Source organism: Tenrec ecaudatus, chromosome 4, assembly GCF_050624435.1.
Source record: "Tenrec ecaudatus isolate mTenEca1 chromosome 4, mTenEca1.hap1, whole genome shotgun sequence".
NCBI lineage: Eukaryota > Metazoa > Chordata > Mammalia > Afrosoricida > Tenrecidae > Tenrec > Tenrec ecaudatus.
The window spans coordinates 20965025-21037113 of record NC_134533.1 but is presented as its reverse complement, the minus strand read 5'-3'; the positions used below and the strand labels follow the sequence as shown (position 1 = coordinate 21037113).

General features: G+C 38.3%; 4 protein-coding genes across 4 annotated transcripts; 2 read left to right on the top strand and 2 right to left on the bottom strand.

The window, feature by feature from the left end:
• Window positions 1–410: 410 nt before the first annotated feature.
• LOC142446511 (olfactory receptor 4P4-like) lies at window positions 411–1349 on the bottom strand. The gene has a single exon (XM_075548260.1). It carries the CDS (start codon window positions 1347–1349, stop codon window positions 411–413), a length of 939 nt encoding a protein of 312 aa, XP_075404375.1.
• Window positions 1350–26168: 24819 nt separating this feature from the next.
• LOC142445743 (olfactory receptor 4C11-like) lies at window positions 26169–27101 on the top strand. Its single transcript, XM_075547667.1, has one exon. It carries the CDS (start codon window positions 26169–26171, stop codon window positions 27099–27101), a length of 933 nt encoding a protein of 310 aa, XP_075403782.1.
• A 16896-nt stretch (window positions 27102–43997) lies between these two features.
• On the top strand, window positions 43998–44927 carry LOC142446510 (olfactory receptor 4C11-like). Its single transcript, XM_075548259.1, has one exon. The coding sequence runs from the start codon at window positions 43998–44000 to the stop codon at window positions 44925–44927; it is 930 nt and encodes a 309-aa protein (XP_075404374.1).
• A 15271-nt stretch (window positions 44928–60198) lies between these two features.
• LOC142446509 (olfactory receptor 4C11-like) lies at window positions 60199–61211 on the bottom strand. The gene has a single exon (XM_075548258.1). The coding sequence runs from the start codon at window positions 61123–61125 to the stop codon at window positions 60199–60201; it is 927 nt and encodes a 308-aa protein (XP_075404373.1). The 5' UTR covers window positions 61126–61211.
• Between the last annotated feature and the right edge of the window lie 10878 nt (window positions 61212–72089).

Sequence of the window (72089 nt, the reverse complement as noted above, 5' to 3'; positions counted from 1 at the left end):
ATATATTAAGAAAAATTAAAATTTATTCCATAAATTATAAATTTTTAACATCTCTAAACACACAAATATATGTAACCCAGCAGTCTTGGCCCTACATTTTTAAATTAAAGTATCATTAAAAATGCTAGCACCATAGTTCTTTGGTTGAATGGTGTCATCTTGATTGATGTAACCCAGATTTCTTTTTATTCAATAAAGGATGCCTTCACTCTATTAGCAAACAACCAAATTAACTAGATTTCTTTTAATTTTCTTGCTTATTAATAGCAATGACAATAACTTGTATTGTTCACCTCCTACATTTAGTCCATTCATGATAAAATAGAATTAATAAAGTAAGAGAAGTCTATAACATTTAATTTCACACCCAGCCACTATGTTTTACAAAACTGTCCAGTTGGAAGGCTTCTTCAATTAATTGTGTGCTTCCTTTGAAAACTACCTTGACACCAAACTTTTCTCATGGCATTTTTCATCTCTGTATTTCTCAGGGTATAGATTAAAGGATTGAACGTAGGAGCAATGATGGTATAAAATAGTGCAAATATTTTATCTTTGGAGTAAGTCGTAGGAGGTCTAAGGTAAATAAATATTGCAGGAGTGAAAAATAAGAGCACCACAGTGACATGAGAGCCACAGGTAGACAGGGCTTTGCGCCTGCCCTCTGCTGAGTGATTCCTTAAGGTGAATAATATAATCACATAAGATCCAAACAAGAGAACAAACGTTGCTAAGGCCACCATCCCTGAATTGACAAGCACAAGAACACCAGTAAAGTAGGTATCAGTGCAGGCAACCTTTAGTAAAGGGAAGACATCACAAAGATAATGATCGATTTCATTAGGCCCACAAAAGGGTAATGAAATTGCCATAAATAATTGTGGAAAAGAATGGACAGCCCCACCAGCCCAGGCAGCTAAGGCAAGAAGATGGCACCTTGTTCTGTTCATGATGATCATGTAGTGGAGAGGTTTGCAGATGGCAACATAGCGATCCAAGGCCATGGCAGTAAGAATGAAGATTTCAGTACCTCCAAAGAAGTGCAGGGTAAACACCTGTAGCATGCAATTATAATAGGAGATGGATTTTGTTCCAAATAACAGATCATTAATCAATTTGGGTGTGGCACTAGAAGTATAGCAGATGTCCAGAGAGGCTAAGTGGCTGAGAAAATAGTACATTGGTTGGTAAAAAAGGGAGCTGCTGATAATGGAAATAAAGATGAGAAGATTTCCAACCAAGAGAGAAAGGTAACAAAATAGGAATAGAACAAAGCAGAATATCTGTACGTTCTTGTCATAAGAAAGTCCCAGAAGAATGAACTCTGAGATATTTCTCTGGATTTCCATGTTTGTCAGTTTGATGTATGATATGAACAAATGATTGAGTATCTGAAAATAAAACAGACATGAATTTGGATGAAAATTAACATTGTAGAGACAGTAATAGCCAATGAACAAATTTACTAGCATGCAATAACATTAGTATAGATTATTCCTTATGAAATTAAACTGTTTTTGTTGCTTTTTAACATGTTTCTGATTTTTTAATACTGTTGTGAAGTAAGTTTATAATAACACTGAGTATGCATTTTTCTCTGCAATCTACTCCCACTGAAATAGCAGTAAAATGAAAGAAAAAAAGGGAAACAACATATAGCACTGGGAAAATATGGAGAAGTATTTAGTTCAATTTTATTCACTTTTAAGAGTAAGCCTTAAAGTAAAAGTTAAATTTCATCTTAATCATGAAGAAAACATTGCTGTCCTCTAAGTGTATTATTTTGATGTTCGGTGCATTCTAGTTGGTTTCTACCTTTATACAATAGTGAGCTACTGCACCAGTCTCACAGCTCTGCTGGACTTAAATCCATTATTGCAGCTCACGTATCAGTCCATCTCTTGGAGGGTCTTCATGTTCCATCGTTTCACTCACTCTCTTTGCCAAGCATGATGTCTTATTGCAGTTAACTGGTCCCTTCTGAAGACATGTCCCATGTGTGCCAAAGAGTACTTTTCTTATTTCTGAGGAGCATTCCAGTTGTACTTTCTAAGATAGAGCCGCCTGTTTTTGTTTGTTTGTTTTTTTCAGTTCACAAAGTATTAAGTGTTCTTCACCCAAATACTCGTTACAAGGAGTGAGTTACTCATTGTGTTTTCCTGACTCATTGTCCAGCTTTCATATGCATATAAGACAATTGAAAATGCACTGGCTTGAAGAAAACCCACCTAGTCTTCTAAGTAACATCTTTGCTTTTTACTTTACCTAGCTCTTCTTTAGCAGTGGATTTGCCCATTTCCATATGTCATTTGATTTATTGACTGCTATTTCATAGAAGATAATTGTGGAAAAAAAGTAAAATTAAATCCTTAGCAACTACTCCCCTACCCCCACTATGTTGCTTATTGGTCCAGTTGTGAGAATTGTAGTTTACATCATGTGATATATAATTAATCAATGATTGTAGCCTTTGATCGTGATCAGTCAGTTCTCACAACTATTCTTCATTGGTAGTAAGAAAATTGTTCCATCTGAATGCCATAATCTTCCTCTGTTAATGCATCTGCCCCTCTTCTGTTACTGTGCCTGGTTTAAGTAGTTCACATACTCACATGATTTCCTCTGTTTACATACTGAATAAGTAAAGTGAAAGGTTACCACCCTGGTTCACAGTTTTCCTGATTTCAAATTGTGCAGTAATTCCTTGTTTGGTGTGAATGATTATCTCTTGATCTATGTATAGGTGTATAATGAGCAGATATAAGAGGTCTACAGCCCACATTCTTCTCAATGTTATCCATAACTGGTTATGATCTGCAAAATGAAATGCCACCGCATAATCAATGACACACCGAACTTCTTTGGTTTCAGTAAGGTTCCCCTGACATCAGCAATGGCATCCTTCATTCTACCTCCTTCTTAACCCTACTTGATTTCCTGGCAGTGACCCATATACAGACTACTGAAACCATTTTTTATTTATCGTCAGCAGAATTATTATACTATGTGATACTGAGGATATTTCCTGATGCTTTCTGTATTCCATTGAATCCCTTTTCTTTGGATTACACACAAGTGTGATGCTCTTTCAATTGATTGGCTAGATAACTGTTTTCCAAATTTGTTGGCATGGGCAAGTGTAGCCTGCACATTTGCGTATTTACTTTAGATAACACACAACACTTTTTTGCAGAATTTTAAATAGGTGTTTATGGTATGTATACATTCCAAAATCTTTTATTCCAGGATGATTTGGATCACCTTTACTGAAGTATATGCAAATGAATGTTCAAGAAATTTGGATATACTTAAAACACCTGTTTAAATGGCTGAACTTTAGTATATCCAGAATGGAATCTTCTTTGTCATGAGTGTAAAGAGTGCAGGTTGCCTTTGCTGTTGTTGGGTGTCTAGATTTGTAGCGATCCTAAACCTAAGAGAACAAAGCTTGTCCTGTTTGCAGTGTGCGCATCACATTAAGTTTCTGTAGTCACTGTGTCATTTCCTCTCCTTGAAAGTCTTCTGATTTTCCTCTGCTGCTCTGCTTCACCAAACCTGATGTTCTTTTCCAGGAAGCGTACTCTCCGGATAACAAGGCTAACGAATGTGACATGGACTCTCACCATCCTTGGTTTGAAGCACACTCTGGCTGTTCTTCTTTAAGCAGATTTGTTACTCTTCTGAAAGCAGCATGTTCAATACTGTTTGCTGACATCAGAATTCAAAGGCTTTGAGTCTGTCTCAGTGCTCCCTATCCCTTCTCCAGCTCGCACACTCACAGAAGGAGATTGAAAGCACCAGGGCTTGGGTCAGCCACACACTAGCTCTCTAAGTGACCAATGTAGGTTTGTTTACGTGAAAAAAGTCGACAGCCAAAGAAGAGATTTCTTCTAAAGATTGGAGTGGTGAGAAGCAATAGCAAAAGGATTCTCTTCTCTTATTTCTACCTCACGGGTTAGGGGAAAGGCTATAAAACATGCAAACATTCAAGTCTGTAAAGGTAAAGGAAAGTACTTTTTAAAAAGAATTATGATAGCCTCTTAAAGAAATTGGTGTTTTCATATTTTTCTAGATATGCGTAGAAAAGTAAAGAAAATATGGTTACAGAAGGGTCACAGAGAGGAGATGAGCCAGTCAGGGAGCAGTATAGCACCGATGAAACATCCAACTTTCCTCTTGTGATTTAATGCTTCCTCTCGGCTACTATCATGACCAGAATTCTAGTTTACAGTTTTGCCTAGACCAGAGTATGTAGCAACGTATACATAAGAGCTGGAAACATAGGGAATATGGGACAGATAAACCCCACCGGACCAATATTGGAATAGCTGTATCAGGAGGGTAACGGGAAGGTGGGGGGAATTAGGGGGAACTAATCACAAGGATCTATCTATAATCCCCCTCCCAGGGATATGGACAACAGAGAAGTGGGTGAAGGGAGACATATTTCAGTGTAAGACATAGAAAAATGTTTTTATAAATTATCAAGGGTTCATGAAGGAGAGAGGGGAAAAATGAGAATCTGATACCAAGGGTTCAAGTAGAAAGAAAATGTTTTGAAAATGGTGGTGGCAACAAATATACAATGTGCCTGACAAAATGGATGGATGTGTGGATTGTGATTAGAGTTGTACGTGTCCCCAATAAAATGATTTAAGAAGAAAAAGAAAATTGTAACAAATGTAAGCAAAGCAGTTATTTGTCACAAAGACTATTTGTTGCATGACTAAATGAATTAAAGACTTGTATATGCCATAAATCTTTTGATTAACCAGGAACAATGACCTAAGAGAGGAGTGGAATAGGAAGAATGGACTTCCCAGGGCTGCTTAATTCTGTTATAAAGCACACCCAGTGGAGTCACACAATCTGCAGCACATATTCTTTCTAAAAAGACATAATGACTTCTAGTAAGGTCACCTGGAAACCATATCCTTCAGTGATATATAAATTAAAATCTATGCAGTTGATAATTTTTGAATATGTTTATAGCAAAGAGATTGCATGCATGACATTTAAAAATGAGCCCTATATGAGAAACCAATTCCATGTTTGACTATGATTCAAAACTTAGTTACATCAAAGTCTCAATTTGTTCCTATAATAACTCCACTTTCAAGAAAAATAATTATCAGGCTGAAAATGTTCAATGCTTGACTGTAGCTAAATAGATGAAAAGCTTTGACTGAGTGTTACTGGGAGGTCTGGTTACACAGTCCCTACACACTTGGTGACTAACAGAAGGTCTCCAGCTCAAACCTAACAGGCGTCTGAGGGACAGAGACGTGGCCATCTGCTTTCACAGATACTGGTAGTCTTGGAAACACAGTGAGGCAGGGTTGACAATAAGATGCTGTAGCTTCATTGTATGACATAACTAACTCAGTTACAAAGGGGTTTAGTATTGTCTATGAAATTCTTAGTTCTCGAGAATGTATAATTTTGAGTTTCTAAATGTGTATACCATATTTAGCCAAACAAATTTTATTTTAAATGCATTATTGTAGTAATAGGCTGGTGAACACTTTAAAAGTAGAAAAGCTTGATTAAGCTAAACTGTTCCTCCAGGAAGTAATAATAGGTAAATGATAAAGATTTTTTGGTGGGGTGACTAAAATGTTCTAGAATTGACTGTGACGATGGTTGCACATTTTGCAAATACACTAAAAATAATTGGACTGTATACTTTCAGTGGAGTAATTATATTGCGTATGTATTAAATATTTTAAATAGCCATTATAATTAAAAAGCAAGAGAGATTGGAACCAACAGGGGTTGAGTAATATCTCTGAATCAGAAAGCCAAAGTCTGTGGATATAAAAATGAAACACAACTCACTGCTGTTGAGTCCATGTTGACCCCTGGGGCCATACAGGCAGAGTAGAACAGGTCCTGTGCTGTGCTGAGACTGTCACTCTTTCTGGAGTCACAATCCCTGTCTTCCTTCCATTGCATGGGCATCAGACACTAGATATGCTGATCTGCCTTCATCTGGTGCTCCACCCCAGGCTTAAGAGTTTAGTGGGTTATGGGTAAGGGGCATGGGTGTGAAGGAGTACTGGATTATGGAAACTGTTTTGAATCTTCATCAGAACCAAAGACTGTGTAAAATAAGAGTTTTTCACATCACCCATGCATACGTGGACAATTCTCAAGCTATTTAAATAAAATTTTTGTTACCTGCTTATTTTCTAGAGAATCATAGGTGTTTAAATCAAAATAGTTTTTCAGACCCACGTTGAATGGGGACATGTTGTTATGATCATCACCCTTAACAAAAATGTTGGAGACAATAACAACATTAAGGGCAACCAGAAACGGTGTCAAAATAACAAGTAAGAGTTATTGTCCTTAGACATAGTAAGGAAATGGTCTTTGAAAGGCATGAGCTCATCATTCCTGAAATAGTTGCTATTCTACTTTTGCCTAAGTGGCCAGAACAGGAAACATTAAAGGATGTAAAAGGAACTGACCAATTTAGGAATGCACGAGGTAAGATTTAATACCCCATTTTCTTTCACAGTTTAGATCACATTCATTATTTCACATTTTCATCTTATCTTCTTCGAGTGAGAGATCAGTATACAAACTACTGAGATTGTCACACAACCAAATAAACTCAAGTAAAATAAGCAAGTGGAACAAAACAAAAGGCACTCTCTAAATTTATCTGGTTAATGATCAGATAAAACTTCAATTTGGACAATTCGTGAGGTAAAACTAAATTATTCTGATGCTTGATTGGCTAATTTAAGGCATTTATTAACATGAACTAACAACATTTTTTGCACTGATTATATGTAGTTATATATATTTAAATGATTACGTGATTTTCCTGATAGAAAAAATAAAACATTGCAGGTTGTCTTTGAGGTTCTCTCAGTAGAATAAGAATAGATCCTCTTATGAATAAAGTATAATGTCCACCACAGGTGAAATTCTCCGACTGCTGTGACAAAATAAAGGGCTATCAACTTACCTTAGTTAAAAGAGAGAGATTCAGTCGATTGTAAGCGGGCATGTTTACTGACAGATGGAAAGTTCTTCATTATTGTAGAATTAGAGCATAAGCTGTTATTGCTGAAAGACAACATTTTAGCACCAGATTCACTGCCAGCTTCAACACTCCTCCACCCTTATGTCACTGTCCTCCAATGAAAGGCTGCCTGCTAGTAATGTACATGTTCACTCAATGGCATTTTCATCCTCATCGAATTTACTTTATGCTGCAAGAGAATTGTATGACGCTATGAGAGAAAACAGAATAACCACAAAAAAGCCTGTGATCAGTTGAAAATGACTGGTGTGCGCTCCTCAAACCTGATCAGCTGGCTCATTCACCGCCCATGGAGTTTCAATGTCTTCTCGAATAATGTTTGGGGGAATCAGGAAACATTTCCCCATGAGATAATCTCTCAATTCTCCGGTAGTGCATTAATTTGCCCGGGGGCAGGGGGGGATATAAAAAGTCACCAACCAGTCATTACAATACACTCAAGGCTAATTTGGCTATGAATATATGCAAAATCTGAAAATCCCTAAGATATGCTATCCCTTTGCAAAGGACATGGGCTTTACATACCCACTGAAATCCTCCGGGATTCAAGGGGAGGAAGATCTTTACTCTACAGGGAAAAAGTCCTGGGGATAGAGAGGGTGGGTAGGGGAATGTAGATTTAGCCAAAAGTAAAATCAGCTAAGACCCAAAAGCACTTTGAAATTTTTGCAAAACATAGCACCCTATGTAAGACATGGTAATCGTCTACATAATGCCTATGCTCAAAGGAAATCTATTGGGAAGAGCAGCACATAATCCTGTCTGACCCTGCAGGTATGAATGGGGCTCTAATCTCAGATGCATTTCTCTGCCAAATGGCACTAACTGCTGTTCATATTAATGCCCCTGGCACCACTGGACATGATCTGGTCTTAATTTTACTTTCCACGTTCAAATTAGCTTCATTTAGGCACAGGTTTTGGAGGTCCTCGCATGCTGGCTTCAAATAAAAGCAATTAATCTCAGGGAGCAGACCGTCAGACCTTTCTCCTTTAAGGCCGCTGGGTGGGATCAGAGCCCCAGTTAGCAGCCAAGTACACGATGATGGGGTCACCAGGGTTCCTTGTATATAATTAGGTAGACCAATCAAATCAGCCACCTGCAAGATCATGACTGGGAACGGATGTCCTGGGAACAGAACAAGGGATGAATCTGGCTGGAATAAAGGTTGTGGAAGAGGAGAATAGAGAAGGGAGGGAAGACATTGGGGACAGAAGAATAGATTACATTTTTGGCAAGTACACTTGGCATGAGAAGTTCATGAGATTAAGCAAAAAAGAAAGAAAGAAATGAAAAGACAACATATCTTTATCTTTCAGGTCGCTCTCCTGTGTCAACAAACACAGTTGGAACAGGTGGTCTGACTCATCCTAATCTCTGAACATTGCATTTCAATCAGCCTCTCTCTCAATGGAACTCAATGGGAACATTCAAATAATTTAATACTGTTAACACTTCGGAATTAAATTGTTAGAGTACCGTTTCTGCTTTAGAACACTCTCATTAGCAAAATAATAATAGCAAAACTAGCATGAATGTATTGAGAGATAATTGGTATGCTTAAGATTATAACAATTTTATGATGTCCCAAGAATTTCTTTATTGGCACAAGTATAATTAAGTGCACAGACGTTGCTAGAGAATAAACAAATTGTTCAAACAGCTAGTAAATCCAAGTATCACAAAGTGGGTATTTCCAAATTTTCAAGTTGTGTATTTTAATGAATGTCAAGCCACCTGGGCAGGGAGGGAATCTAGCATTTCAAAATTAAAGACCTTATTATATAATTAGTCCTAAATAATTGATGTCTACTTATTTTTGAGCAGCGAAGTTCATGAAATCAACTTGATCATTTTTTTTTAAATTAGGAGCAATTGAAAGTGTATGTGACCAACTAAGGACACAGTTATTTATCTTAAATATATACATAATAATTTAAGGTGCAACTCTTTCTCTCTCCCTGTCTGAAAAAAGGAGGAGAGGAATATTAAACACATATTTCTCACCAACACATTAGTTAAGATACCAACACCATAGTCATAACTAAGAAAGTATGTAGTAAATTACTCTAATTTTCTCTGTGTTTTTGGAATATGTAGTAGATGCTTGCTGAAAACTCTAGACACACATTCAGCTGGAGAAATATCCACTCATGTTCCATGCCTAACATTGATGCATAGTCAGTCATATGATTCTCTGATTCTGTCTCACCAGCACCAGTCCATTTCAGTGCACTAACACCATTTCATCTTTCGCAAGTTCCAATTTTCAGAGATTCATACTTCACATGTCACAATTTAAAATATTTATAGATGTTTGTAATCATTTCTTCCCATCAGCAAATGAAGGTCTCAATGTGTTTACACAGGCTTTACTCCAACTCCATCTTTATGGTCGAGTCCCATTGAGAAGGCAGCTCTTCCTCAGTCATATTTTGAGTGCCTTTTGCTATAAGGGCCTTATCCAGGACGATGTCTGATGATGGTATGTTGTTATTCTTCAGATTGTCAGTGGCTTATTTTTAGTAGTGGATAACTGATTTCTTTTTCTTACTCTATGCTGTCTGGCAGCGTCGCTGAAACTCGTTCACTTTGGTGACCCTGCTGGCCTTTCAAATATCAGTGACATAGTTCACTACTATTGTGACACAGCAGTCACCACAGTAAAACAAACTAAGAGACACATGGTGTTTCTTATGTAACAAATGCATTTTATGACACAAGTCTGAACATAAAACACACTTTTCACATGAAAATATATTAAGCTACTTTTTCAGTTAAAATTTTGAAAAATGGCTTAAATAAAAGAAGAAAACTATAATCATTAACATAAACAGATATTTGTAGTGCACATTCTCATGTATTTCTTCTTTGTCTTTGTGTCTTAACATGTCTGGTATTACAATAGTTTTGTTTGATTAATAGAAATATATATCAAGTCATTGCACAGTTCAATCACATCAAGCAGAATCATACAATTGCTACCAAAAGCAATTTCCAAACATTTTTTTCTACATGGACTCCTTGACATTGTCACCTCTTCCCCCGCATCCACCAGTGAACTCCCTCCCCCCACCCCAAACCCTTAGCCTATTTCCTGTCTCTATAGGTTCATCAATCTTGGATTCATATATTGAAAAACAGAAACACATGATAACAACTTCAAGAGGGTGACCTCCAGTGGCATGACATTTTTGAGAGACACATCCTGATATGGTCACTCAAAAGCCCAACAAAGCAATACAAACCAAAGACACAGACCATTTAGGAAACCAGGTCAGGCCCAGCATGCATTGTAGGGGGACCTATTGACAAAGGTTTAACTGTACCAGCCAGATCTGTGCCTTTGACCATGTATCTTCATCTCTCCAAAGCTCTCTGTTTAGTAACCATAACCCTTTCGTGAGTAAAGATAGTGTCCTTCTTCCATGGGGACTTATTTGACATCTCACGTAGATGGCTGCTTGTTAGAATCAAACTTTTAAGACCCAGACGCTATTTTATCTGCTAGTCAGACACAATTTACACTCTTCACCATGTTTTGCTACCACACCCATATCTTCTGAGTTTTCTTCCTGTGGGTGACTCTCGAGTGTGGCCATGATATGAGAACTAATTATTTTTAAGTTAGAGCAGAAGTTCTCAACCTGTGTGTCGCAACCCGAACCCTTTCACAGGGGTGCCCAATTCATAACGGTAGCAAAATTATAGTTATGAAGTAGCAATGATAATTTTGTGGTTGGGGTGGTGTCACCATAACGGACTGTATTAAAGGACCACAGCATTAGGAAGGTTGAGAACCACTGACTTAGAGCTAGGATTTAGTGCAAGCCCCAAATCCGTTCCTATTATATGGTTTTTGTTTTCCTTTTAATTTCTTATTCCTTGGGGTTAATGTGTATAGCATATCATCCCATAGTTCAATCTTGTCAAACAGAACTGTATAATTGCTTCCATAATCAGTTTCCCTACGTATTTTTCCTTCCAGGTCTCCCTGATATCATCCTCTTTTTTCCTCTCCCACCCCAGGTACTAACTCCTCCCTCCCCTCCCCATACCCACCCACCTTGGCCTTGTTATGTTTGCTGTCCTGATAGACTCATAAATTCTGGATTTCATTTCTGAAAAACAACTAATACAACTTCTATAGGGTGAACCCCCATGACATAACACCTCTGAAATACACACTACTATCAACAGAAAAAAAATGAAGGAGAATATCCATCACCCATTTTCCAGAATGATACATATCTTAACATAGCATGTAGGGGGTTGATAAAGCAGGACCCTGATTGTCCGGTTATCAACAGTCCTCAGTTGTTGGGACAGCTGTCTTCCGCTTCCTCAAATACCACATATGTTCCGACTTAACTCCTCAAGGAATAAATGTGTCTGAGTCCATTTCATTCCATGGAGTTCATGCTTGAGATCCCACTGGAATAAGCTCTGAAGCATGCCATGTGCCCCACAGATCCAGGCACCCGGCTTACTGTCCCAGGACTCCTGAGATCAATGTGGCCCATTGGTTGCATACCACCGGTCACCCTCCCCCCTGGTGTCCCCAAAAGCATTTAAAATCGTTCTTTCTCCCCACATTATTCCTACCAGTAGACATGCCTTGTTGTCCCCTAGACCAGTGGTTCTCAACCTGCAGGTCGTGACTCCTTTGGTGGTCGAATGAGCCTTTCACAGGGGATGCCTGATTCATAACCGTAGCAAAATTTTGGTGATGAAGTAGCAACGAAAATACTTTTATGGTTGGGTGGTCACCACAACATGAGGAAGTGTATGAAAGGGTTGCGGCACTGGGAAGGTTGAGAACCACTGAGCTAGATATTTTTTCTCCCTTTCTCTGAAGAGTCGTCTTCTCCATTTGTGTTTCTTATCCCCCTGACAGGGCTTTCTACATGGGGTTGTGCTGGTTTAGTGGCTTATCATAGATTTACATGACAGCCCCTCAGTAGACAACTTTCCCCTCCCCTTCCTAGGCCATCCATTGCTGGCTGACCCTAGGTGCCCTGCGGTCAAGTAACTGGAGTGAACGGTGTATGGTTTATTGGGAATGATCTGCCAGGCTGTCTGGCCCTTCAGCCAGAAAACTGGGTGTCCTACGTGCTTGAGCTCATGCTCTTTCTGATGCAGCAGTGGACTTTTGTCCTTTTGTGTTTGACTAACTTTGCTCAACATAATCTCTTCGAGAACTCTCCGTGTCTCAAGGTGTCTCATGATTCTGCCACTGTTTTGAAAGGTTGCATAGTATTGCACTGCGTGTACATATCAGGTTATTTTTGTTTGTTCATTTTTTTATTCAACCTTCTACTGATGAGAATTTAAGCCGTCTCCAGCTTCTTGCTGCTGTGAACTGTGCTCCATTGAACACGGAGAAACAAACGTCTGTTCATGATCTGTTTTTTATTCCTTTGGGAATGTGCCCCATAATGGTATTGCTGGATCATATGATGTCTCTCAATTGCCGTCTGTTTCCAGTATCACCATATCATCTGTCCCAGTGGCTGTACATATTTACAACTCAGTCAGCAGGGGATGAATCCCTCTCTCACCACATCCTCTCCAATATTTGTTGTTCTCATTTGTTTTGTTTTGTTTTTAATTAGGCTATAATTATGGGCCTTCGGTGGTACCTCATGGTTGTTTTGACCTGAATTTCTTATATAGCTAGTAACCAGAAGCATTTACTCATGTGTTCATTAGCCATTCAAGTGTTACCCTTTGTGAGTCTTCTGTTCAGGTCCTTTGCCCACTGTCTCAGAGGGTTACTGGTTTTCTTCTTCTAGTTTTGTAAAATACTGTAGATTTCATCAATTAGTCCTGTCATGTGATTACTAAATATTTTCACACAGTCTATGGGCTCTCTTTTTATTCTTTCAATGAAATCTTTCTATGTACACAAGTGTTTAATTTTATTTTATTTATAAATCATTTTATTGCAGGCTTTACAGCCCATAATAATCCACATATGAATTATATCAAACTAATTTGTACAAATGTTGCTTTCATCCTTTTCAGAATATTTTCTTTCTGCTTGAGCCCTTGGTATTAGCTCATGTTTTTTCCCTTCCTCCCCAACCCTCCCATTCTCATGGACCCCTTAAAAACTATAAATTATTTTTAATAGGTCTCTCATCTAGTTTGTCTTCCATGGAGTACTTTTTCGTTGATATTTCTGAAAGCCTGTGTATTCTCTGCACTAGATCGCCTAGATTTGTCCCAGTTTTCTCAATGATGATCCTGAGACATTGGGGTTTTACATCTAGGTCTTTGATCCACCTTGAGTCTGTTTTTGTGCATAGAGTGACATATGGGACTTGTTTCATTTGTCTGAAGGTAGATATCCTAGTTTTCCAACACCATTCATTGAAGATGGTATCTGCTTCCTATTTAATGTTTTGGGGGCTTTTGTAAAAAACCAATTGTCTGTATGCAGATGTTTTTATTTCTGGGTTTTTCTGCCGTGATCCATTGGTTCTGTGTCTATCATTATATCAGTACAGTTTGAGGCTGCTTTGAGATCTGTGGCTGTAGCATAAGTTTTGAGGTCAGGTAGTGCAACACCACGTACTTTCTTCTCCTTCTTCTCCAGGTGCTCTTTGTCCATCCTGGGTTTCTTTTCTCTCCACATGAAGTACATAATCATTTTTTCCAATTCATTGAAGAACATTGATGGGATTTGGATTGCATTGTTCCGTGAACATGAAATATTCTTCCACGTGTGTATTTCCCAAGTGATTTCTTGTAGGAAAGTTCTGTAGTTTTCTTCACACAGGTCTTTTGTTTTGTTTTTTTGGTTAGGTTTTTTCTTTGGGATTTCAGTTTTTGCATGAATTTTCTGAATGGGAATGTTTACTTGATGTAATTTTGGGATATTCCCGTCCCTGGTATATAGGAATTCCATTGAATTTCTGCTTATTAGTTTTGTATCCTACTTCTCCATTAAACTCCAGCTATCCAAGTGTGGACACCTAAGGATTATCCACATATAAACTCATATTACCTGAAAATAGCACGTGTCCCTTCTTCTTTATACCACTTGTTTTCCCTTGATTTCTCTCTGTTGTTGTAGGGTCCTGCCTAGGACTTCCAACACAACATTGAATAAGAGTGGGAATAGGGGACATCCTTGTAGGGATCCCCTGTTAAATGGAAATGTTTTCAGTTTTTCTCCATTGAGTATGATTTTGGCTATTGATTTTTTACAGATGGACTTTAATGTACTAGGGAGTTCCCCTTCCAGGGCAGTCTTCTTGAGAGTTTTTATTATGGATGTTGGATGTTATCAAACACTTTTTCTTCACAAATTTTTTATGTTCATATAGATCTTATTCTTTTTAATGTGGTGGATTATCTTAATTGTTTTTAAAAGGCGAACCATCTCTGCACGTATACATGAATCCCAAATGGTCACGATGTTTTTAGTTTGTTTTTTTTTTTCTGATATGTTGTTGGATTCCATAGGCCAAGATTTTGTTGAAGGATTTAGAATCTATGCTAATGTGAGATATCAATGTGCAGTTCACTATCCTTGTGGGGCCTTTTCTCAGGGCCTTTTCTCAGCATGGGGATCAGGGATATGCTGGCTTCATAGAAGTGGTGTGGGCATTTGCTATGCCTATGTCAGAGGTCCTCAACTCGTTGGCCATAACCCCTTTGGGGATCACAGGGGTCTCCTAACAACATTGGAAAACACATATTTCCGATGGTCTTAGGAACCAAGACATTGCTTCTCTATCCATCTCCAAGTATTTCTGCCCACATGCAGACATGCCCACACGTGAGTACCTGGTATGAGGACTGTTACCCATGCTACACCCTGCTTCAAGACAAAATTTAATTTATTTGTAATTAGGAATAATATTTCACAATCTATAATTACATGCTGTTTTGGGGATTAATCACTATGCTTTAAGTATGTTCAATTTGTAGCAATGAAAACACAGCCCACATATCAGGTATTTATTTGACTATTCATAACAGTAGCAAATTTACAATTATGAAGTAGCAAGGAAAATAATGTTATGGTTGGGTGTCACCACTACACGAGGAACTGTATTAAAAAGTCATGGCATGAAGAAGGTTGAGAGCCACTGCTCCATGTTCTAGAAGAGTTTGCATAGGATTGGTGTCAGCCCTCATCTGAATGCTTGGTAGAATTCTCTTGTGACACCATCTGGGCTGGCGCTTTTTGGGTTGGAATTCCTTGATGACCTTACCTATTTCTTCTACTGTTAGGGCTCTGTTCAAGTTCTTAATGTCCATATGGGATATATTGGGAAATTCCTTTCCTAGGTATTTTTCCATGACCTCCAAATTATTAATTTGTTGGAATATGGTCTTTTATTGTAATACATCATTACTCTTTTTATTTCATTAGAGTCTCTTTTAACTTCCCCTGTTTCATCCCTAATTTTATATAGTGGCATCTGCTTCTTCCTTTCCTTTGCTAGGTTTGCTAGCCGTATGTTGGTTTTGTTGATTGTTTTAAGGAACCAACATTGTGGTTTGTTAATTTTTTCCCGTTGTACTTCTCTATTTAGTTCAATTATTTCCATCCTAATTTTTATCATTTCTTTTCTTTTCCTGTTGGAAGTATTGTGCTGTTGACTCTGTTCTTGCTCTTGGAGATGCCGAGTTAATGTGCTGAACACAGTTATCTCCTCTTTGCTCAAGCGTACAGTTATCTGGTGATGCGCAGCAGTAGGAGGATGAGTCAGTACATTACTACGATGGCTTAGGAACTTTTGCTGTACCTGAGAAGCTTCAACCTGGAAGTGGAGACCCGGTGCAATAGACTCAGGAGTCTTGCCGGGATGAAACAACGGTGGTAGGCTGGGAGCAAGCTCATGCATCAGGACAGGGAGAAGATTTAGAAATTCCAGCATGTACCCGGTTAGTGCACAAAACACTCAAGGACAGGGGTGAATGTTCACCCCCATTCCATTCCAAACTATAAAGGATTTAAAATCTGCTTGTTCTCAAAATGGTCCCGTGGCTCCTTTTACTATGGAGTTTTTAGAAGCCGCGATAGGAGAGAATGTGTTTTGGGCAGGAGACTGGAAACAGGTGGCTCAAACGTGTTTGTCAGGAGGCAACGACTTGTCGTGGAAATCAGAGTTTCATTAGAATTGTCAAAATACAGCAGATGTAAGCTGTTTGTGTGAACAACGTGTGCGTGTGTGTGTGTGTGTGTGTGTGTGTACGCGTGAGTGTGAAAGTATTACATACTCTTTCACTTGTATGTACAGAGAGGTTTTACTGAATATTTATTTAAAGAATGAAATCAATTTTGCTTGTGTTCATTACTGCTTGAAGTTGAACCATTTTGAGTATTTAAAAAATTAATTATTCCAATGAAAATATTCTCCCAAGAAAAACATTGCCATCATTTTTAGACTATGTAACCTTCAAGTATGTGGTATTTTTGTCCCTTTGTCTAATTCAAATCAGGGATTGTATTAAAAAATTGGCTTTTGAAAATGCAAATACTGCCTGCCAAGCACTGCTGAGACGTTTTAGAAAAAAATGCAACCTGTCTGATTATATCAGACTATGCTTGGACATTGGACCTTCCTTTACTCAGGGGCTTGCTATAGCAGCTGCTTTGCAAGGAAAAACAGCAAAGGAGGATTAATGATTCTACGGAACTTATGGAAGCCCTGCAGCCTGGGCTCCCTTCCCCCTCTGCTATTCCAGCCAATACATGGAATACCATTTTAGACTTAAAAGATTATTTTTATACTACCCTGTTGAATCTAAATGATTGTAAAAGATTCCACAAACATTGAAGAACCTATGAAGAGATATCATTGGCTTGTTTTGCCTCATGGCATGGTCCTGACCCGGCATTAATATGGGGGAGAGGGCATGTTTGTGTTTTTCTGTAGGATGCTGATGGAGTGTAGTGGCTGCCAACAAGGTTGGTGAAGTTTGCAAACCATGCAGATGGTAATTTGCCTCAGAGTGATTCTGGGGACATCGCGCAGTACTAGGCTTAAGTTCCTGATCCACCCCTCTTACATCCTGCTCTCTGGGAAGGTCTGGAAATCAGGGTGTGGGTTAATGATTCACGCCCTCCCTGTACTAGGTGAAGAAAATGTAATCTCATCTACTCTGTAGCCTTTTTCTTCTTGTGGACTAGAGACTTGAAAGAATAAGAAAACCATATTGTAGAGATCGTGTCTCACGGACAAGCCCATCCGGTATAATATCACATAAGGTATATATATCATCGATTGGTCCTGCAACCAGGACAATACTAAAAAAAAAATACTGCCAACGTGGAAAATAGAGACTACTTTGGGGGATGTGGAGCTTATGGGCCCATCCTCCAAACCACAGGGAAACATTACTGACTGCATAACATCATGTTATGTACTTTTGGCAGGGAATATTATAGATCATGATAATTCTAAGTTTAACATGTCTTTTAATAATTATAATTTGCCTAATTGTATTACCTTGACCCCTGAAGGTATTGTCATTGCTATTTTGTATCAACCTTCTTTGGTTATGCTGCCAGTGAATATTACTGGGCCTTGGTATTCAGAATGAAGGTTACAGGTATTACAAGAGATTGAGAAAACATTAACCAGATCTTAGTGTTTTGTAGGTTTGCTTATAGCAAGTATTTTAGCTATATTTAGTTGCTACTGCTATTACTTTAGCTGCAATTATACTTTCACAAAACATACAAACTACCCACTTTGTAAATGAATTATCCAAAAATGTGACTAATGTGTTGGGTACACAAGAAGATATGGACAGGAAGTTAGAACAAAAAGTAAATGCTCATCTGTTTAGGAGTCGAGGTACAGGGGCTTAAGGCCAGGTCTAGTCTACAGTGCCATACTGTATTGGGTCCAGCATTTGCAAGATGCTTTCCCTTCATTGAGAAATCTGAGAGATCTACCTCACATGTCCATGGTCACAGCAGGAGTCCTTGGTCACAGCAGGAGTTCATGGTCACAGCAGGAGTATGTGTATTGTTGATCTTATACATACTTCGTATAATACTGCGCAAGGTTATGGTGAAATTATTGGCCTTAGGAAGAAAGCTTCATGAAGTGCATCTGTGCACTGTGTCCCCTCCCCAAACATGGGTGTAAGGTGGAGGCTGGTTAGTCAGAGACGGGTAAGATCGAGTCTGAGTCTCTCAACCTAAGACAGGTCATAGTCGCCTGGAGGACTGTGACTGATGACTGGTAAGGGCGATTTCAGGACTCCACAGCCTAAGACAGGCACAGTCATCTGCCGATGTTTTGAGTAAAAACATCTTCTGTAAATAAAAAAGGGGGAGAGATGTTGAAGGCCATTAAGACAGCCTTAAAATGGCTGAAAATTCTCATGACTTATGTGTCAGTGTTTGCTGATTTCTTTCAGTGACTTAACGTTTTGAACAGACTATCAAGAATAAGAAATTATGCAAGGTCTGGGAGAAACAGTTGGCTTAATTTTCTCAAAGATGTCTGGCTTGACAAAAGATAGAGTTGCTATGTGTATCAAATGTGCTTGCTTAACAATGAAATAATTAACACTGGGTTGTTTCTGCATGACTATAAGAAATACGTTATTATTTTTATTTTATTATTTTTGAAATGTTTTGCATTTTATTACCTTGTTATCTGCCATGTCTTCAAATCATCCTGGCATGAATTATGGCATAAGTTCAACTGAACAGCCGTGAGTTGAATTGAGTTCATGGAGTTACCCCCCTCTGCAAAGTCTGAAGGACTGGCAGTCAATGACGGGCAAGAGGATTGAGTTCAGATGCATCAACCTAAGACAGGACACTGTTTTTAAATAACAGTAGACCCAATGACGGGTAAGATCATCAGAACCTACCCCAACCTAAGACAGACGCAGTCCTGCTTTGCTCATTTTTAGTAAATAAAGAAGGGGGAGATGTAGGAGGCCTTGGCTGGTCAAGGTGTTTATTGATGGGTGACCAATTAGTCCCCTGTGCCTCTGTGTCTTTGCAGACAAAACCATTGCAAAATAATTCAGTTATTTATGACCTTGCAGCTAAAAACATTGTGAGATAACTCAGAAATTTACAGAATGCAATGCATCTTTGATCTCTTATCTGCTGCTTCCAGTAACATTGAATGTACATGCAGGTAAGGCAAAAATCCTGACGATTTAAATATTTTCCCTCTTTATAACTTAAGGCTGTTAAGCTGTCTTGCTTTCAAGCACTATAATTTTAATAATTTGTTACAACAATACAAAATATTATAATGCCATAAATCATGTACTTTAAAGATCCTTCTCCAGATGTCCTTGCTACTAAACCAAATCTCTGATCACTGATGACTGTCCTCTTGCAAAAAAAATTTTTTTTAAATCCCCATACTAATTTTCTCTACTCCTAACTTTTCTCTACTGCCAAAAATTCAAGATCAACTTCTTTTTTTTATTGGGGGCTCTTACAACTCCTATCACAATCCATACATACACTCCATTGTGTCAAGCACTTTTGTACATTTGTTGCCATCGTCATTTTCAAAACATTTGCCTTCTACTTGAGCATTGGGTATCAGCTCCTCATTTTTACCCTTCTTTTCCCAGCCCCGCCCCCTCCATCATGAACCTTTGATAATTTATACATCATTATTATTTTGGCATATCTTACCCAGTCCGACATCTCCCTTCACCCACTTTTTTGTTGTCCTTCCCCTTTGGAGGAGGTTATATGTAGATCCTTGTAATCATTTCCCCCTTTCTACCCACCATACCTCCACCCTCTTGATATTGCCAATCTCAGCACTAGTCCTGAAGGGATTGTCTGTCCTGTATTCCCTGTATTTTCCAGTTCCTATCTGTACCAGTGTACATCCTCTGGTCTAGTTGTATTTGTAAGTTAGAATTGGGATCATGAGAGTGGGTGGGGAGAAAGCATTTAGGCACTAGGGGAAAGTTTTATGTTTCATCGTTGCCACACTGCACCATGGCTGGTTTGTCTCCTCCCTGTGACCTTTCTATTAGGGAGTGTCCATTTGCCTACAGATGGTTCTTGGGTCCCTGATCTGAACTCCCCATCATTCACAATTATATGATTTTTTTTGGTTCCTTGATGCCTGATACCTGATCCTGTCGACACATCTGATCACACTGGCTGTTGTGCTTCTTCCATGTGAGCTTTGTTGTTTCTGACTAGATAGCCATCATATGATAAAATGTCTGAACTAGATAGCCTTTGTTGGTTTATCAAATGATAAAGCATATGGGGTCCTAAAGGCTTATTTATGCTCAAGTCTTTAGGACCATGGGGCGCTTTATCATTTGATAGCCAGGTGGCACCAGCTTTCTTTACCATATTTGCTTACGCACTCATTTTTCTTTAGGGATTGTATTGGGAAGGTTAACAAATAATGATAGATTTTTTTTGTTCTTTGATGAAGGATACTTGATCCTTTCAGCCTCTCATGATCACACCGGCTGGTGTTGTTCTTCCATGTGAATTATGTTGCATGTCTCTCTCTGTGTGTATGTATCATTCTTGACTTCTTTCCACCCTTAAGCCAATGGTACCTTGGGGGTCTCTTTTCTCTTTGCTGCCCTCTGGGTGAGGTTGTTCTATGTGGCGGTCTCCTATTTATGCTTGGTGAGTGCTTTTCCTCTGCCTATACTGGACAGCAAGGATCTTTGTAGAGCTGCATCTCTTCTAATGTATTCTTTGGGTTTATCCTTATGTGGGAAGACTCTTACTTCTCCATCTATCTTGATAGATTACTTGGCTGGCTGGGTAAAAAATTCTCAGTCTGCAGGATTTTCCTTCAATTTTTTGAATATTTTAATCGATTCTCTCCTCTTTTCATAGTGTCTGCTGATGGGTCTGAGCATATTCTTATGGGGAATCTTTATATGTGATTGCTTGTTTTTCCCTAGCTGCTCTCTTCATTTTCTCCTTTTCCTCAAAGTTGGATAGTTTCACTGTTATGTGCGGTGGTGAGTGTTGATTCCCCAGTTTTCTGGAACTGTGGCCAGAGAAGATGGCTTGAATCAGCTCTCTGTGTTTGAATTTTCTCAAGCTTGCTGTATGGGCCAGCATGTGGTCTATTTTTGAATGTGAGCTGTGTGCATACAGAAGAATGTGTACTTTGTTGTTGTTTTTGCTGTTGTTTGGAGAGCCCTGTAAATATCTGGTATGTCAAAAATTTTGATTGTGGTTTTTTGCTTTTCCTTTTTTAAGTTGAATTTCTTACATTTTAATCTGTTATTCTTTGAGAACAGTGCATTGAAGTCACCCACTATTGTTGTTGATCTGGTAATTTCTCTTTTTATCTCTTTCAGTATTTGGTTGATGAATTTTAAGGGTTTTTAATTGGGTGCACGTATCTTTATTACATTTATGAGTTCTTGGTCTATTGATCCTTTGAGCATTATGTGATATACATTTTTATCTCTGGTCAATAGAACAGGCAGAACTTCTGTGAGCCTCCTAGACTGTATCTGTTATGAGAGTTTCATGTATAGTTAGTTGGAGAGTTCAGCTCCTCCCCAAGCAGCTGGTGGTTTAGAACATTAGAGCATGCAAATCACAGTGCCATGTGTAATCGCTGCGCCACCAGGACTACCAAGGCCATTAAAATAATACTCAGGCACAAAGCCTCCCTTGCTCTGAAGCTAAAGGAAATGGTGGTCTGGTAAGGCCAGGCATGAACATGTCCTTCAATTTTAGATAAACAGGATGTATGGGGCTTTAGGAGAGGTGATTGAATGGGCCCTCAAGAAATGCATGTGTAAATAAATCCCTAATAAGCATTGAAAAAGCTGCATTTCAGAGTATGCATAGTATCCTGTGGTCTTTGTGAAACTCTGCTAATCCCTTCCTGTGGCATTGTAAAAACCTTGGAATCTCTTCCTGTGATTATTACAACAACCTGCATCCATCACGTAGTTTAATGTATGTCTCTCTATATAATACTTTCCTGACTTTTACTGGATAATTTAGCACTTTGGCAGTAGAAACCCCTATGGTTTCATTTTGCCTCAAACATCAGAAGAATCAACATGATCTAGCTCTTTGACTGAAACAGTGACAGGAGTTTCTGGACCTCGTTTCCTGGCATCATGAAACCCTGGCATCAGAGAGCAGACATCTATGGACCACAGTGAAAGGCCCAGATCCATGTGCACTGCCCCTATGTGTATTAATCCAAGACTAAATTCCTTATGACTGTTAACTAGGGATCACAACAGTCTTGTTTCATGCATAGTCCATTGGAAAATGAATGTCCTCCTCTCCCTCTACAAACACTCCAGAGAGGGGCAATCTCACTTAGAACATGCCTGGGTGTGTCCTTGATTATCCCATGATTACCATCCTGGGGTGAAGTGTGGGTCATAGAGTTATGTGTCATACCTTAGTAGTCCTACCCTCAGTGCTTTGATTAGAAAGCCCTGGACCAATCTTGTAAGCTCTTCTAACATTATGCATGTGTCCCTACCAAGGTCCATTCTTTTTGCTCTAGTCTCACCTATAAAATTGATGTATTGATATGCCACTCTGTTAGGATGGATTAACTAGAGAAACCGATCCAGGGACACTCATATATGTGCAAGAAAGAGTTTTATATCAGGAACAAATTATAAATCAAGATAACATTCCAGAAAAGTCCAACTTGAATCCATAAAGTCAGCAATGGTTGCCCTTCAGACTCATGCAGCCACATGTAGTGATGCAAAAGGCAGGAAGATCATAGCCTGGTGGGTGCAAAGTCACCTGGATCCAAGGTCAGTGCAAACAAGGCAGGGCTCCAGCAGCTCTCAGGATCAGCAAGCAGGAAGCTGAAGGCAGAGAGGGAGCTTGAAGTTTTCTCAGTCCTGCCTATGTGAAGGTCACACCCTCAAGAAGGCATCAGTTATCTGATTGACAATTTGGATATGACTCTACACATTAATCTATCTCTATGTTGATATTAAATGATCTAATTATTACAGGCATCAGTCTTGGTAGCTATTATTTTAGACAATTTCCTTTGTCTTCCATGCTTTACTTAAGTAATTTCTTGATCACAAATCCTTGGACCCTCTTATGACCACATATAATGGTTATCTGAATTATATGTCTCTTCTTTGCCTTGTCTTTGTCCCCATTCGGACTTAGTAAATGTTCTCCTTAAATTCTATTTATGATTTGGCTCTCTTTTTGAATCCTAAGTTATGTTTTGGTTTATGTCTAATATGTCATTGAGTATTGATAGGTGTTTGGGACATGCATTGTCAAGTTTCAGATACTGACCATTAATCACCCCCTCTCTTAAATACAAAACCCTGAGCATTTTTGCTTTCATGAAGTCAAATTTGTTTTTTAAAAATCAGAGTCATCTTATAATTTATGTGTTCTTGATAAAGGACTATATTATTGATCGTTTACAAAATACACATGGTTATCTAAAGTGCAACTGTTTCTCAATATTTGCAGGAATGATGCAATTGGAAGCATGTGAAAACAATTAATTCAAAGTGCTACTAGATTTTGAGGCTTAATCATTTTGCTTAAAAGACTGATGTAAAGATCAGCTATTCGAACTAGCTGATTCCAGTACAATATGTCTTTTTTAAGGATATTTTGTTTGTTTATTAATCCTCAGGACCCCTCATGAGATAAGATATCACTTTCCCAGAGAGAGAAAGATGGGGCTGCCTAGTCCTGTAAAGAGTGATATTCTCAAGAACTCACAGGGGAAGTTCTACCCCGCCCTAAAGGGTCTTTTTGAGTCAGCATCACCTCTGCCAATGAATGTAGTTATTATTATTTATTATTAATGATTACTATTATTATTGAAATAAGCCTATGTGCTTGTATGAACTTTAACACTACACATGATGTTTTTAAACATTAGCTTATATATTTATGCCTTTGAGTGCTTCTATACATTTTAGCTCTAATATATTATTAATTTGCCTTCCTACTCCAACCTTATAAGCAACAACCATTTCTCCAAGAATTTCTGGGTTATTTTAGTGGAAAATAGTATTGCGAATCAGGATTTGGCTCTAATCATCATTTTGATTCTAATAAAACTGTCATTTATGACCCAAATTTGTCTAAATTCAACAATGGACCCCAGCCCCGCCACACCCCTTATGTCCAATAAAAGAAGATAAAGTGGAGATAAACACTATCGTACATCTGACTCAGGCTTCTTAATTGGGAGGAAAGGGACACTTAGGGAATGATCTTCCCCAGACTCCTATATTTTGCATCATTCAGGTTAAATACTCCTCCAGGGAAGGCAAAAGAGATGCATTTCACAGTCAAAATCGTGTGAGTGTTTGGGATTCAGAGCGTGAGCAATGATATTGTGACCAATTTAGTTTGCCTTCTAGTGAACAGAGGAGAATCTAAGCTTCTTTGTGAATGAAATGTGAAATGGAAAAGGCCCTGGTTCTGAACAATCAGAGGTTTAGAAGCGCATCTTTTTTGTGGTTGTTTTTTTTCTTTTGAGTGTGTGGCATCCAAGAGACTGTGGCAAGAAAGGAGAACAACTGAATATTCCAGGCTCTGCATACAAGTTGGTAAGGTTTTATTGGAAAACAATTCAGTTGTCTTTAGTACTTGGAAAAATTATTTTGCTGACTGTTAGTACAATAACTGATCTAACCTCATAAATCGTATACTCTAATAAACCTTAAGGTAGTGGATTGCAATGAATTGGAATCAACTTGCGGATACAGAATAGCAATATCTATAATATGTGTCCATATATGGTGATATAAATATTGTGCAACATAAAATGGGTGATATATATTTTTTAAGACCAAAATCCTCACTGAGTCAGTGATAACTCATAGCAATCATATAGGACAGTGTAGAACTCCCCTGAGAGTTTCTGAGACTGACTGGCGATTTTGAACCGTAGACCCTGCAGTTATACCAGTGCATAGCCACTGTGCTGCCAGGACCCCAGTAGTCATATGTGGTAAGACACACTCATACTCATCACTCTCTGGATAGAAACTGAAAATACATTTTGTCTACACACATCACCAACTTAAGCTCATAAAAACAATGTGAAATGGGTAGTAGTCTTTGCCTTTGCAAATACTGTATGCTAATTTTAATTGATTTTCTAAAAATAACCTTACTTGCATTTGAAAACAAAATCTAGCTGGTATTTACATTTTGATGTCTTAAATTACAATGAAATCAAATATCTTTTCAAATATTTAATTCTCTAGGTAGGAAAATAGCACCTCAAAAACTTTTATTAAGTAAATAAATGAATAAATAAATAAATAAATATGTGCTTTGTTCTTTTACATTGATTTAAAGATAAAAGATATTGCACTGCCATGATCTAGATCAGACATATAGTTAGATGTACATAAAGAGCAGAAAATACATTTTTATTTTGACTTCTCTTTCTTCAAATTAAGATTTAACAGAACCATGGACATACACAACAAAACTGCCTTGAAATATTTCTAGTATGACTTGGAACCTTTTGAGTTCTTTTCTGTATCCTTATTGTAGAAGTTGTGAACATGGAATTTTGAAAAGATGTTCAGATATATGGTTGATGTTCTCCTTTTTCATAACTAGAGCCTAAGTCCTATCCTGTTTCTTAAGAAACTATGTTCAAAGAAGCCCAAAAGTCATGAACTGGGAGAAGAATGGAACTTTTGTTAATATGGTATGATAAAACTTTATAACCGGATTATCAGGTTTAACCATTATGTATGTACTTTAAAGTACGTCACACATTCTCTCTCTCTCTCTCTGTCTATGCGCAACAGGGTACTTCTGACAAATCCTTGATGAAAACTGAAGGTAAATATTTAGCTCACTTAATTATCTACTGATAGTAAACGATTACATTTATGTTAAATTGCTTTCAAAGCACCACTAAATTTTTCATGATTTTCCTATCAAAACATCAAGCAACAATTTAAATATCTAAGTATTTTTTATTTCAATTTGTTCCTAAAACTCAATAAAAATAGATGGAATAACCAACAGGTAAGACGAACTTCCATGATGTGGCGCAGGTATTTGAACTACAAATGCAGTATTCGTTTTTTAAACTATTTAATTTCTCCTTCCAGATTAATTATTTCTAATGTCTACTTCCCCACGTCTATTGAAGCAATGAATCAAAATAAGAGTGTTACTGAGTTCATACTCTTAGGATTGACACAGGACCTGGTGAAGCAGAAAGTGGTGTTCATAATCTTCTTAGTTTTCTACTCTGGAACTGTGGTGGGAAATTTGCTCATTATTGTGACCATCAAGTTCAGTCGATCTCTAGGGAGTCCCATGTATTTCTTTCTATTTTATTTATCCTTGGCTGATATCTGCTTTTCAAGTAGCATCACCCCGAGACTACTTGCAGATTCTCTCTCTGCAAAGACGGTCATATCCTACAATGAGTGCCTGACACAAGTGTTTGCGCTGCATTTATTTGGTGCCATGGAGGTCTTTGTCCTCGTCCTCATGGCTGCTGACCGCTATGTGGCCATCTGTAAACCTCTGCGTTACCCGGTCATCATGAGAAGACAGGTCTGCATCATCTTGATTCTTCTTGCCTGGATAGTCTCTTTTATACATTCTATTACTCAGATTTTCCTGGCCTTGAAACTGCCCTTCTGTGGACCAAATTTGATTGATCATTATTGCTGTGACCTCCAGCCCTTGTTGAAACTTGCCTGTATGGACACTTATGTGATCAACCTCCAATTTGTGGCGAACAGTGGGGCCATTTGCACAAATAGTTTATTACTTCTGATGATGTCATACTTTGTCATCCTGTACTCTCTGCGAAATCACAGTGCGGAAGGGAGGAAAAAAGCCCTCTCCACTTGCACCTCTCACATCATTGTGGTCATCTTATCCTTAGGTCCATGTATATTCGTGTACACACGTCCTCCAACCACTTTTCCCATGGACAAGTTGGTGGAACTGTTTTATACCATTGTCACACCGTTTCTCAACCCCCTCATCTACACCTTACGGAATGCGGAAGTAAAGAATGCCATGAGGAAGCTATGGCGCATCAAAATTGCCTCAGAAAGCAAATTATGAAATGAGGATATGATGACATATTCAATAATATAATAAATCTGGACAGACATCAGATATAATTGTGTGTATCATATTATACAATAGGTAACCAATATAAAATCGCAATTGTTTTTATTGTTGACAATATAGATGCTTAGAATTTTATGTCAGAGTAAGTTACAGTGACAGAATAAGTAAGATCATTATGGACCAATGTGAAATCACCTTGACTCAATCTTTTCCTGAAACCTCATTTTTGCCATTGATTTCCATGAACAATACATCATAATTCAGAATCTACACTCTTTGATACATAGTACTTTATACAGTCACAGCCAGGGAAACTTGGGAAAATCCATTAATGAGAGCATTCAATTCTCTCTAATCATTCATTTTTTACTAAATGCTTTTGAAAACAATGTATTTTGACATCTGTAGGTCAGTTCAACACAGTGTATTAGATCTTTCCTTCTATTTTATCAATGATTTATGATTTTATATTTTTCCATGTTTATGATTCAAAGACATTTTTGCATCATATTGTAAACTAATTATTTCTCAGTGTTATCTTTGGATATTTAAATAAATAAGGGATGTTGAATGTAAATGCATTTTAGAAATAGTTCTGACTTAAGATAATTTTTAAAGTTTCTTAAAATAGAACACATATATTTCATCTTAGGTATCACCTGTCAGCTCCCTATTTGTGAAGGATAAGTTATTGTGAAGAGCACAATATTAACTTTATGACAAATATTAATAGGTCATTGAACTATCTATGTTGGACAAAATTAAGAAAAACCACTAGAAAGAGTGTATCCAAAACTTAGGGTGCACTGGAATTAGGAGTATCGTGGAAGAACACTTAGGAAAAGGAGACTGAGAATGGTAGCATGATTTAAATAATAGAACAGTGTATGCATGCAAAATTCTGGAATCAATGTGTGGTTCACTGAGTACACTCCTATTCTCGACAACAACATAGTAAAATATAACGAATCAATGTCTTTGATGCTCAAATGAATCATTCCCACCACGTAATTCTAGCATATCTCTAGCACATGTCACTGGTCTCCTGTCCATAATAATGGTCTAGTGCATTTAAGAACTTTTACAGGAGCAGACTACCTCAGCTTTCTCCCTAGAAATGATGGGGACAGACTACTGACTTTCTGTGTAGTTTCCAGCAACATCTCAAGCTTACTCCACTGTGCCCCCAGGGCTCCTGATCCAAGCCTATGTGCTTCTTTTACTGGGTTTCCTTGTGCTTGACTCCAATGAGGAAGCCTAAAGTCCAAGGCATTTGCTGTCATCTGGTGTAGCCCCAAGCCTTGAAAGCAGGTGTGTCCAATGGTCCTTATGGTACATAAATGGTAGTTTGTGGCATATTTATAATGAAATTATCAGAACACAAATAAAAATAAGACAATGTGCATAATTTTTTATAACATTTTGTCTAAATGATTTTTAGTGCAATCAAATGTATCTGGATAAATGTTATATTTGTGTAGGGTAGAATGCAACATGTATTAGAATTAGATATTCCTTGGAAATATCTTGGGTATGTTATGACCTTCTCATAGGTAACTCTCAGATCTTAAAGTAGATACAAAGAAAGACTAAGCACAGTGAAACAAAAATCCAATGTCATCGAGCTGACTCTGACGCACACTGACTGTAGGACAGAAGAGAGCTGCCCCAGTGTCTCTGAGAGCGTGAATCCTTACAGAAGGGAATGCCACTCATCTTGTGTCCTTTTATGCCACAAGGGCTCCTCAGAGCCTCTAAATTGTTCCCTATGGAGAATTCCACAGACCTAGATGCAGAGCTGAAGAAATGGGTCAAGGAAAGCAGCATCACTGATCTATGAAGTCATGTGGAAGAATTGTCTCACTCGCAATCTAACATGGCCTTCAACACCTCTCCAGCTGTCTTCACTCATGACTTCTCCACTTCCTCTAGCCGGTGATTACCTACCATCCTGCAATTCCAGTGATGAACCTATTCATATATGCATTCTCATCACAGTATTCTCTTAATAAAAATGGCATTCCTTTAGTAAGTTTCAGTTTCTAATAACATCATGTACTTAGGAACAGAATTTCTTACATTTCACATTAAACTCATTAGCTGAGCAAAACAACAGATCAGTTCTTTGATATATTTATTCAAAAGATATGTCTACAGATGAGGCATTGTGCTAAAAGAATACTAGAAAGAAAGCCTAGCAAGTAATTTTTATTCAAAGCTTTTCTTCATTGACTTAATATATAATTTCATCATATTTTCTCCAAATAAAGTTTATGTCCTCCTTAAATAAAGTTCAATAGAAACGAAAACATGTTGATTCTGCTGGGTGGCATTCTCTGATGTAATTGATTCCTTTCTTAACTTCTCCTCTAGATCCCCAAGTCCCCCAATGCCCATATTCACCAACCACCCTCTCCCCACATACACACAAAGCATGCTTCTTTTATTTACATAGAAACAGTACACAGTGCTTATTACCGCAGTGAATTATGGCAAATATATCTGTTTTTTAATTAATCATTTTATTGGGAGGTTCTTACAATTCTTATAGCAATCCATCATTCAACTGTGCATAAGTTGCCATCAGTATTTCAAAAAATTTTTCGACTTGAGTACTTGGTATCAACTTCTCTTTCTCTCCCTCCTTCCACAACTCTCCTGCTGTCTTGATATATATATTATTACTTTAATTTTTATATCATATAGTGTCCGTTGTTTCCCTTCAACCACATCTCTACTATTCATCCCCCTGAGGGAGTCTATATATCCAACCCTGTAATGTGTTCCCCATTTCTCCTTGCCTGTCCCCTACCCGCCTTCTCTCTATTGCTACTCTAACTACTATTCTTCAGGACTTTTATCTGTCTTGAATTCCATTTGTCAAGAGCTCTTATCATCAACAATGAGTGTAATCTGGCGCAGCTGCAGTTGCAAAGTAGAACTGGGTCATGATAGTGCGGGAATAGAGGGAGCGTTCAGCAACTTAGGGAATGATGTGTGTTTTGTTGTGTCATACTGCACCCTGGTTGAATCATCCCTTACTTGTAACCATTCTGAGGGGAGATGTCCAATTGTCTATGGATGGGCTTTGGGTCTCCACTGCAACCCCCCTCATGTACATCAATGTAATTGTTTGCATGGGATCATTTGATACCTGATTCTGTCAACACCTCATGTTCACACAGGCTGATGAACATTCTCTATATGGGCTTATTAGTTCCCTGCTAGATGGCCACTTGTTTTCATGACTTTTAGACAACAGACACTTTATCTTTTGATGGCGCGGAACCATCCACTTTCTTCACCACATTTGCTTATGAATCCATTTTGTCTTGAGTGATCCTGTTGGGAAGGTCCTCATGGCAAATTTCATCTCCATTTTCTCAGGGAATAGGTTATGGGTATGGTCCCAATGTAAAGCAGTAACATTTTCTTAATCTTGTTCTCACTTCCAGCATGGAGAAGTGAAGTATAGATGAGTCACAAAAATAAAACCACAATTCTATATGAGAACTGCAGGTCAAGATAGCTCTACCATTTGGCTAAGCAGTGGGTCCAAATGGTACACTGAAAGTATGTAAGAATCCATAGAGCAACAACAAATACAACTTCCACCCTCCTGAAACTGGCAATAAACTAATAGCAGCAGCTATAACCCATTGTTGCTAAACAATGAGCTCAAATATAACAATTGTGAAGATGATTAGCTCTTTCCTTTGTACATGGGGTCAGTGTGAGTCAGAATTAGCTTGGCATCACTTAATAGCAAGACAGTGTGACTACCATTGCACACCTCATAAGGAAGGGGGCACACCTTGTATAGGCAGCAGTTTACTTTACTGGGGCTACAGAAAGGTAATTGGAGAACCACCAGCAAGAGATTGCCCAAACCTTTCTCCCGGACCTCTGTGACCTGCATGGTCTACTTGTGATGGTTCATGAGAACCATGTAAATAATGCTTGCTGACACGCAGCACAGCTTTCAAATGCCAGGAATGCCAACATACCTCTATCACCCTTGCTAGTGAATGGGAGTGAGGACCTGCATACAGTTGTTACAGGGCATATTTTCCTCTCTCAGAGAAGTCTCTGATCAGTCAGAGGACCACAGAGGTGGATTGGCACAAGTCTTTCAGGGAGAAGTGGCAGAAAATGTAGCACGTTTATTGGTCAATTAGGTGGTTGCAAATAATTATGAGTAAAATAATGAAGTTCCCCATTAAGAATGAAGCAACAGAGCTGGAAGAAGGCCAAGAGTAATAGCTCTGTTCTCTATTTTCCCTATCATCCCCAAAATGCAAATTAATTTACTTTGTTGTGATGTTCCATGGGGCGAGTCCAGATTACACAGGAGAACTCTAATCCATCTGAATAGGTACAGGATACAATGCCATTAAAAAAATTCTGGGGATAGTTAAGAATTGCAGAACAAGAGAGATCCTGGTGGATTTATAAGCTTAAACTTTTTTCCCTTTAAATTGAAAGCTGGTTTATTATTTCATGCAGTTAATATTTTAATAAGTGCTATAAGAGAGGTACACAAACTAGTTTATAAGAAATATATTTAATATAGTCATGACCAAAGATTGAGTAATACCTAACGAAAAGAAACCCATCAAACAAAACCAAAATATTAACCCAAACCTATTATTTAAGGTATATCCATATTACTTCTTTTTAAAAATCATTTCATTGAGGGCTCTTACAGACCTAATCACAATCCATACATTCATCTATATGTAAAGCACATTTGTGCATATTTTGCCATCATTTTCAACGTGTTTTCTTTTGACCTGAGCCCTTTATATCAGCTCTTCATTTTCCACCTCCCCTCCCTCCATCATGAACCCTTGATAATTTAACAATCCTGCCTCCCATGTCTTACATGAACTGCTGTCTCTATTCACCCACTTTTATGTTGTTCATCCCCCTGGGAATGGTTATATGTAGATCATTGTCATCAGCTCCCCCTTTCTCTGTCCACTTTCCCCTTCCCTACCTGCTATCTTTATATGCATTATTGGCCCTGAGGGAGTATCTTATATGTGAGCTCTTATATGTATCAGTGAACATGCTCTGTACTAGTCAGATTTGTTAGGTAGAATTGAGGTCATGATAGTGGGGCTGAGAACTAGAGGAGAATTGTGTATTTCATGAGTGCTCTACTGAACCTGGGCTGGCTTGTCTTCTCCTTACAACCCTTCTTTAAGAGGATGTCCACTTGCCTACACATGGGCGTTTGGTCTCCACTTTGCACTCCCCATCATTCACAATGATATGATTTTTTGTTCTTTGATGCGTGGTCCTGATCCTGTCAACACCTCATGATCACACAATTTACTTTGTTTCTTCCATGTGGGCCGTGTTTCTTCTCAGTTAGATGGCTGTTTGTTTATCTTTAAGAGTCCAGACGCTAAATCTTTTGATAGCCGGGCACCATCAGCTTTTGTCAGGAGAAATCAGCTCCTAACACATCATTACGGGTCTGGTAGGTGCACTTGTACAGCGATAATAAGTAAAGATCATAGTAAAGTTATAGAGAGCATGAGAGACAGAAAAGAAAAATTGAGAGAAATGAAGTCAGACACAATTCATGGCAGCATACTCACCTCATCCCCGCTTGATCTTGATCGTCCATGTGGAAGGAGAAAGAGAGATCTTTACTGCTAGCCCAGGCTTTTATCTTCTCTGGGAACATGCAGGCCCCCTAATTACAGATGAGGATATACGTCACAGGAAGGGGTTGTGGTATAGGCAATACAGTAATGCGAGGGGGTGGTCTAGGGAAATACACGCAATAGGGAGAGGAGGGATCTTGGGTATACATGTTACAAGATGGGCGGGTCCTAGATTTAGGATGGCAGCCTAGTCTTAGTCATCTTTGGGCAGGTTTGATCTCTCTGGGGTCTCCTGCAAGGAAACAGACAACTACTATCCTTATCAGAAGGGAGTGGACCCTACTTGTTGTGGGATAACAGTGGTGTCTGCTTGCTCTAGATGGCTGATAGCGCTTATGAAGAATGACCCCTGATCTACTCCTGATGACCTCAAAGCGTATAGTTATTTGCAAGCAGCCAAGTTTGGCATATATTTGTGGGAGACAGCTTGGGAGAAATCCTTCTGTTTCCCACAAGTCTTCATCTCCCCATTTACTTGTGCACCCATTTTGTCATCAGAGATTGTGTGGGGAAGGTGAGTATCACAGAATACTGGATTATTACAACAAAATGTTCTTACATTGAGGGAGTACTTGAATTGAGGCCCAATGTCCATCTGTTATCTTAATACTTAACATATAAATATAAGTACATAGATTTATTTCCCTATTGTTATATAAAATATATTTACATAGGTACATGCCAATATTTAGATCTCTATAAATGTCTTTTGCCTCCTAATTCTTTCCTTTATTTCCTATAAGCTTATTCTTTAGAAAGCTTTTACAAGCTTGATTTTTAATACCATCGTTCCATTTCCACCACTCTCAAGTCAAATCCTTCCCATGACAACTTGGTAAGAGAGAATGGAACAGTCCTATAGAATTTTCCATCCTGTTAATCTTTATAGTTGTAGATTGCCAGATCTTTCTCCCAACTAACAGTGGGTGCATTCAAACTGCTGGCCTTCTTGTTTAGCAATCAAGCAATCTTATCACTGGGTTACCAACATACCCGCATTTATTTAGATTAAGGGTCTTATCTTCACGTCATAATATTTTTGGAATAGAGTGAAATTTTCCATTCATATATGGTTCATCTATCCAAGTCTTTGTGACTCCCACCCAGTGATTGGGTGGGACCATGCCAATAAGGCAAGTAAAACACTCATAGAGGTGATTAGTTTATTTTGTCATTACTTTAGGTATAAGACAGTAATTTCAGAAGTTGGAACAAAAAGACCCAGGTTCATCAAGAAAGCATTGCCAAGAACCTGCAAAATTTCTACCTGAAGTGGAGGAGACAGCAAAGACACCAGAGATCTTGCCACATGGAAACCATACCAAGCAGTAGACCCTGAATTAAGCCTTGGGGCAGAGCTGAGGAGCAGTGTCAAGATCATAATCAGGATGACAGTTTTCCTGATCCATGGAACAAGATAGAAGTCAACAGCCCACCTGGCTGGGATGCTGGGACCAGAGAAAGTTGGTACATGAATTTGTAAACGAACAAACAAATCATGCTGATGACACAGGACCATGTAGTGTGTTGCTCTGTTGTTTTGTTCTGTCGATATGGTGGTAATCGACTTCATAGCACCTAAGAACACAACAGGGTGTGTGTGTATGTGTGTGTGTGTGTGTGTGTGTGTGTATGCTCATGCCTTAAAAATTAAAGCTGCCCTTGTGTCAAATCTGATTCATTGCAGCCCGCCATGTTTTTCAGAGAACTCTGCTCTGTTGGAAATACAATAACTGTTATTTTAGGATGTAGATTTCCTGATTTTTCTTCTCAAAGACCTTTCTTTTCATTAAGAATTGAACACTTATACATTTGGACCACCCAGAAATACTATCTGTACCTAGAAATATGATTTTCTTAAAGGAAGAAATCATAAGGACTATAGTGATTGTCCTTTTACAAAATGATGGGAAGAGACCATTAGATTTATTTTATATTATATACATTGAAATATGTCTTTATGTTCTAAGGGTATGCATGAATTACTGAATAATTGAAGCTGATGCATTACTCTATATCTTCATGTAAGGGGCATCATCTAGATGATGAAATCATACTCTGCTTTTTCTACTTTTTATGTCTTCACATTAAAGAAAATTATAAATCCATATTTTAAAAAAGGGATAATTTTTTGTTCAATGTGGTGAGCAATCCACCAACATTGGGATTTTCTATTACTTTGGTATTGTCATCAAACTAATGGCAAAGAAAAGTATGCATTAATTTGCAATGACAAGTATATATATGTACATATTGGTTACTGAAATATCTCACATTTTTAATATATAAGATGCTCAAAGAGTTTCATGCATTTTCAAAACATAATGGTAGATAACTTACTTCCCAGAATGGAGAAAGCTAAAAACATCAGGGGGGGAAGTACATAGAAAATGGCAAATCAAGTAATCTGGAAATTCTGAGATGCTGCAACATTAGAGCATCACTTTGCACCAAAAGGAAGGGTTAAATAGATACGGAATGACTGGAGGATTATTTTTTCTAAGCTATATTCCATATATCCTAGAGTTACTCCTTTAACCCAAGGTAGACAAACTTCTGCTGAGCAGCTAGACTACACTAGAAAGAAGAAACTGTTTTTGAAAGTCAGCAATGAAACTTTGTGAATCACAACAGGGAACTATTTGCTTTGCACACTTTGGCTCTGCCATCGTTTTCTTGTTACTAATAAAAACACACACCACCATGGAGTCAATTCTGACTCTAACATCCCTGTAAGAAAGAGCAGAACTCCTCCTGTGGATTTCTGGGGCTGTGCATCTTCACAAGTCCAGAGCGCTTCATCTTTCTTCTGTGGAGTGGCTGATGGATTCAAACAACTGACTGTGGGAGTAGTAGCCCAATTTGTAGTCGAAAGCTCTTGGACATATCAGAGAGCAAAGACGAAAAAACCAAACTAAACTCACAGTAACCAATAGAACAGCATAGAACTTCCCTCTGAGATTTTGAGACCTTAATTCTTCACTGGAATAGAAAGTCCTGTCTTTCACCTACAGAGCAGCTGGTGGTGTTAAGTTGCTGACTTTGCAGTGAGCACTCCAAGGACTGCAATCATTGTGTCAGGAGGGCTGAATTGCTGGAATCGAACACCATTCCTGATGTATAAAAAATGGACAAGGGTGATAGAGATGTTGATATGGATTGCCACAATAGCACAACAAAGAACTCACACTTTTGTACACAAGGTATCCATGAGTGGAGGCTATTCAACAGTAGCTAATGATATTTTCCTAATCTTTCTATAAGATTGGCTGCCATGAAGTATGAGATACATGGAAATATCAATTAAGTCTGAGATCATGAGAACAATATCAATTTTCTGTTCTTCACAAACAGGTCTTGTGTCCCAGGCAATGTTTGTAGGATACGGACTCAATAAACCACTTACTATGTAAGCCTTGCAATATCAGTGTACTTGGAAGAATGGTGGAGATAGACACACAATCTATATCTGAATAGTTTCCAGTAAGTATTTATAATTAAGATTACACACCAAAAATATATTTCTTAATTGAATAGTTTTAAAGTTATTAGATTACCCTGTATTAACCCAGTTTTTCAATTCTGATCATCCTTTCAAAGAACAAACTTTTGCGTTGTTTACTTTTTTCCATCATTCTGTTTTTCAGCTCACTTCCGCCCTTATTTCTAGGATTTCTTTCTTTTGCTGCTTGATGGATTGTGCTGTTGACTCTGGTCTAATTGTTAGAGGTACTGTGTTAAGGTTCTGACCAGGATTATCTTCTCCTGTTTCATGTGTGTATTTATTGCAAAGTAGGGACCTCTGATAACTGCCTTTACTGTGTGCCATAGGTTTCGGTATATTGTGTTTTCATTCCCATTGCTGTCAATGAACTTCCTGATTTTCTCTCTAATTTGGATTACAAGCCACTCCTGTTTGAGTAGTGTGCTTTTGAGTCTCCTAGGGTTTGTCATTTTGTGTTGTTGTCCTTTCTCTGCTTGATTTATAGCTTTATGGCGCTTTGGTCAGAAAAAGTGGCTCAAATGATCTCTATGCATTTTAATTCTCTCAATCTTGTTTTATGGACCAGTGTATACTTTACTATAGATTATGAGCTGTGTGCATTGAAGAAGGATGTGTATTTTTTTCTCCCTGTTGGTTGGAGAGCTCTGTAAATATCTAAAAGATTATAATTGCCTTGATCAGCTCTTCTATTCTTTATTGCATTTCTTACCTACTGATCTATCTTTCCTGGAGATCTGAGTATTAAAATCTCTGCTTATGACTGTTGAACTGGTGATTTCTTGTTTCATCTTATTGGGTGTATGGTTGATGAATTTTGAATATCATTATTGGGTGCATATTTTATTATGTTTATGTGTTATTGGTCTATTGAACCCTTGCGCACTATGTAATGCCCATTCTTATTTCTCATTATATTGTGTACCTTGTGGTCTATAGGACAGGAACTGCTGCTTTGGGTTTCCAAGACTATACCTATTCTGAGAGTTTATGGGGATTAAGTACTATTTTTCTCACTCCAAAGCATCTGGTGTTTTAGAACTTCAGATACCATGAATCACAATTCAAAGTGTAACCACTATGCAATCAGAACGGCTAAGGACATTTAAAGAAGTAGTCAGGCATGAAGCATCCTCCACTCAGAGGTTTCAGGGGACAGTGGTCTGGTAAGGCCAGGCACGAACTTGTCCATTAATTTTAGATAAACAAGTGTATATGTAGCTTTAGGAGAGGTGATTTAACGGGTCCTTGAGAAACACACACACACACACACACACACACACACACACACACACACACACATATGAAATTCCCTAAGATTCCTTGCGAAACTTGCCTTCTTAAAGTATGTAACTGCGGATCTTTATGAAAATCTGCTTGTCCCTTCTTGTGACAGTATAAAAACCTGCTAATCTCTTCCTGTGATCATTGCAAACACCTGCTTCGGTCACATGGTTTAATGTATAACTGGATATACAACATTCTTGACTTTTACAAGAGTATTAAATGAGTTTGCAAGTCTCAAACCCCATAGTTGCCTCTTGCCTAGAATTTTAGAATAAAGACTCTGCATTGGTTTGAAACAGTGACAGGAGTTTCTGGACCTCGTTTCCTGGCATCATGAGTCCATGGCATCAAAGTGCAGACATCTATGGATGACCATGAAAGGCCTAAATCCATGTGCAGAGTCCCTATGCATATTGCTACTCCATTAAATTCTTTATGACAATTCATTTGGGATCAGAAGAGTCTTGCCTCACGCACAATCCTTTGGAAAGTGAATTACCTCCTCGCCCAGTCCAGTGAGGATTATTCTCACTTAGAACTTGCCTGGGGTGTCCTTGATGGAGATTACCATACTAGGTGGGAGTCGTGTAGTCATGAGTCTTACCTTGTTAGTCATACCCTGACTGCCTTGGTTGGAAAGCCATGGACCAATCTTGAAAGCTCTTCTAACATAATGTCTTTGTTCCAAACAAGGTCCCTATTCCTGCTTCTGTGGTCCCACCTGTAACTGTGGTGTATTGATATGCTCCTGTGTTAGATTGGAATAACTAGAGAAACAAATCCAGAGACACTCATTTGTGAAAGAAAGATCTTTATAAAGAACTTATTATAACTCACATCAGCATATTAGTCCTGTCCAACTCAAGTCTATAAATCCCATACTAATCCACAAGTCCTCCTTTAGACTCACTCAACCACATGCAATGATGCAAAAGGCAGGAAAATCACAGCCTGGTGGGTGCAAAGTCACATGGATCCAAGATCGGTGTAAACATGGCAGGACTCCAGCTGCTCTCAGGGTCAGCAAGCAGAAAGGTGAAGGCAGAGAGAGCGGGAAGTTTGCTCAGTCCTGCCTATGAGAAGGCCACCCCTGCCACCCCTCTGCAAGGAGGCATCATCAGTGTGTGATGGACTGTGGTTAACAGTTTGAATATGACCCTACACTTTAATATATCTTCAAGTTGACATAAAATTAACTATTGCATCCACCAGTCATAAATTTTAGACAGTTCTCTTTGTGTTCCATGCTTTGTATAATTGCTTGATGGAAAATCCTTGGACCCTTTTTTGACCCCATAATATTGGTTATCTGAATAATGTGTATCTTCCTATCTACTTAGCAATATAATAATAACAAAAACAAATATATTGTGAAAGAATTGATACTCTTGAAATTGTTACATAATCTAGTGCTCAAAAAAGAGTCCTTTTTTATATAAGGATAATTAGGAGCATCACAGCGTCTAGTGGATAATGACATGGCTCAAAAACTAGTACTTTCCAAGTAGCAAAATGTGGGAATTTCTAATGTGAGTATTTCTTCCAGACTTGAATGTCAAACATCTTGAAATAAACAAAGGATTCTAGCATTTCATAATTAAGCATGTCCAGATGAAGGTTTTACTGGTTGACTAACTCAAAAAACTCCAATGTTATTTGAAGTTCATGCAAGCTAGACTGTTTTATTCCATAGGATGAAATAGTTGCTCCCCTCTCTTACCTATACCCCAAACAAATAAACACACTGGAATCTGCCCAGAGAAACCAGAGGCCTCAATAACATAATCAGTTCTTGAATAATTGATCGCTAGTTATCTGAATTTGTTACAAAATAATTTTTTGATTTTATGAAGTCCAATTTATCATTTAAAAAAATAGGAACTACCGTATATACTCATGTATAAGCTGAGTTTTTTCAGCACAAAAAATGTGCTGAAAAATTGGGTTTGGCTTATACATGGGTCAGTGGTACCCCAACAAGGTGCAGTATCTCGCGGGTAATTGCTGTTCCTCCACTGTTCATTCAAAGCCCTGCTGACACTGCAGGCCTTTGAATGTTTGTTTACTCACATCTAACCAATCAGAGCCATCCTATGACATGAACAACTCCAATTCACAGAAGCACCCTTAGCGATTCATTTACACCAGCATCTGAACTGGTAAGGATGTGTCTGTGGCTGTGCTCTGTCTGTCCCCTCTGGTCTCTGTGTTTATTCACATCCTGCATTTCCGACCCTAGGCTTATACTCGAGTCAATCAGTTTTTCTGGTTTCCCAGGTAATAATTAAGTACATCGGCTTATACTTGGGTCACCTTATATTTGAGTATATACAGTACTTTGAAATGTAATAAAAAATGTAATTATATGAGCTAAATCATTTAAATTCTAAATTACACGTATGGCTATCTAAGATGCTACTATTTCTCTATCTCCAGAGGTAAGATGTAATTCAAGACACATGAAAACAATTAATCCAATGTGCTATTAGGCTTGTATTTCACTTTCTCTGAGGGAGAGAGATGGTGCTTTCAACTCCTGTGAAGCGTCAGCATCTCAGAAACTCACAGGAGCACCTCCACCCTGTCCTGCAGGGTCTTTATTAGTCAGTATCGACCTATTAATCTGTGAGTTAATTTTTTTTATTATTACTGGAATAAACCTATACATATATGAACTTATATAATGGTTACAATATTTTTTACACTCTAGATTATATATTTATGCATTTGAGTAATTTTATACTTCCTAGAACTAACATGATATTAATTTATATTCCTGCTTCTACCTTATACCAGCAGCCATTTACCCAAGACTTTTTTTTAGTGGAAATTGGTATTAAGAACCAAAATTTTGGTTCTAGATCAGCGGTTCTCAAGCTGTGGTTTGAAACCCCTTTGTGGGGGTTGAACTGCCCTTTCACAGGGGTTGCCTAAGACCACATTTCTGATACCCTTAGGGAGTGAGACACTGCTCCTCCATGCATCCAAGCGGGTCTACTCACATGCAGATACGCCCTCATACGGGTCTCCACAACATGAGGAACTCTATTAAAGGGTCTCAGCATTAGGAAGGTTGAGAGCCACTGCTCTAGATGACCATCATTTTAATTCTAATACAATTTTATTTATGACTCAAATATTTTTCATTTCAGTAATAGGTCATCCCCCCTACACCCATAACAAGAAGACAAACTATCGGTAAACTCTGTATCACATCTGGCTCCATGCTTTTTAATTGGAATGGAAGGGGCACTTTAGGGAATGATCTTCCCCAGGCTCCTATATTTTGCATCATTCGGGTTGAACATTCCTAAGGGAAGCATTTCACAGTCAAATTCTTGAGCATGTTTGGGTTTCAGAGCCTGTGGATTGATGTTGTGACCAATTTAGATTGCCTTCTAGAGGACAGAGGAGAGCCTAAGCTTCTTGGGAGATCAAAAAGACTCTGGTTTCAGAACAATCAGAGGTTTAGAAGCTCGTCTTTTTGCTGTTGTTGTTCCTCATTTGAGTGGGTGGCTTCCAAGTGACTGGGGCAAGAAAAGAGAACAGCTGAACAGCCCAGCCTCTGCATAGAAGAAGGTACGCTTTCGCTGGAAAACAATTCAGTTGTGTTTATAACTTGGCAAAAACTACTTTGTTGAAAGTTATTAAAATCACTCTGATCTAGCCCCATAATTATTACAGTTCAGTTAAACTGATGAATAGTTTATTCTATTATATTGGATTGCTATGAATTGGAATCAACTTGAGGATACAGAATATAACATCTGTAATATGTGTCTTCACAGAGTTATAAACACAAATGCTGTGTACTTTATAAGGAGTGATATATTTTTAAAAAGACAACCAACACATGGCAATCCTGAAGGTGCAGGTAGAACTGCCCTTGTGAGTTTCTGAGATAATTGGTGATTTTGAACACTAGACCTTGCAGTTAGCAGCCCAATGCATGGCCATTATGCTATAGGACCCCAGTGATCACACGGGGTAATTCACATTCACATATCACTTTGTAGATAGAAACTGAAAATAACTTTTAATTTTCTACCTATATCAGAAGGTTTGAGGGTTCACTGGTAAGGCAATATAAATGAATTAATTAGTTCATCTCTTATGGTAAGATTTTCAAAATCTTTCTTTTTTAATTCAAACCATGCTTAGGACATGTCTTCTAATATCACCAACAGACAGGTCTCTAAAAGTAGCTGTTTGTCATCATCACTGACACCCAAAATTCAGTTTCTCTCCATAGAAACTCCAAATATTAGGACTTTCTCCAAACCCTTTCAATCAATAAACTATTACATAAATGATTAATTGTATAACCTATGTTTACTCACTTTAATGGAAATATTATTAATATAAGTATATGCTCATGTTCTCTGATATTTTTCTTTACAATATATAATATTTCAATGGTCTATGCACATATGTCCTATGACCAGTTGCATAAAAGTAATGCTTCTAGTTTACTGAATGACTTTTTGGTGGACATTTATTTCTGATATTTTGCTATCATAGACAGGGTTTCAATGATCACCTTTCTGCTTGTAATTGAATCTACAGGAAATGCAATCAATGGCTGATAAATATTTAATATGGAGTATGGTAAACATCACAGACTAAGAGATTAAACTCAGTTAAACTCATAAAAACAATATGAGATGGCTGGGACTCCATGCCTTTACAAGCAATATATGCTAATTTAATTGATATTCTAAATATTTTATTGTATTTGAAAACAAAATCTAGCTGGTATTCTAATTTAATGTCTTAAATTATGATGAAATCAAATACCTTTTCAAATGTTTAATTCTTTAGATAGAAAAAATAGCTTCTCAAAATTGAACATTTTTGTTCATTGTTCTGCAGCATTGACTGAAAATAAAGATTGGTGGAATCTCTTTAAAAATCAAATGATGCCTGCAAATGTTACAAATTACATTCACCTGTTTGACACTAATGTTTATTTGATTATGCCACCATGGGAGTAATAAGTGAGGTATTGTGCATTAAAGGAGTTGCAGAATTTCTGGAAGTTATGATTGTTGTTAGGTACTGCTGAACTGGCTGCTCTTCATAGCACATCTATATATAACATGGCGAGTGGAACGGTGCCCATTCCTACACCATCTGAACAACCGTTGCTGTACTTCAGCCTATTACTGCAGCCACTGTGACAGTCCATCTCATTAAGGAACTTCCTATTTTTCTCTGACTCTCCAATTTAACTACCATTGTGTTCATCTACAGGGATTAGCCCTCCTACTAACATGTCCAGAGTAAGGGAGATAAAGTCTCATCTTTCTTGCTTCAAAGGAGAGTTTTTATGAACCCCCAATAAAGTGATTTTTTTTTAGAAAAGAACTTTATTTGTACTCATTCCAAAGAATCTTAATTGTTCTTTTGGCCATCATGATAGGTTCTGATTTATCACTAACATCATAATTAAATGTATCAAGTATTATTAGTTTATTCAATGTCTTGCCTCACATTTAATATGAGGCATAGTAGCATGTACCGTCCCCTGGATCAGGCATATAATTAGATGTATATGAATGGCAGAAGTTACTCTTTGACTTCTAATTCTCTTACTTAAAGTTACGGCTTAGGAAAGCATGAACATACACAACAAAAAACACACTGAAGTTTTTCACTATGATTGGGAAGTCCTTGAGCTCGTTTCTAGGCCCTTACTGAGTAAGCTGGGAGCACAAAAAGCTGTTCTGATATATGGTTGATGCTCTCCGTCTCCCCTTCCTTAACTATAGCTTAAGACCTATTCTGTATCTTAAGAAATTATGTTAGAAGAATCAGAGGAGCATCATAAATAAAGTGGAGAATGTAATTTTTGATAATGTGGTATGATAAAACTTTATAACTAGACTACCAATTAACCATTATGAAAGTGCTACTTTGAAGTAAGACACACTCACATTCTCTCTCTCTCCATATATATATATGTCTGTCCAGATTTAATTCTATGGTTAAATATGTCATCATATATTCAACAGTAGAATTTATATATATATATATACATGTATATTTATATTTGGGTTTGTTTAAAACAGGCTACTTCAGAAAATACTTGCTGAAAACTGAAGATAAAATTTAACTCAGTTAATTATACACTGATAGGAAATCCTTTATATTTATATAAATTATTTGTAATGAGCAGTTATGTTTTCATGATTTTCCTATCAGAGTCTTATAAGCAATAGCTTAAATATTTAACTATTATGTAATTTCACTTTGTTCATAAAAAACGATAACCAGAGATGTGATTACTAACAGGTAAGTACAACTTCCATGACCAGGAATAGATATTTGAACTACAAATACAGTATTCATTTAGCAAACTATTTAAATTCTCCTTTCAGATTAATACTAACATCTACTTTCCCCACATCTACTGAAGCAATGCATCAAAATAGGAGTGTTACTGAGTTCATACTCTTAGGATTGACACAGGATCCGGTGAAGCAGAAAGTGGTATTCATAATCTTCTTAGTTTTCTACTCTGGAACTGTGGTGGGAAATTTGCTCATTATTGTGACCATCAAGTTCAGTCGATCTCTAGGAAGTCCCATGTATTTCTTTCTATTTTATTTATCCTTTGCTGATATCTGCTTTACAACTAGCACCGCCCCGAGACTACTTTCAGATGCTCTCTCTGCAAAGAAAGTCATTTCCTACAATGAATGCATGACACAAGTGTTTGCCCTGCATTTATTTGGCGCCATGGAGATCTTTGTCCTCGTCCTCATGGCTGCTGATCACTATGTGGCCATCTGTAAGCCTCTGCGTTACCCGGTCATCATGAGAAGACAGGTCTGCATCATCTTGATTCTTCTTGCCTGGATAGGATCTTCTATACATTCTATTGCTCAGATTTTCCTGGCCTTGAAACTGCCTTTCTGTGGACCCAATTTGATTGATCATTATTGCTGTGACCTCCAGCCCTTGTTGAAACTTGCCTGTATGGACACTTATGTGATCAACCTCCTATTAGTTGCCAACAGTGGGGCCATTTGCTCCAGTAGTTTCTTGCTTCTGATGATCTCATACTTTGTCATCCTGTACTCCCTGCGAAATCACAGTGCGGAAGGGAGGAAAAAAGCCCTCTCCACTTGCACCTCTCACATCATTGTGGTCATCTTATCTTTATGTCCATGTATATTCATGTACACACGTCCAGCAACCACTTTTCCCATGGACAAATTAGTGGAGGTGTTTTATACCATTGGCACACCTTTTCTCAACCCCCTCATCTATACCTTAAGGAATGCAGAAGTAAAGAATGCTGTGAGGAAGCTATGGCGTGTCAAAATTGCCTCAGAAAGCAAATGAGGATATGATGACATATTCAACCAGAGAATTAAATGTGGACAGACATGAAATGTAATTGTGTGTTTTATTGTATAATAGTCAATCAGTATAAAATGGTAATTGTTTTAATTGTTGACAATATAAATGTCTAGTATTTATCTCAGAGTTAGATACAATGTCAGAATAAGTAAGATCATTATGGATCAATGTGACATCAACTTCGCTCAACCTTTTACTGAAACCTTAATTCTGCCATTGCTGACCATGAACAATATATCCTAACTCAGAATCTGTACTCTTTGATAAGTAGTACTTTATACAGTCACAATCAGGGAAACTTGGGAGAATCCATTAATGAGGGCATCCAATTCTCGATAATTTTTATTCTTTTAAAAATACATTTTAAGAAATCATCTATTTTGACACCTGTAAGTCAATTGAACTCATTGTAGTAGATCTTCCTTTCTATTTTATCACTGATTTATGCTAGAATATTTCCATGTTTTCGAATGAGAGACATTTTTACATCATATTCTAAACTAATTATTTCTGACTGTTACTTTTGAATATTAAAATAAATAAAGGATGCTGAATGTAAATGCATTTTAGAAATAGTTCTGAATCAAAGATAAACAATTATATTTAAGATTATTTTTAAAGTTTCTTAAAATAGAACACATGTATTTCAACTAAGATATCATCTGTCATCTTGCTATTTGTAAAGGAAAGAAGTCATTTTGAAGAGCACTATATTAACTTTATGACAAATGTCAATAGGTCATTGAAGTATCTATATGTGACCAAATTAAGAATAGCAACTAGAAAGAATGCATCAGAAATTTAGGGTCCACTGGGATTGGGAGTATGGTGAAGACCACTTAGGAAAAGGAGAAGGAGAATGGTTGCATAATTTAAAGAATATAACAGTTCATACATATGAAATTCTGGAATCAGTATGTGGTGAACTGTGCATACTCATATTCTCCATTACAGCAAAGTAAAATATAATGAATCAATGTCTTTGATGCTCAAATGGATCATTCCCACGATGTGCTTCTAAGCATATCTCTAGCACATGTCACTAGTCTCCTGTCCATAATAGTGGTCTAGTGCCTTTAAGAACGTTTACAGGAGCAGACAACCTCATCTTTCTCCCTGGAAATGATGGGAACAGACTACTGACTTTCTGTGCAGTTACCAGGAGCAACTCAAGTTTATTCCACTGTGCCCCCAGAGCTCCTGATCCAAGCCTATGTGCTTCTTTTATTGAGTTTCCATGTGCTTGACTCCAATGAAGAAGCCTAAAGTCCAAGGCCTTTGTTGTCATCAGGTATATCCCCAGCCTTGAAAGTGGGTGTATCCTGTCATTCTTGTGGTACATAAATGATAGTTTGTGGAACATTTATAATGAAATTATCAGAGCACAAATAAAAGAAAACAATAAGTGTAATTTTAGACAAAATGTTGTCTAAGTGATTTTTACTGCAATTAAATGAGTCTGGGAAAATGTTATATTTGTTTAGAGAAGAATGGAATATGCATTTGAATTAGATAATCCTTGGAAATATCTGGGGTGTGTTCTGACCTTCTCATAGGTAACTCTCAGATCTTACAGCAAATACAAAGAAAGTCTAAGCACAGTGAAGCAAATCCAATGTCGTCGAGCTGACTCTGACGCACACCGACTGTAGGACAGAAGAGAGCGGCCCCAGAGTGTCTCTGAGAGCGTGAATCCTAACAGAAGGGAATGCCACTCATCTTGTGTCCTTTTATGCCACAAGGGCTCCTCAGAGCCTCTAAATTGTTCCCTATGGAGAATTCCCCAGACCTAGATGCAGAGCTGAAGAAATGGGTCAAGGAAAGCAGCATCACTGATCTATGAAGTCATGTGGAAGAACTGTCCCACCTGCAATCTAATATGACCTTCCACCTCTCCTGCTGTCTTCACTCATGGCTTCTACACTTCCTCCAGCCGGAGATTACCTACCATCCTGCAATTCCAACGATGACCCTATGCATATGCATTCTCATAGGGTACATCACAGTATTCTTTTGATAAAAATGGCACTCCTTTAGTAACTTTCTCTTTCTAATAACATCATGTACTAAGGAACAGAATTTCTTAAATTACACATTAAACTCATTAGCTGAGCAAAACAGCAGATCAATTCTTTCATAACAACTCAAAAAGATATGTGCTAAAAGAATACTAGAAAGAAAGCCTAGCAAATAATTTTGTTCAAAGATTTTCTTCGTTGACGTAATATATAATTTCATCATGTTTTCTCCAAATAAAGTTCATTTCCTTTTTAAACAAAGTTCAATAGAAATGAAAAGCGTATTGATTCTGCTGGGGGGCATTCCTTGATGTAACTGATTCCTTTCTGAACTTCTCCTCTAGATCGCCAAGTCCCCCAACCCCCATAATCACCCACCACCCTCTCCCCACATACACACAAAACATGCTTCTTTTTAAAATATAAAAACAGCACATAGTGCTTATTACCTCAGTGAATCATGGCAAATCTTTCTGCTTTTTTAATTAATCATTTTATTGGGAGGCTCTTACACTTCTTTTAGCAATCCATCGTTCACTTGGACATATGCTGCCATCAGTATTTCCAAAACACTTTGTTCGACTTGTGTGCTTGGTATCAACTTCTCTTTCTCGCCCTTCCACCCTCTTGAATATATATATATATATATATATATATATATATATATATATATATATATATATATATATATATATATTATCATATTTATATGATATACTGTCCATTGTCTCCCTTCACCCACATCTCTGCTATTCATCCCCCTGAAGGAGTCTATATATCCAACCTTGTAATGTGTTCTCCATTTCTCCTAGCCCGTCCCCCATCCCTATTCTCTGTATTGCTACTCCAACTACTGTTCTTGAGGGTTTTTAACCTGTCTTGAATTCCACGTGTCAATAGCTCTTATCTGTACTAATGTGTGTACTCTGGTTTAGCTGCAGTTGTAAAGTAGAACTGGGTCATGGTAGTGTGGGTGTGGGGGGAGCGTTCAGCAACTGGAGAAATGATGTGTATTTCATTTGTGTTATATTTCACCCTGTTTGAATCATCCCTTCCTTCTAACCATTCTGTGGGAAGATGTCCAATTGTCTATGGATAGTCCCGCGGGACCTTCAACGCGGACCCTGGAGGAGGGAGTGGGAATTGGGGGGACAAGAAACACGAGAAATGGAGACAAAACAGCAGTCTGATCAAGTCTCATTTATGGAATAAAAGGCTATAGCTTATATAGGCCAGGAAAATGGAAACAAGCCGCAGGGGTTTCCCTGAGAATAAATGGGGGAAGCAAGCCACAGGTGTTTCCCTGAGAACAATGACCGCAGAACAAACAGCAACTGTGGAAAGTTAGAGCTCAGGCAATAAAGAACAAGACAATGGCCGGGCCTCATGGCTCCGGACAGATGTGTATTTCATTTGTGTTATATTTAACCCTGTTTGAATTATCCCTTCCTTGTAACCATTCTGAGGGGAGATGTCCAATTGTCTATGGATGGGATTTGGGTCTCCACTGCAACCCCCCTCATGTACATCAATGTAATTGTTTGCATGGGATCATTTGATTTCTGATTCTGTCAACACCTCATGTTCACACAGGCTGATGAACATTCTCTATATGGGCTTATTAGTTCCCTGCTAGATGGCCACTTGTTTTTCATGCCTTTTAGACAACAGACACTTTATCTTTTGATGGCACAGCACCATCCACTTTCTTCACCACATTTGCTTACGCATCCATTTTGTCTTGAGTGATCATGTTGAAGGACCTCATGGCAAATTTCATCTCCACTTTCTCAGGGAATAGATTATGGGTATGGTCCCAATGCAAATCAGTAACACTTTTTACAATCTTGTTCTCATTTCCAGGAGGGAGAAGGGAAGTATAGATGAGTCACAAAAATAAAACCATAATTCTATATGAGAACTACAGGTCAAGATAGCTCTACCATTTGGCAAAGCAGTGGGTCCAAATGGTACAATGAAAGTATGTAAGAATCCATAGAACAACACCAAACACAACTCCCACCCTCCTGGAATTGGCAATAAGCTAATAACAGCAGCTATAACCCATTGTAGCTACACAATGAGCTCAAATATAACAATTGTGAACATGATTAGGAACAAATAGTAGTTCTTTCCTTTGTACACAAGGTCAGTGTGAGTCAGAATTAACTTGGCATCATTTAATCATAAGACACTGACAATGTGACTACCTTTGCACATCACATAAAAAAGAGGGGACACCTTGTATATGCAGCAGGTTACTTTACTGAGGTTACAGAAAGGTAAATGGAGAACCACCAGCAAGAGATTGCCAAAGCCTTTCTCCCAGACCTCTGTGACCAGATGGTTCATAAGGACCATGTAAATAACGCTTGCTGATACACAGCACAGCTCTCAAATGCCATGAATGCCAAAATACCATTCCCACCCTTGCTAGTGAATAGGAGTGATGATCTGCATACAGCTGTTACAGGACATATTTCCCTCTATCAGTAAATTCTCTGATCAGTCAGAGGACCACAGAGGTGGATTGGCACAAGCCTTTCAGGGAGAAGTAGCAGAATTTATAGCACGTATATTCTTCAATTAGATGGCTGCAAATGCTTATGAGTAAAATAATGACATTCTCCATTAACAGTGAAGCAACAGAGCCGGAAGAAGGCCAAGAGTAGTAGCTCTGTTCTCTATTTTCCCTATCACCCCAAAATGCAAACTAAATTACCTTGTTCTGATTTACGATGTGGTTGAGTCCAGATTACACAGGAGAAATATAATGTACCCGAAAGAGTACAGGACACACGTCCTTTTTTTTTTTTAATTCTGAAACTATTTAAAATTTGCAAAACAACAGAGATCCTTGTGGATTTCTAAGCTTACACTTTAGTTTTCTTTAAATCAAAAGGTGGTTTACTTCATTCAATTAATAATTAAATTAGTGCACTAACATTCAATTAATAATTAAATTAGTGCACTAAAAAAGATACACAAATTGGATTATAAGAAATAGTTTTAAGATATTAATGATAAAAGATTGAATAATACCTAACACCCCCCAAAAACAACAACAACAACAAAAAATCAACTCACACCTATTATTTAAGATGTATCTCTATTACTTCTTCCTTTTAAAAATCATTTTAATGGGGGCTCATACAGATCTTATGAAATCCATACTTTCATTCATATGTCAAGCACATTTGTACATACTTTACCATGATCATTTTCAAAGCTTTTTTTTCTACTTCAGCCCTTTATATCAGCTCCTTATTTTCCACCTCCCATCCCTCCCTCATGAACCCTTGATAATTTAAAAATCCCAACACCCATGTCTTACACAAAGTGCTGTCTCCATTCAACCACTTTTCTGTTGTTCATCCCCTTAGGAAGGGGTATATATAGATCATTGTGATCACTTCCCCTTTCTCCGCCCACCTTTCCCTTCCCATCCTGGTATCTCTATTATTGGTTCTGAGGGGTTATCTGTCTGGATTCCTTGTGATGTGAATTTTTATATGTATCAGTGTACATGCTCTGGTCTAGTCAGATTTCTAAGGTAGAATTAAGGTCATGATAGTGAAGCGGAGGAACCATTAAAGAACTAGATAGTTTCACTGGTGCTATACTGCACCCTGACTGGCTCATATCCTCCAATGACCCTTCTGTAAAAGATGTCCACTTGCCTACACAGGGGCTCTGGGTCTCCACTTGGCACTCCTCCTCATTCACAATGATATGAATTTTTGTTCTTTGATCCCTGATACCTGGTCCTGTCAAAACCTCATGATCACACAGGATGCTGTGCTTCGTCTATGTGGGCTTTGTTGCTTCTCAGCTAAATTGCTGCTTGTTTACCTTCAAGCCTTTAAGACACCAGACACTATAACTTTTGATAGCCAGGCAACATCAGCTTTCTTCTCTCCAATTACTTATGCATCTATTTTGTCATCAGATGACGGGTCAGGAAGGTGAGCATCACAGAGTGCTGGATTATTATGACAAAGGGTTCTTGCATTGAAGGAGTACTTAAATTGAGGTCCAATGTCCATCTGTTGTCTTAATACTTAATAAATATATATAAGTACATAGTTTTATTTCCCTATTATCATATAAAATATATTTACATTTGTGCATGCCTGTATTTAGATCTCTAAAATGTCCTTTGCCTCTTAATACTTTCCTCTATTTCCTATAAGCTTATTCTTTAGAATGCTTTTAAAAGCTTGCTTTTTAATACCATCCTTACATTTCCAACACTATCAAGTCAAATCTATCCCATGACAACTTGGTAAGAGAGAATGGAACTGTCCTATAGGATTTTCCAGCCTGTAAATTTTTATAGTTGTAGATTGCCACATCTTTCTCCCACCTAACAGTGGGTGCATTCAAACTCCTGGTCTTCATTCTTAGCAATCAAGCAATCTTACCACTAGTTACCAGCACACCTGTATTTAGAGCCAGGGTCTTATTTTCATGTCATAATATTTTTTGGAAAAGAGTGAAATTTTCAATTCAAATATGGTTCATCTATCCCAGTCTTTGGGCCTCCCACCAAGTGATTGGGTGGGATCATGCCAATAAGGCAAGTAAAACACTCATAGAGGTGATTACTTGATTTTGTTATTTCTTTAAATATAAGATAGTCACTTCAAAATCAGGAACAAAAAAAAACCATGATCATCAAGAAAGCATAGCCAAGAACCTACAAGTTTTTCACCTGCAGTGGAGGAGGCAGCAAAGACACCAGAGATCTTGCCACATGGAAACCATGAGATCAAGCAGAAGACCTGAACTAAACCTTGGGACAGAGCTGAGGAGCAATGTCAAGATCATAAGGCAGGATGACAGTTTTCTTAACCCATGGAACAAGACAGACGTCAACAGCCCACCTGGCTGAAAGGCTGAGGACCAGAGAAAGTTGGTTGTATGTACTTGTTAAAAAATATATGCGGATGACATAGAACCATGTGGTGCTTTGTTCTGTTGATATGGTGTGAACCAACTTGACAGCACCTGAGAACACAGCAGGTTGTGTGTGTGTGTGTGTGTGTGTTCATGACTCAAAAACTAAAGCTGCCCTAAAGTCAATTCTGATTCATTGCAACCCCATGTTTATCAGAGAACTCTGCTATGTTGGAAATCCAATAACTGTGATCTTTTGGAAGTAGATTTCCTGATTTTTCTTCCAAAAGAAAATTTTCATTAAGAATAGAGCACTTACACACTTAGACCACCTAGAAATACTACCTATAGCTAGAAAATATTATTTTCTTAAGGGAAGAAAACATAGGGTCTATAGGGATTATTGCTTTACAAAATCATGGGAAAGAGACAATTAGATTTATTTTATTTTTATGCATTTAAATATGTCTTTATAAGCTGATGCATTAGCCTATATTTTCATGTAAGTGGCATTATCGACACGATGAAATCATACTCTGCTTTTTCTTCTTTATAAGTGTTCACATTACAAAAATTAAAAATCCATATTTAAAAATAAGGCAATTTTTTTTGTTCAATGAGGTGAGCAATCCACCAATATTGTTATTTTCTATCACTTCTGTATTCTCATATGTATAACAGTTAATTAATTATCTCACATTTTTAACATTTTGATTTCTGAAAGAGTTTCATATATTTTTGAAACATAGTGTTAGGTAACTGGCTTTCCAGAATGGAGAAAGGTACAACCATCAGAGAAAAAAAAGCAGAAAAATGGCATCAATTTATCTGAAAATTTTGAGATGCTACAACATTGAAGCATCACTTTCCACAAAATGGAAGGAATAAATAGATACCGAATGACCAGAAGATTACTTTTTTCTAAGCTATATTCCATATATCTTGGAGATACTCCTCTAACCAAAGGTGGACACGTTTCTGCTGAGCTTCAACACTAAACTAGAAATAAGATACTTTTTCTGAAATTCAAGCAAAGAATCTTTGTGAATCACAAACGGGAACCATTTGATCTGTTTGCTTTGGATATGTCATCATTTTCTTGTTACTAATAAAAGAAACCATCATGGAGTTAATTCTGACTCTGACATCCCTGTAAGAAAGAGCAGAACTATTCCTGAGGTTTTCTGGTACTGTGCATCTTTACAAGTTCAGAAAGCGTCATCATTCTTCTGTGGAGTGTCTGAAGGATTCAAATAATTCACTGTGGGATTAGTAGTCCAATTTGTAGCCAAAAGCTCTTGGACATATCAGAAAGCAAAGCCAACCAAACCAAACTAAACTCACTGCTAATGAGTCAATTCTGACTCACAGTGATCAATAGAACGACGCAGAACTCCCCCCACCCCTAAGATTTTGAGGCTTTGATTCATTACTGGAATAGAAAGTCTTGTCTTTTACCTACTGAACAGCTGGTGGTTTTGAACTGCTGACTTTGCAGTTAGCACTCCAAGGCATATAATCATGGTGCCAGGTGGGATTAATTACTAGAATCAAACATTCTTGATGAATATAAGATGGGCAAGGGTGATAGAGATGTTGAGGTAGATTGCTACAGTCACCACAACAAAGAACTCACACCTGACAGCAAGATCAGAAAATATTCTATTCTGTTGTGCACAGTTATCCATGAAAGGAGTCAATTCAAAAGTAGCTAATGATCTCTTCCCGATCTTTTCTATAAAATTGGCTGCTTATGAATGATGGGCTACATAGAAATATCAATTATGTCTGGGATGATGAGAAAAATATCAATTTTCTGTTGCTCACAAACAGGTATTGTATCCCAGGCAATGTTTATAGGTTACAAACTCAATGAATCACTTACTATGTAAGTCTTGCAATATCAGTCTACTTGGAAACATGGTAGAGACAGACACACAATCTATATCTGAATAGTTTCCAGCAAGTATTTATAATTAAGATCACGTGCAAAAATAAATTTGTACATCAAATAATTTTAGAATAATTACATAGCTCTCTGTTATCCAGGTGACTTAGATGTAATTACAGGTAGCCTTAACAGACCTAGATGTAATTACAGGTAGCCTTAACAGTGGAACAAAGTGGCAGAAGAGAAAGAAAAGTATTGTGGTTGAAGAAGGGTCAAGTATATGCGATGTTTCAGACTTTAGAGATGGTAGCTCATGAAACAGGGAAGGTAGTTGGCCTCTACAATGTATGTAAATCCTAGAGTCCCTAAAAAGAAATGTAAGTTAAGTAGGCTGTTTAGAACCAGGAGGAGAGGTAGAAAGGGAAACTGCTACTGAGAAAGAGATATTGAGCAGCGTAGTGGTTAGATTTCATATGAACTTGCACCTGGATGAAAGTTTAGTTGTGCAGTCCAGACTATCAATCAAGTCACAGCCTCTTAACAGTGGCCTTTTATAAGAGAGTCATTGGGAACCCCTCTTTTTCTTTCTCTCTTGCCCTCCTCCTTCCTGTTTCCTTGAATTTGGTTCTTCCCCCCCAGAGGGATCTCCATATAGGCTGTTGAGACTGAGAGTAGTCTTTACCCTGCCACGGTCCCATCAAACTTTTATGCACATGGCTCTAACTCTACTGGACTGTGAATGTCCTCCTTTCAACGTCACCTTGCTGCTTCATTGGCCTGCAGCTATGTGAGTCTGAAGAGGGCTCAGGCTAGCATCAGACACATAGACTTGAGTTGGGCTGGGCTGAGATGTCTTTTTGATATAACATGACTTTTGATATAAAGTTATTCTTTATATAGCACACATATAAGTGTTACTGAAAACTTCCAGGTAGAGGGTAACTGAGTAACACATACCAGAAGGACTACCAGAAATCAGTGCAAGAGAATTACTAAGAGGGAATTTCAACACTGCCAGTTCACAGGAGGAGCATCCTAAAGATAAGAAGGGACAGAACCACAAGATTTTGAATGCCGGGGCTTCTGTCTTATTAAAGTGGAGGCTTGATAGGGTTTGACCTTGGCCCTGCCACAATTTCAGCCTGAGCTGGGACCATTTCGAATCAGCACAGGGGATCTACCTGGCCAGGGGAATTGTGCCCACCATTCACTGTGTTCTACACCAAAGTAGGCAACCTATCAGTCTTCTGGTGCACTCCTCTGGAAAGGAAGCCACAGGAGATAAAGTAGGATAAATCAATGTGAAATGAGCTGTAAGCAGTCGGAAGAAGCATTCCTACAATTCTCCCTGAGAGAGCCAGTTCTCTTAGACTCCCTCGAAAACAAAAACTGTCTCCTCTAAAACAACGCAGCACAAAGATATAGCAGCCCCAATTACTTCACTAAAAACAGCAGAAGGCAATAGCAGAATGTGACCTCAACCTAACAACATGACTAGAAGAAGCAGACTTTATCTGCCACAAAAAGAAATTTTCAGAATGCTGCTTGGAGTCAAACAGGATATGTGGGAAACAATACACAAAAAAGATGAAATGATAGAGAAGATAAAGTCCATACAACAAAGGAAAATACAAAAATTTAGGGAGGAGATAACAAAAACCAGTAGCATACTCAGGGAACCTCGAGAATCGATTGGAGGAAGCAGAGAACCGCACAAGTGGCTTGGAGGACATCCAAGCAGATTTTAACAAACACAAACAAATATCTAAGAAGATGATCATAGAACCTGAATAAAACCTTAGAGCTATCTATGGTTGGTCCTACAAAGAGAAACAACATTAGAATATTTGCAGTACCGGAAGAAGACAACACAAAGTCATCTGAAATAATTCTGAGAGAATTCTTGGAGGAAACTCCCCAGCTTAATGAATGAAAACCAGACAACCAATCAGGAGGCTGAAAGAACACCAGTTAGACAGCATTCCAAGAAGAAGTAAACAAGTCAGATAATAGTTAAAGTATCGAACTTTGAGGAAAAGGAGAAATTAATGAGAGCAGCAAAGGGAAAACAAACAATCACATATACATATTCCCACATAAGAATATGCTCAGACCTATCAGCAGAAACTGAAGAAAAATAACACAAACCAAAGAATTCTCTACCCAGCCATATTATCAATCAAGATAGATGGCGAAGTAAGAGTCTTCCCAAACAAAGACAAACTCAAAGAATATGTTAGAAGAAACATAGCCCTACAAAAGATCCTTGCTGACCCACTATGGGCAGAAGAACAACACTCACCAAGCATAAATGAGACCGTCACATAGAACAACTTCACCCAGAGGGTAAGAAAGAGAAAACAGACCCCAATAAAGTCTTGGCTTAAGGATGGAAAGCAGTCAAGGATGATGCACACACACACACACACAGACACACACACACAGAGAAACACACAAATAAGAAAGGAAGGTAGGCAATCACTCAACACAAAATGTATAAGATGACATCACAGAGTCCGCAGATGGAGGTAATGATCCTGAATAATAATGACCTGAACTCAGGCATTAAAAGACTGAGACTAGCTGACAGACTTAGAAAACACAACCCATCAATCAGCTGCCTGCGGGAGATATTTATCAATGCCACAGACAAAAATAAGCTGAGAATCAACGTCTAGAGAAAGGCATATCAAGCAAGCAGCAATTCCAAAACCAGTGGCTGCAATCTTAATCTCAGATAAAATTGACCTCAAAGTGAAAACCATAAAAAGAGATATGGGGAGACAGAATAATGTCTGCTTCTATGCATGTGATTAGGTTCAGGACCTCTTCTGCATTGCCTTTTGTTTCTTCTGTTTTTCGTTGAGGTCATTGGTGCTGATTGCTGTTTGCCTTGCGTTGTTTTAGAGGACCCAGATGCCATTTTCCACAGAGTAAAAGAACACTGACTCTCTCTGGGAGACTCATAGGAATGTTTCTTCAAACTTCTTGCAGCTAATTTCACTATGGAATTGGTCTATCACTATATTCTGCTGTGGCTTCACTCTTTCCTTAGTTAACCAGTCATTTGTTATTTGGAAGGAAAGTTGGATGATCCTCTCAGGGTGCACTGGTTGGATTGTTGTGAACCCACGAGGATGGTTCAGTACTGGGTGATCTCCCAAGAAGATGTGATGATGTGGCCCATGGAAGCTTGGGGTGATACAGAGGGTATGTGGGTGTACCTCCTGCAATGGGAGTGCCGCTGAAGGATGGTGGGTTGCCTGTTTTGGTATAGAGCACCACGAATGGTGGGTGAAATTTCCCTGGTCAGGTTTATTGCTGTGGAGATTAGGAAGAGGTTCTCGCAGCAGAGTAGAATGTTAGTGCGTGTTGGCCAGCTGCCTTAGGCCATGTGAGGCATTAAGGCATGTGGAAGGAAGTTTCCACAGTCACATGGGACCACAGAGGACATAGGCAGGAATTCCCTGGGAAAAAGTTGGGCAAACATCCCCTGGTGGAGCACAGGTGGTCTTTTCCAAGCCTTGAGCTAAGCTGCACAGGGTTGAGCTCTTCCTGCTGGGTCAGGGGTAGGCATAAATGCCCTAGGTTAAGGGGATTGGCCTGGATGTCAGCAGTTGCATGTGAAGGAAAAGGAAAGAGACAAAGAGAGGGAAAGAAAGCAAACAAAACAAAACACAACTAGGCCTCCTGAGAATGAAGGGGATAGAGAAGAGAGAGAAACAAAAGTAACAATATAGCTGAGCCCTGATCCTTGGAGCTGTAAGGGATTAATCCCTGACTTGAGGAGGAGGCAAGCTGGGTTTTGTTGAGATAAAGCCCCTACACCGGTTCCAAATTATACTGACTCCAACTGAGACAGTGGTGTGGCTTAGGTCAAAACTTAGCCAGCCTCCACTCGGATAAGCCAAAAGCCCTTAACCTCTCAAAACCTTTTGGATCTGTGCCTATTGATCTTTATGATGCTCCTCCTGCGATCTGCCAGTGTTGAATTTCCCTCTTAGTATCTCTCCTGCGCTGATTTCTGCCTAGTCCCTCTGGCATGTGATAATGAGTCGCCATGTTCTGGAATTCCTAAGATCATCTTCTATAGTTAAATGTTTTCCCATTTCTCTTTGTAAATATTAGCTGTAAATTGCAATTGCCTTATATACTCTCATTTATGAAAGGGTAAAATTATAATTTACTGTTTTGGCTTTTCTGAGCCTTAACTGGTTACCTGTTTGGAAGTATAGGAGGAGAGTAAGTAGTGATTCATGACCAATTTTCAATTCAGGAAACCAAAAACACAGCAAAGCAAAGGAAGACTATCCTTCTCTTGCATGAGGGTGCCAACCCACGATATAAGAATATTTGGGTCCATGGTTCTCACATTCCTCAAAAAGATGTTCCCATTTTAGCACAAAGAGTCTCTATCTTTCTCTATCAGGGTCCTGATTAACAAAGGAGGTCTCTTGAGGTAGCAAATTAAGTGGTCTTTGCAACTCTGTGACTTTTATTGGAAAATCTGACTCTGAGTTTGAGCACAGGTTCCTCATTCAGGAACCATAGTGGCAGTGACAACAGGGATTCTAGATTGAGTGCAAGTCCAGGAAATGTGATATGTGGAGTGTCTCTGAGGGGCACCAAAATGAATCATATACACCTTTTAACCCTTCCATGTAGTGAAAAAGAAGGCACAAATTAAACACTGCCAATTGGAATCCACTGCTCTGCAAGCCTCTCAATTTTCAGATAAAACAGTGCTTCAGTAAACAATTGTAATCCAAGTGAGATGAATTTCACCACGACGTACACAGAATTAAAAACAAAGCAAAATATATACACATACATCACTAGGGTTATTTTCAGAGTCCATAGATTCCATGACCACATATAAAAAAGGATGTTCATTCTCTCAAGCTAAAGAAATATGAAAGTGTTTAGTAAATTAAATTTTTTAGCAATTTAATAACTTTAAGCAATTTAGTACAAAGAAAAGAAACAAAGCTTCAAATGGAAAAAAAGTCATTTTTAATGTTTAGTCAGACGGAAAATACAAATGAAGAATAAAATTGAAATTGATCTCCTCATCATTATGAAATTAAATATTGTGATGTTATCTGGATAGTGACAAAAATAAGAATCTTTCCCGATGTAATGGAAGAACCATGCATGTCATATGAACATTGCAGTCCCCTCAACATAAGTCATTATTTTTTTTGGATTGTACTGAAACCTTAGCACAATTTTCTTTCTGAGACATACACATTTTCTTTCAAAGACCCAACCTTCATCTCTGAAAATTATCATTTTCAATTGTAAAAAGAGAATATCTACCAGAAAGTCCAGCATTAGAGTGATAATTGAAATCAAAGTAAAAACAAGCGAACACCATTGTCACTTATTTGATCCCCATTCATGGAAATCCCAGTGTTGACCAGAGCAGAACCGTCCCTTAGGGTGTTTTGACTGTAAGAACTTTGGCAGATTTGCCAGGCCTTTCTTCTGTAACCCTGCTGTGTGGGTGTGCACTGCCAACCTTTAGGTTATTAGTCAGGTGACATCAGAAATCAACATGAAGAAGGACAGAGAAAACACGTGAATAAAACCACAAGTGGTCCTAGACATTCAAGAGACAGTAGTATTATAGTTAGATTTTATGCCAGTGTGAGTGGGCCAGGATTCTCTCATGATGTAAAATCACAAAGAATGGTCAGTTTATGATGGGATCTTCTGTCAAGCAGCCAAAGAGTTTGGGGAAGAATACGGTAGAAAACCACTTTCTTAATCCGGTCACAGACTAGATGCAATGGAGGGAGGATTCAATTTAGGGAGTGGCCTGCTTTAAGCATCAATTGTCAGTATGTGGAAGAGTCTAGTGCTGGATATGGACTGCATCTGGTTCTTCAATTTTCCTGTTATATTACCTGACAATTCTAGGAGCCATCAAAGACAGCTGACTCTGGATTAATTAATCCACACTGGAATTAATTCCAAAGTTCATGTGCTACCTGTGATCACTCTGCTTCATCTTTCAGTTTCCTGCTTGTCAGTTTGTGAAGGATTTAGGAGAAGTCTTCAGTTTACATCTGACCTCTGGATTTGAACTGGACTAAATTTGCATATTTTTACAACTATGTGAACCATTTCTTGATATAAATCTCTTTGTGTATACATATAAAACCATACATGTCTTTGCTTCTCTATAGAACCCAGCAATCTAAAGCACTGGGCCTTAGCTTTCTCTTGGTTTCTGCGGCTATTTCTAACTCAACACAAAATGATGCTGTCGCTTCCTCTTCATGAAATTGATTCAACACCGATCAGTTTATGGTTCATCTTATCTACTTTCTTGAAGAAATTATCTATCATTTCCTAACGTGGTATATGAATAAATGTCTAACCAGAAAATAATATTCTCTATTGAAATATTTTAAGTCAAACCAAATCAATCCATTCATCTTTAGTAATCTGAGATCCGTTTCTTGCTCCATAACTTTGTCATGGCATTTTTCACCTCTGCATTTCTTAGCGTATAAATCAGAGGATTGAGCAAAGGAGTTGCAATGGTATAGAACATGGTTAACATCTTATCCATGGGGAAGGTGGTTGCAGGGCGTGTGTATATAAATATGCAAGGCCCAAAGAACAGGATGACCACGATGATATGGGAGGTGCACGTGGAAAGGGCTTTTTTCCTTCCTTCAGCACTGTGATTTCTCAGAGAATGCAAGATGATAACATAGGAGAACATCAGCATGACAAAACTCACTGTGCAAATGGCCCCGCTATTGGAAACCAAGAGGAGGTTGATCACATAGGTGTCTGCACAGGCGAGTTGCAACAAAGGCTGCAAGTCACATAAATAGTGATCAATCACATTGGGACCACAGAAAGGTAAACTCAAAGCCAAAATAATCTGCACTGAGGAATGCACACAGGACCCGACCCAGGCGACAGCTACCAATATACTGCAAACCCTCCTGCTCATGATGGTCGTGTAGTGCAGGGGCTTGCAGATGGCCACATAGCGATCAGCAGCCATGAGGATGAGAATGAAGATCTCCAGACAGCCAAAGAAATGGAATGAAAATACCTGGAGAATGCACTCATTGAAAGAGATGGTGCTGTTCTTCAAAAGGGCATCCACAATCGTTCTAGGGGCTATGGAAGTAGAGAAGCAGGTATCAGACAAGGATAAGTAGAAAAGGAAGAAGTACATGGGACTCCCAAGTGTTCGGCTGGTCTTGAGAGTAATAATTATCAGCACGTTACCCACCAATGTGCCCAAGTAGAAAAACAATAAGAGGACAAATATGATTTTCTTCTTAGCAGGATCCTGTGTCAACCCAAGCAGAATGAATTCAGTCACATTATTATTCAACAGCATTATTATTCAAAGAAGAAGGTATATGTGTGAAATACTTTATCTGAAAAAAAAAGAACAGGGAGTGGTTTATGGTGTTATGAAATGTTGTGGAATGTTTTACTCAGTCTACTTTTTGATGCTATACAATGTTATGAAATCTTTTTATTAAAGTGAATATTCATTAGCAGAGATAATCTAGCTGTGGTTTATTAATAAGTAATGTCAACTCCTTGTTCCTCAGTTTTTAATGACCACTTCAAAGGGTCATTGTAAGTCTCAAACAGCTTAAGAAAGATACTTTTATAGATCATTCTTCAAATGCAACAATTTACTAGCTTTAATATTTTTCTGTTATTCTTAATTTAAGTTATTTAATCAATACAAAATCAAGATACACGGTTCCAACTTACTATTTCCCTATAGAAGATCATGTTCAAGAGATCTGGAGTCCTGTATTTTGCAGTTTATCACTCATAGTTTAAAATATAGTTGTCCTTTTCCATTGAATGTTACAAAAAGCAGGCCATACACTATGGAATTTTGTTCTTCATAAACAATGCCTCATTTAAACCAATAGTTAAATATTGCTTGTCTATTATTGACACATAGTTATGTACTTGTATATTATTTATATCTGTAATAAAGCAAGAACAACCTCAAAGGAAAGAAATGGTTGTATTCAGTCAATTCCAACTCACGGAGACTCCATGTGTTACACAATAGACCAGCATATGGGCTTCTCTTCAATGTAATTTGCAGAGAAATGTATGTCAGGCCTTTCCTCCAGGCTGGTTCTGGGTAAATTTGAAAAGTCAACCTTTAGATTAGTAGTTGAGAACAAAACCTAGCACCACGGAGACACCAACAAATACACGCTATGACTCAGGTATTTAGTAAACACATTCTCCCTGATATTCCAGCCTGAAAATGAGAAGAAACTCTGTCCCTTTTCAGAGGAGTCTGCTTTGACGCAGACACACTGCTGTCCAATGGAGTGCACCTCACAGTGATCCTATCGCCTAGAGCACAGCTGTTCACAGGGTGTTCCAGATTGTCAGTGTTTTAAATCAAACTGACACATCTTTATCCCATGGAGCACCTGGTGAGTTTGAACGGACTAGGACCAGAATACTATTAAATGAGCCACTGCCATTCAGTCAATGCTGACTCAGACCTCCGTGTATTTCTGAGACTGTAATTGTTTACAAGAACAGAAAGCCCAGTCTTTCTCCCAGGAAGCTGCTGGTGGTTGTGCCCTGGGACCAGAAGCTCAGCCCAGAGCTCTGAGTAAAACTCTTTAAGGAAGAAGAACTCATGCCCTTCCCACAGAGCAGCTGGTCATCAGGCTTCAACCCCTCTGTTAGGAAACATTTATAAATGCCTTGTGATGAAGGAAATTCTCTCTCCCATTTTTGACATGCTTCCTTAATAGCATTTCATATTGTTACTTGCAATGCAACTATTTGGATGGGGTTGTTTTGGCTTCCTTCAAGGAATAAGACTCTTAGAAAACTATGTGTTTTCAGAATTTTGTTATCTATCTATTCATACCAAATGCCTTGTGTAATGTAGGTACTCAACAAATGCTTTTAAGTGGGACATTCTGTTCTTTTTAAAAACACACATATATATACATATATATATATATATTTAAAACCATATAATGTGTCTAATTACTACTATTCTGATTTAAAAATACATTCACACCGGTGCCTTTTAACTATCATATATTGTTTGCAAGACACACAAATATGCTCCAAATTTATAAAGTTGAGATGAAAGGTAAATTTTAAATAAGTTAATGAATCAGCTCCATAAATCATACTAAAAGATAGTGCATTGTTCACTGTGTCACACTAACCTGTCACTCTGGAACATGTCACCGATGAAGATGATAATCTTGAGCATTTGACTTCTTACACACGAATACTTGACCTTTATTGTTACCTATCATTAAGTTGCTTTTAACTCCTGGGAGCACATGTGCATAAGGGCAGGTTGGAGGGTGTTACGGGCTTTACCTCTCTAAAGTCTAATTTAAAGAATAAAATTGTTTACCCTTTTTGAGCTCTTCTCTCTGTGTTATTGAATCCCATGACTCCTGTTATCTGATAAAGAGACCTAGAAAAAAATCGGTCTGAGAAAAAAGACCTTGCCAAAGAACTCAACATTGTTACTATGCTTCCTGTATATGGGTATCCTGCATATTATATTAATATTTATTTTTTATTTTAAATTGTAAAAGAGAGGGGAATTATAGAGTCATAATGATAGGTATAATATCAAGAAAACAGGAATAAAAGAGGGAAAAATTGGTAAAAAGTGATGAGTTTTAGGCAATATTTCCTTGAACACCCCTTTCCTTTTGTACAGTAAATTATCCTTCACCTTATTTTACATAGTTTGTAGTCCCTTTATTTGAATGTTCCTGTCATAAGTTTTTATTAATCTTTACAGAACAAATCTTAGAAGAGGGTGAATTATAAAGTACAGTTTTCCTATTTCATTTTGGAAGTACACAATAAGTATATAATACAGTGATATGTAATATTCTGATTCATGGACTCACATGGATTTAGAAGGTCTGGCATTCTCCAAAAATTATAACAAGATCACCACCTCCATTCACTTTTTATCTAATTTCTCACCAGGCATAATCTCATTTAACTTTCTAGTCCTTAGAGTTTTTAGCGAGGCTTTCATTGCTACCTTAGAATAAAAGCATTCGTAATCCTTTCTACATCTGTCAGCTCATAGAACCACGACGTGGCCTTCATTCATTGTGCCCACACAAAAACAATGACTTTCACATAACAGATGTTTAGAATATTTTTTTAATCCCCCCAAAATGCACTTTTTAAATAAAATTGACCAGGCTTACTGGTCAGAAAGGGAATGCTGGGACCCCCTCTCCACCCACAAGATGCCCCATAGTCAACCTCAGGGACTGAATTCTCCTCTCATGGTAGAATTTTCAACCATTTAAGAGCGAAAGGGCATCATTTATCCAATGATAAAGTTCAGAGACTTCTGAATGAAGAAAGAACAGAAGTAGAAAACATTAGGAGAAAATAGAATAAATGATAGTACACCGAAGAGATTGCAATGGGTGAGTTGAAACAAAATATATATGAATTATTGAATGTAAAACCAATTATTTTTCCTCTAAACCTTCACCTGATAGATGAGGAAAACATTAAAATAGTGTAAAAGCTCCACATTTTAATAGATTGATATTTAAAATGCTTACAATTTTTCAAATAGTTTCCTAAATTACTAGTGTCATTTTTATAAAGATTAATTTTTAAGGTTTTTCTGTTACTTACGCAGATGAAATGAGATCAGTACAGTCATAAAGCATCTGGAAAGATATAAGGAAATAAGATCGGATTCGTCTTTGATATCTTAGAGTTCATAATGATGGAGCTAATGTATTACTTACTTGTTTGAAGGTTGTGTAATTTGCTATCAGGTCTGGTCTGTATATTCCTCTTATAAATAAGGCTACTCGTAGCTTACTAGAAATGAAAAATGTTCCTCTCTTAACTCCAGAGGGAATAAAGACATGATGACATAGAGCATATAATTCTACAGAGAATTAGTCCCTAAAGCCTTCTTCCCCTTGCTATTAAGCAATATCCTCAGTGCTGTAATACATTAACTTTTCATTAGTCTTTTTAGGTTATCAGAAGAGCAAGTCATTATTGGCTGCCATCAAGTTGATTCCCACTAATCTCTGTTGAGATCTTAATATTAAATTGTAGCACTTTTTGAATTTTATCAGATGGAGAAAGAGAAGTTTTAAGGAACCTCAATTATAGACATACTGCTAAATGGAAGGGAGTTCAATAGGGACAAATAGTGAAGAAAGGAAGGCCAAAGTGCCTTCCCACACATAGGGCAAACTATCCTTTATCTTATGTACACTGTTTGTAGCTTCTTTGTTCAGCAGTTTCTGTAAGATCCGTCTGGGAAGGGAATTTTTGGTTTGGTCTCCCACTGTTATTGTGGAGTTCTAATGCACAACTTTTAAGCTGGCATAAGGACCTGGTGGAAAGTAGTCTTGTCTGTAAGTATGCAGTGGCTGCAGTTATGGTTTTATATGGTATATATATATGGTTTTAGATGTTTACATATATAATAATTATGTGCAACATAAGAGATATAACACATTTTTCTAATTCTTTTCCATATCTATCACTAATTCAAGTTAGTTAAATGACTTATTCGAAAGTACAATTACATTAAGCACAACTGTTGCAGATTAAACGAACTGGAAATTTCCTTTGGTCGTTAACTTAAAATAGGACAGTGTAAGAAGAAACAGAGACTTCAATCTCAAAAATGTGAATCTGGAAGTTAGTGGACATTGATTCAGTAATCTTGCTTTTGAAGTTGGTGAAATTAATTGGTGAACAATATATATATGAAATGTTTCAAGTGGAAATGTTTCAATAAGCTGATGAAGCGCTGGGAGAGCTCACTCATCTACTCCTAGAAATGTTGAAGACAGCTTCCTGGCCTTCTGACTACAGGAGATCCACATTTGTACTTGTTCCACAGAAGGTTTCTCCAACAGATGCTCCAATTCCAGAATAATATCCAATGCAAATATAATTTCCTGATATTATCCAATGATATTTGTAGCCTTATTTTGACAGGGAGTTGTCAAAGTTCAGGTTGGATTCAAGAAAGTTTGTAGAAAAAGGAATATCATTTCTAATGTCAGATGGATACGGGCTGAAAGCAGTTATTTACTCCTGGTTCATGAGGCATTTGACTGTTTACATCAAACCAAACTATAGATAACCTTGAGAGGACAGAATTTTCAGAACAGTTCTTTGTGCTCATGTGGTACTTGCACACGGATCAGGAGGCAGTTGTGCAAATGGAACAAGGGCACACTGCATTGTTTAAAATCAGGAAAGATTTGTGACGGGTGTATCCTTGCATACAATATGATGCTGAGCAAAGAATCAGAGAAGCTGGCTTATATGAATGTAACTCAATGTAAATCCTCACAAATGGATAATTTGTTAACATCATGAGAAACTGAGAAAAGATTGAATTATTTAAGGATTTCATCTTGCTTGGAATAATAAACAATGCTTGTGAAAGAAGCAGTCAAAAGATCTAGAGACCTGCATTGCGTGAATCTGCTGCACAAACCCTCTTTAAAAACATTGAAATGCTTTGTGTCTCCCCTCTGCCCTCACCCTCACTCATTAGCATTGATATAAATTTTTTGTTCTTTGATGCCAGATACCTGATCCCATGGACACCACATGATCACATAAGTTGGTGTGCTTCTTCCCTGTGGGATTGGTTGGTTGTCAGCTAGATGGCGTCTTGTTTATGTTCGAGTCATTAAGACCCTATCTTTTGATACACAAGCACCCTCAGTTATCTTCTCCACTTTTGCTGATGCACCCATTTTATCATCAGCGATCGTTTTGGAAAGTGAGCATCACAGAATACCGGGCTATTAGAACAAAATATTTTTGCATTGAGGCAGTACCAGAGGTTCTAGTACTCTGACTGGTACCTTAGTACTTAACATATAACTATATGTAAGTAGAAGATAAGAACTCCCAACACAGGGAATCCAGGATAGATAAACCCCTCAGGACCAATAAAGAGAGTGGCAATACCAGGAAAGGAAGCTGAGGAGAAGATGGAGGTTGAGAAGGGGAACCAGTCACAATGATTGACATATAACCCTCTCCCAGGCGTCCAAACAACAGAAAAGTGGGTGAAAGAAGACAGTGGTCAGTGTAAGGCATGAAAAAATAATAATTTATAAATTATAAATGGTTGAAAAGGGAGGTGGGCGAGGAGGGAAAATGAGCTGATACCTAGGGCTCAAGAAGAAAGTGTTTTGAAAATCACGATGGCAACATACCATATATACTCGAGTATAAGCTGACCCGAATATCAGTCGAGGCAACTCATTTTACTACAAAAACTGTGTTAAAAATGTGTTGAAAAACTCAGCTTACACATGAGGATATAGAGTATGTGCCTGACACAATGTATGGAAGGATGGATTATTGTGATAAGAGCTATAAGACGTCCCCCCCAATAAAATGTTTTTTTTTAAGTGTTGAAAAGCAAGGTGTTACTTTGAGGACTAATGTACACCTAATCCAAGCAAACCAATGGTCGCCTCTGCTTGTGAAAGTTGGATACTGAATAAGGAAGATCAAAATAAGAATAGATACATTTGAATTACGATGCTGATGAAGAATATTGGAAGTACCATGGAATGCCAAAAGAGCAAAACACATCTTGCACCAATCAAACATACACAGAGCTGTATATGGTGGGGTTCCAACCACTGTGTCCCTCACAGGAACATGTTGAGACAAGTCAGCTATAGGATTTGTTTCCTTCTGGTGTAGCAGGAAACAGCTGCAGAGGATGGTACCTTGGCTCTATTCCCTATTAACAAAGGGCAGGAATAATAGATCCAGCTAAGCTTGAAGCAGCACCTAAACATTACAAAGTGAATTCTTCCCATGATTTTCGCCACCCCCATATTTCCCCCGTGTGTCAATGACTTTTCTTGGGGGAGTTTATAGTCACATGTCACATTAAAATTTTGCAATTAAGAGGATAGGGAGCACTTTTCCAAATTAGTGAGTAGTCACTGCCCTGAGGGTGTTTAGTGTAAGATTTCTTAGTTTCTCTCTCTTTCCCACTCCTGCTTGCTCTCCCCTCTGGCTGTTCTCCATCATGCCCTTCGCTCTGCTACTCTAACCTTCCATCACCCACACTCTGCTTGCTCTTCTAGTCTGGGAGAACTCTGTGGGCCGTGTTTTCTAAATAAAGCCTGTTCATCAATACTCGCTTCCCGTTCCAGTCTATAATTTCTATCACAGTTTACTTTCGGTGACCCTGCTGGCTTTTGAAATCTCAGTGACATTCTTTCCAGCGCCTTAGCAACACACGTCACCACAGTAAAGGAGGTAACAGACAAGTGCTGTTTCTTATGTAACAAACTCATCATATATATACAAGTCTGAACATAAAGCACACATTTTTTTTTAATTTTAACAATTTATTAGGGGCTCATACAATTCTTATCACAGTTCATACATATACATACATCAATTGTATAAAGCACATCCGCACATTCCCTGCCCCAATCATTCTCAAGGCATTTGCTCTCCACTTAAGCCCCTTGCATCAGGTCCTCTTTTTTTTTTTCCCTTCCCTCCCCTTTCCCCCCTCCCTCATGTGCCCTTGGTAATTTATACCTCGTTATTTTGTCATATCTTGCCCTATCTGGAGTCTACCCTTCCCCCCTTCTCTGCTGTCCCTCTCCCAGGGAAGAGGTCACATGTGGATCCTTGTAATCAGTTCCCCCTTTCCAACCCACTCACCCTCCACTCTCCCAGCATCGTCCCACACACCCTTGGTCCTGAAGGTATCATCCACCCTGGATTCCCTGTACCTCCAGCCCTCATATGTACCAGTGTACAGCCTCTGTCCTATCCAGGCCTGCAAGGTAGAATTCGGATCATGGTAGTTGGGGGGAGGAAGCATCCAGGATCTGTGGGAAAGCTGTGTTCTTCATTGGTACTACCTCGCACCCTAACTAACCCATCTCCTCTCCTAAACGCCTCTATGAGGGGATCTCCATTGGCCAACACTTGGGCCTTGGGTCTCCACTCTGCACTTCCCCCTTCATTTAATATGGTATATATATATATACATATACACATATATACACATACACACACACACTTATATCGTTGTTTTTTTTTTTTTTTGCATGATACCTTATACCTGGTCCCTTGGCACCTCGTGATCGCACTGGCCGGTGTGCTTCTTCCAAAGCACACATTTTTCACACGAAAGACAATTTAAGGCTACTCTTTCGGTTAAAAAATTTAAATGTCATAAATCAAAGAAGCAGACCATAGTCACTAGAATAAAATAAGCAAATATATTTAGAGTCCACATTTTCATTTATTTCTTCTTTGTCTTTTGCATCTTAACTTATTTGAGATTATAATAGTTTTGTTTTGCTTTCTTACAAAATTTATATATCCATATATCAAATCATTGTGTAGCTGTCACATCAAGTAGAATTGTACAACTGCTACCACAATCAGTTTCCAAATATTCTTTTTCTACATGGGCTCCTTGACATCATCTCCCCTTGGCCCCCACCCCCCATTCACCACTGAACTCCTTTCCCCACAAAAACCTTATTCTACTTTCTGTCTCTATAGGTTCATCAACCCTGGTTTCCTATATTGAAAAATAGTTAAACATTTTAAACAATTCCAAGAAGGTGATTTCCTCTAATGGCATGACACCACTGAGATACATCCTGGTAGGGACAAGCAAAATCCAAACAGAACAATACAAACCAAAGATACAGACAATTTAGGAAACCAGATCAGGCCCAGCATGCATCATATGGAGGACATCTATTGACAACGTTTTAACTGGTCAATTCTGAGTTGAGCTTTGATCTTCTATAGTCATCTCTGTGTAGTAACCACTTTCCCACGATCCCTCTATTGTAGATAGAGGGAGTTCTCCAGAGACTTACTCCCTAGGTAGTACTATGTAGTAAATGATTCCTGTAGGCTCCTGTACACTAGGGTCTAACAATTTAGGCTCTGATACAAGTCCTTTCTTTGACTTCAGATGATATGATTTGCAATTCTTTGTTAACTGATGATGGTGTGCTTTTTCCATGTGGATTTAGTTGACATCAAACTTAGATGGCTGCTTGATTAGAAACGAGACTTCAGGATCCCAGACACTATTTCATTTGCTAGCCGGGCACCATCTACATTCTTTGCCACATTTTGCTGTAGCACCAAGTCTATCATGTTTTATTGCTGAGGGTGAGTATCAAGATGGGCCATGATGTAAAAACTAATTGTTCTTAATTTGGAGCAAGGATTTAGTGTGAATCCAAAACCCATTCCTGGATTCATGGTTCTTGTTTGTTTGTTTTTTTCCCTCTTAATTTGTTATTACTTGGGGTTAAAACATGCCATATCATTCCATAGTTCAATCTCATCAAACAGAATTGTACATTAGCTTCCATAATCAGTTTCCTAACATATTTTCCTTCATGGTCTCCTTGATATCACTTTCCTTTCACCTCCCTCACTCCCATGTACTTGCTCCCCACACCACACACTTCTTCTATTTATTGTCCCTGTAGAATCATCTATCCTGGGTTTCATTTACCAAAAGACAGAAAACACAAGTTAAAAAATAGCACAACTTCCATAGAGTGACCCCCAATGACAGCACCTCTGAGATAAACCCTACTATGAACAGATATAAGCATACTCAAACAGAGTGTCCACAACCCATTTGCCAGAATAATACATATCTTAAAACAATATATAGGATGCTTATAAAGCAGGAACTGATTGTCTGCATGCCACCAGTTCAAAGCTATTGGTTCAGCTATCTTCTGCTTCCTCAGACACCATGTATTTTTCTACTTAACTCCCGAGGTTACAAATATGTCTGCAGTCGGGTCCAGTTCATCCAGTGGAGTTACTTTTTGGGATCTCACTGTCATAACCTCCAAAGCATGATTTATGTCCAGAAGATCCAGGCGCCCAGCCTGGTTCCCAGAGTCTTCTAGACTATGTGGGCCAAGTCACTCCCTCCCTGGTATTCCCCAAACATTTTCATTCTATTCTCCTCCCACGGGGGATCAGTCTTCCTTCTGAATCTACCAACAGACATGTCTTTGTGTTCCCCCAGCGCGTTTGATTCCCTGTCCCCTCAGAAGCACTCTATTTTCCATCCCTGTACTTATCACTCTCACAGGGCTTTCTACATGCAGCTGGTGGAGTGGGGGTGGGGGTATCTTATAATAGATGTACATGACTGCTGCTCAGTAGACACGATTCCCTTCCATTCTTTGGCCATCTGCCAACTGGTGTGTGGTACCCTCTGGTCAAGTGACCTATAAAATACTTACCTAGCGCACATCATGTGGGGTTTATTGGAACCCGTCAGGTTCTCTACCGGTTTGTCTGGACCCGAGTCAGAAGACTGGATGCCCTACTGCCTGAGCCTGAGCCTGCTCTGCTGCTTTTTCCTGTAGTGATCAAGTCATGTAGTATTTATCCTTTCATGCTTGACTAACCTCGCTCAGCATAATGTCTTCCAGATCCCTCCATATCTTGGCATGGTTTCATTGTTGTTTTTAAGGGACATGTAGTATTCCATTGTGTGTATATACCAGAATTTGTGGGTTTTTTTTCATTTTCAATTTATTTTGTTATTTAAAAAAATATTTTATTAGCAGCTCATACAACTCTTTTCAAAATCTGTACATACATCACTTGTATCCAGCACATTCGTATGTATGTTGACATCATCATTCTCAAAACACCTACTTTCTACTTGAGCCCATGGTATCATCTCATCATTTTCCCCTCCCTTTCTGCTCCTCCCTCCCCCTGAACCCTTGAGAATTTATAAATAATTATTATTTTATCATATCTTCCAGCATGCGACGTCTCCCTCGCCCAGTTCGCCGCTGTCCCTCCTCCAGGGAGGAAGTTATATGTAGCCCTTGTCATCTGTGCCCTCTTTCTCCCTCACCCTCTCTCCGCCCTCCCATTACCACCACTCTTACCACTGATTCTCAAGGGTTCATCTGTCCTGTATTCCCTGTATTTCCAGTTTCTATGTGTGCCAGTGTACATCTTCCAGTCCAGCCGGTTATGTAAGGTAGAATTGGGATCATGATAGTGGTGGTGGGAGAAGCATTTAAGAACTAGAGGAAAATTGTATGTTTCATCATTGCTACACTGCACTCTGACTGGCTCGTCACCTACCCAGAGCCCTCCTGCAAGGGGATGTCCAATTTCCCCCAGATGGGCTCTAGGTCCCCACTCTGCACTCCTCCTCATTCACAATACTATGATTTTTTTTTTTTTTTGGTCTTTGATGCCTGATACCTGATCCCTTCAACGCCTCGTCATCTC

Bases quoted from the DNA above. Each gene is read 5' to 3' on its own strand.
- LOC142446511 (XM_075548260.1), bottom strand. From the start codon at position 1,349: ATGGAAATCCAGAGAAATATCTCAGAGTTCATTCTTCTGGGACTTTCT.
- LOC142445743 (XM_075547667.1), top strand. From the start codon at position 26,169: ATGAATCAAAATAAGAGTGTTACTGAGTTCATACTCTTAGGATTGACA.
- LOC142446510 (XM_075548259.1), top strand. From the start codon at position 43,998: ATGCATCAAAATAGGAGTGTTACTGAGTTCATACTCTTAGGATTGACA.
- LOC142446509 (XM_075548258.1), bottom strand. From the start codon at position 61,125: ATGCTGTTGAATAATAATGTGACTGAATTCATTCTGCTTGGGTTGACA.